General features: G+C 45.3%; 3 protein-coding genes, 1 long non-coding RNA gene and 1 pseudogene across 9 annotated transcripts; 4 read left to right on the forward strand and 1 right to left on the reverse strand.

Annotated features, from left to right (window-relative positions):
* The first annotated feature begins 1,775 nt into the window (after positions 1-1,775).
* Positions 1,776-9,059, forward strand: LOC120647897 (annotated as a pseudogene).
* Positions 9,060-22,239: 13,180 nt separating this feature from the next.
* Positions 22,240-23,781, forward strand: LOC120651028 (BTB/POZ and MATH domain-containing protein 2-like). The gene has a single exon (XM_039928355.1). The coding sequence runs from the start codon at positions 22,331-22,333 to the stop codon at positions 23,432-23,434; it is 1,104 nt and encodes a 367-aa protein (XP_039784289.1). The 5' UTR covers positions 22,240-22,330; the 3' UTR covers positions 23,435-23,781.
* A 5,410-nt stretch (positions 23,782-29,191) lies between these two features.
* Positions 29,192-34,334, forward strand: LOC120651029 (BTB/POZ and MATH domain-containing protein 2-like). 6 transcript variants are annotated; one of them, XM_039928360.1, is made up of 4 exons: positions 29,192-30,055; positions 30,579-30,634; positions 31,742-31,823; positions 33,309-34,334. In XM_039928360.1, exons 3-4 carry the CDS (start codon positions 31,812-31,814, stop codon positions 34,068-34,070), a joined length of 774 nt encoding a protein of 257 aa, XP_039784294.1. In that variant the 5' UTR covers positions 29,192-30,055; positions 30,579-30,634; positions 31,742-31,811; the 3' UTR covers positions 34,071-34,334. The 6 variants fall into 6 exon arrangements, with proteins under 6 accessions (XP_039784294.1, XP_039784291.1, XP_039784293.1 ...); XM_039928357.1 differs by adding an exon at positions 30,182-30,249 and having other exon boundaries at positions 29,193-30,055; positions 30,579-31,823; XM_039928359.1 differs by having other exon boundaries at positions 29,193-30,055; positions 30,579-31,618; positions 31,721-31,823.
* Positions 34,335-47,955: 13,621 nt separating this feature from the next.
* On the forward strand, positions 47,956-51,959 carry LOC120651030. The gene is made up of 3 exons (XR_005665901.1): positions 47,956-49,953; positions 50,054-50,128; positions 50,317-51,959. It is a non-coding gene; the product is annotated as an uncharacterized LOC120651030 (long non-coding RNA).
* A 3,069-nt stretch (positions 51,960-55,028) lies between these two features.
* LOC120648641 (5-pentadecatrienyl resorcinol O-methyltransferase-like) lies at positions 55,029-56,660 on the reverse strand. The gene is made up of 2 exons (XM_039925360.1): positions 55,863-56,660; positions 55,029-55,384 (listed from the first exon to the last, which is right to left on the reverse strand). Exons 1-2 carry the CDS (start codon positions 56,658-56,660, stop codon positions 55,088-55,090), a joined length of 1,095 nt encoding a protein of 364 aa, XP_039781294.1. The 3' UTR covers positions 55,029-55,087.
* Between the last annotated feature and the right edge of the window lie 15,429 nt (positions 56,661-72,089).

The following is a 72,089-nucleotide window of genomic DNA, read 5'->3' on the forward strand; positions in this document are numbered from 1 at the left end:
CTGGGAAACTTTTTTCAAGAAAAACATTCATGAATAGTTATTTTTATAATTTTTCCTTAAATATTTTGTTTTGTCAATTTTTTAAAATGTTGTTTCTGGAAATTTCCTGGATAAATTTGTTGAACTTCTTTTTCTCATACTCCTTTGTGAAAATGTTTAAGTAAAAAAGAGTTTTCTCATTTTGATTTAAATAAATTTTGTGATTTTTTTCTAGGCAACCTTGTTTAGGGAAAGTTTTTAAAAAGGAAAAATCCTATGGATAATGGGGAATAGTGAGGACATTGTATTGTCATTTTGCTCTCTGAAATCTGCGCGCACCCGCAAACCAACAGCAGGCCCTATCCCCGAGTCTAGGGATGCATATCCATGTTTTTTAGCCAATGCTGCCATCCGCACACACTAGAGATGCATATCCATGTTTTTTAATGGTTAATGCGACATATCTATAAAACAGATTACTCCTACGTCTTATTTAAAAATACAGAAGTACAAATTTAAAGCTAATACCAGCAGTCCAGGACAATACAGATATGCGTGAGACCAAGGTTGATAAAAGTAGTACACTCAATAGATTGTGGATGGGTTGGTAGGATTGCATTCTATGGGAAGATATTAATTATAGAATCTAAGACAATCAAATTATACAATTTTTACATACCTTCCTGGTTATCTATGTGTTCCAACTTCTAGGAGTATATTACTTGTTGCTAGACATGGTTTACTGTCCCCTAGCAAATGTGTGTAGCAAATATCATTGTTAAAAATTGTTAGAGGGCAGTAATTAATTAATGCTTGTATATACTACCAAATGTACAGAAAGTTGTGGTGACAAGCAAAAACTGTGAATTTTGTGGTCATTTGAAACGCATTCTGGTTAATAACTTCTAGCTTATTATCTTGTTGAATATAGTGGATACTTTGATTCCCTATGATTTGTGCAATTACTACGACCAAAATAGCGATATAACCATGACACTAGAGATCAATGTGTGCCACGGAATCTAAATATAAATAATAAAATATTTTGTTATCGTTTCAAATCTCAAGATCCTAGGATATATCTAGTAATATACCTACTATTTTGCTTATAGATATTAGATTTAGAAATACCTAAATCTTTGGCAATATGGAAAGATTTCTTATTCTACCAAGTACATGTCTATATCGATCCCATTAGATATGACTCTGATAGATCTTAGTTGTATCAGTGCTGGTGCAATCCTACTATGAATCACAAAGGGAGCATTGGCTTCTAGCTAGCAATCTTAAGATATAACCTTAAGATATAAATGGAAAAAGGTTGAGTCTTCAATTATCTCTTAAAATATACAATACTACCAATATAATGGTAAGTTACAATAAGAAAAAATAGTAATTTTTGATGACCTACTAAAAGACTTCCAATCTAAATCCTTCCTAGGATGGTATACTTGCAGAGTTCACACTTCCCGCCGCTTCTGTTCTTTGACTTGTTCTCCTATCTATCTCCAATTCTTTACCCGCCTCCGCCCCGCTCCCCCGGTCCCATCGCGCCATTGAGCTCCCGCATCATCTATAAAACCCCTCCTAGTTGTCCTCCTAATGATCCATTCAAGCTAGGGAACCTGAGGGACATGTGAAACACAGCCACAATCTCATGGACATGCATTGCTACTAGCTAGTTTTTGCCGGCTGGTTAAGCAATCGCGATCTTCTAGGGAGAAGATTGAGCCCAAACCCTCCCCGCCGCCCCTCCGATCCGATCCATTTCGTCTCACCCCACCGCCGGTCTCACAATGTCGTCGTCGGAGCCGGCGTTCACCACTTCCGCCATCGTCGCCAACACCGAGTCCGCCTCGCACATGGTCAAGATCGACGGCTACTCGCGCACCAAGGGCCTCGCCACCGGCGTCCGCCTCAAGTCCTGCTCCTTCATCGTCGGCGGCCACTCCTGGCACCTCGCCTACCTCCCCAACGGCGACTGCGCCGAGCGCTCCGAGTACATCTCCATGTACCTCGTCCTCAACGGCGTCGCCCCCGGCGCCGGCGGCGGCCCCGTGCTCGCGCAGTTCTCGATCAGCCTGCTCGACCGCGCCGGCAAGCCGGCGCCGACCTACACCAGGACGGGCACGACGACCCCGTACGTCGGCCCCGGCGCGCACTGGGGGTTCCCCGCCTTCATCCGGAGGGAAGCGCTCGAGAAGTCGAGGCACCTCAACGCCAAGGACGACTCCTTCTCCGTCCGCTGCGACCTCACCGTCGTCACCGAGTTCCTCGCGGTGGACGCCGCGTCCATCGCCGCCGAAGCTGCCTCCGCTCCCCCGTCCATCCCGGTGCCGCCGCCGGACATGTGGCGGCACCTGGAGCAGCTCCTGCTCAGCGGGATGGGCGCCGACGTGCGCTTCCGTGTCGACGGGGAGGACTTCGCCGCGCACCGGTGCGTGCTCGCGGCGCGCTCGCCGGTGTTCCAGGCCGAGCTGTTCGGCACGATGAAGGAGGCCTCCTCCGAGGCCGCACAGTGCGTGGTGGAGATCCACGACATGAGGGCGGATGTCTTCAGGAATCTGCTCTACTTCATGTACACCGACGCGCTGCCCCCGCCGGAGCCAGAGGAGGCAAGACCCGACCCGGAAGAAGAAGCGCTGATGGCTCAGCACCTGCTCGTGGCCGCAGACAGGTATGGCATGGAGAGGGTCAAGTTCATCTGCGAGGACGCTCTGTGCAGGCTCATCGACGTGACCACGGTGGCGACCACAATGGCGCTCGCCGAGCAGCACCACTGCCAGGGGCTCAAGGAGGCCTGCTTCCAGTTCCTCAGGTCTCCTGGGGCACTCAACACTGTCATGGCGACTGATGACTTCGACCATCTCGCCACCAGCTGCCCATCCCTCATAAAGGAGTTGATTTCTAAGCTTGCTGCCCGTTGATCTGCCCGGCATGCCCAACCAGGGGATTCCAGCAATGGGGAATGCCCGATCAAGTAACCGATGAGGGCATGAGGCCGCTCCAAGACGATGTCTGGTTTATTTTCTTGAATGTTAATTATGATATCCATAGGTATGTGGATTAGGCTTATGAAAGTGATAGTGGGAGAATTGCTAGGCTAAATACTTTCAAAAACTACAGTTTTTGCTATGTATGGTAGGCATGGAAATCAGTTAGTTGTCAAAGATACAATTTGGAGAGAGTGTGTTCAATGTCAAACAATGCAAATGTTTTAAGGGGCAAGGAGTATTAGACCTGGCTGTTACATTGTACTCCAATCCTCAAAAGAACACACTGTATCACACTTTTTTTTCCTTGCTTCCATGTTGTGTTTCTTAAGTTCCTAACAAACATGCTTGCTGATCAGCCAGCTTTTATTGACATTTGTTTCTCCTTCGGGATGGTGGATGCAAGCATTGCGATTCTGCAACCGTATTAACATTCACTGTACATTTGCCCATATTGTTGATGTGCTTGCAGTTCAGGAGAACAATTTTAATGTTACCGGAGGTTCAGGTGTTGTACGATGTTACCATGCTACAAGGCAGCTGTCAGATCAGATGCAAAATGAGCATACAAGGTAGGCCAAAAGAAATTATCAAAATGTGGGTAGAATATCCCGCGTTCCCCAATTCCTGCCTATCACGGTGTTGTTCTCAATCCGGTTGTCAAGGCCTCTCCTGTGAAAATAAAAAAATAAGATAGTTGCTACAAGCGTCAGCGGCGAATCTAGATCCCAGGTTAGGATGGTCCAACATAGTAATATTTTTAAATATTTTAGTAAATAAGTTAATCTAATCTTATAATGATATAATTCCTTATTTTCCACATTCCCTATTCAATTATCAATATTATATATGAAAAAAAATAATTAGTAGCTATTTTTCTACTAGCAACAAATAAGATTAAATATGAGAAAATCAGGGGATATGAAGCTCTTTGGGGGTGAATCTTAGGGAGGGTTCGGGCCCACCCAGCCCGCTCCCTAGATCCGCCCCTGCTAAGCGTGAACAATCTAACCACAAAGCCAGAAGCTTATATGAATATTTAGATTTCAAACCTCCAACTGAGAAACACAAAAAGCAAGAAAGAAAGAAATAAGAAAGAAAGTAAAAGACTAGGCTTCGATCTTCTTCAACGTGCTTCCTTTAACCTTACTTGTTCCTCATGTAGTAAAATAAATCTCACATCAATTATCTTCTTAGAAACTCTTGATGTAAGCGTCATCAATTGTCCTATACTTTTGTGTCGCCATCAAGGACTCCGAGACGACGCGTCAAGAGAAGAGCAACGTTAACATGCCACCACCATCCGAACCACTTAATTGGTTTTTTGGTTTTCACCTCCCTTCGTATTGAGGTCCTTACGGTAATGCCTTCAGAAAAAAATAATACCCACGACACCATCATCATCAACACAAGCTAGGCTTTCTCCCGAGAACCTACACACAAAAATGAGCCAAACACAGAGCCCCGACGGGAGGCGGCAACCGGAGGCAAGCCTCATGGCGGAGGCAACTAGAGCGAAGAAGACATCTTCAACCTTGAGCTCAGCCAAGTAGAGGTACTCTGTGTGCTCTGAGAGCCGCCAGAGCCACGGGACACCGCCGTCGCAGCAGGTGGTGAAGCACACGCCGGTTGCGTAGGGGCGAACCCCGCTCCCCACCCGGACCATGACGGCCTGCGCCACACCGCCGGGCAACCCCCACGGGCAGCCACGCCGCAGGCCGCTGACCACCAGACCTCCACCGTGGGGACTCGCGCCGTAAGCTGCCGTGACCCCTGCGTCGCCACCGCCACCACCACCTAAGACAACTCATCTACATCTAGAAGAAGGGGGAAACAGGAGGGGATAACAGGGGAGAAGCTGTGGAGGCGAGGCCGGGGAGGGGAAGGTGCGCGGTGCTCGGGAGTGTTATGGTCCTAGACCTCCAAATCAATACTTTTATAGCTGTGTACTTTTGATAAGAGCTGTGTACTTATATGTCATATTTTTTTTAGCTTAGCTTACAGTATGAACTCTGTTCAAATTTAGGAGGGGTGGTAAAAGTGCTTATTCAGCATGCTCTTGGAAAAACCTGTCTGTAAAATAGGTAAAACGAGTTGATTGGCCGGATTCACAGTATACCGATCTTGTGCAAACTCAATTGTTACACAGGAGAGGATCCATAACTTTACCAAGATTATTGTTGGATGACGATAATTTTCTGAGAATCCGCCCCTTGGTTAAGTTGATAAATTAACCGACTGAACAACATGGTGGAACATACTGTGTAGACACTCCATAAGCCTTCTGATGAGACCTAATGAAACTTCTGTATGTAAGCAATGGAGTTCTGGTATAAAGGGTTCGCCAGGTCTGTTGCTAGAGTGGAATAGATTCAGTTGCCGTCTGTTTTATTGGGCATTCATATGTGCCCCCGGTGGCCCAGTTCCTTGAGAGTCGAGACTCCCAGAGCTCTGGCTGCCGTGGCCGCAGCCGCGGGCTTCGAGCATCTTGGAGGAGCTGGTCTTTAGGATCGTTGACAGTTGAACAGGGGGAACCCGTGTTACTAACTGTTGTAATTTTGCTTTCTGGTGTGTACAGACTAGCAGGCTGCTTCCAGATGATATAGCAAAGTGGCACTAAGTAGTGTTGAAAATGTGCGTTTAAAAGAACTAGATTTTAATTTGTTCCAAATTACACAAAACAATGCTACTGCTATATATTTCAGATCGAAAAATAGATAGATCAAAACGAACTGAAACAAACACATGTTTAAACCTATAACACTTACAGATCACCGTCCATGCTCGTGTAGACATGACGCGGTGCAGATCATAGTTGAGTCAATGCAGAACAAAGTTGATCGGACTCGAGTGGTTACGTAGTTGTGCTGCCCAAAAACCATATTGCCGTCCCTTATGCAGGTTTCACGATAGCCCTTTTCCTCGATGCAGAAGAGCCAGCAAGATTCAGCAGCTCAGTATCACAGCACAGTTCACCAGATGGACAAATTGAGAGGACGTGGGTGTTTCGTGTGTCTGTTCCAGGATATCTCCAGGACTTCTTGTAGACGAGAAGGCAGCCCACTGCTGACTCGTTTTCTCTGTAAATTCATCACTAATCAGCAGTAGTAATTGCTATAACTTGGATTAATACTACCCATTTAACTCAGGATTATAACATTGCTTGCATACTAATAACCTCTAATGACTGTTGTCAAAAGATTAATATACAGATGGCAAAACTTTTCTTTTTTTCCTTTGACTCGAACTTCGTGAAGAACTTCATTCTATCTCTGCAACAAAAAAGTGGGGCTGAGTCCCAGTTGTACACTCCCTTCATTTAGGGAACCCTTGTTGGGCTGAGCCCCAGTTGTACACTTCCTTCGTTCAGGAACCCTTGTCGATTCTGAACTTTGTTCGCAAAGTAAGAGTCTTGTTAATGGTCCAATCCTTTTTAATGCGCCACTTGACCTAGTTTTGAAAATGAGCTTTGCTCTTTTGGGTGCTGGGCACTCGTGTGGCTCCTGAGAAGGAACAACGCTACTCCCTATGTCGCAAGTCACAAATCATGCGGTTCCTCACGCGAAAATATGCACGCATGTAAACTGGTGTCATTCTTCTCTTTGTTGTATGTTAAACAACAGAGGAGAGCTCTCCTATTTAAATTGTTTGCACCAACTCAAAGTAGCAGTACGAGACTACCGGATGCAATGCACTTTTACTTAACAATTTTTGAAATGGATCTCTTCATCGATCTATTTTCCATCAAGTACTAGAGTAATATTAAGTTTCAGATACAGTAGCATAAAAGTTTTCCACACCTAGTAGGCAGAGCAGTAGAGCAGAGGCATGGGTGGGCGTCGGACAACATTAAGGCATGTACAACAGTTAGACATCAGCTGTCTTTTTGTTGCCACATAAACAAAATAAGCTGATGTGGCCATCATTTAATGAGAAAATAGAGTGTTGATGTCTATTATCTCATCTACTGCTTTGGTCCGTGCTCCCATGCAAAACAACAATAACCAGAGTACGTATTAATTATCACACAGACAGCTAAATAGACAACTCTATTGTAAATATAAAGCTGCCTATTTAGCTGTCCGTATGTGTCAAATAGACGGTAGCTGTCTAAATTGTTGTACATGCCCATAGAGCAACAACAGAGAACAAAAGCAACATTAGGGTAATAGCAGGGAGCAAGGTGGGATTAAAAGTTTGTTGGCTCCATTTGCAGTGTTCCAATTTGTATGAGAAAAATATGCAGGCAGTATAAAATAATCTTTTCAAGTCAAGATATAGGAAGAATTATTAAAAATAAAGGTAACGGGCAAAATCAGAACATTGGCTGAATCTGTCATTTTAATGGGCTGCGTTCTGCTCTCAGCCCATCGAAGACCACAGAGGTCACCTCTGCTTCTGGGCTCGCCCCATCTGGAAGCCTCGCCCGTGTCCCCACATGTCAGTCAACCGGTTACCCAAACGGCCAAACCCTTGTACTACCTCTTTCTTGAGTTCTTTTCCTTTTGCCCCCAATCCAACCCCAAACGACCACGAGCACCAAACCCTCGCCGCCATGGCGCCGACACCTGGATTCAACGACGGCAACGGCGCCGCCGCTCCCTCGCGTTCGGCCATCATTGGCGGCTCGGCGGCTGGCTACCACCTGCTCGACATCGAGGGGTACTCGCACACCAGGGACCACCTCCCCACCGGCCAGTGCATCAAGTCTCGCCCTTTCACCGTCGGAGCGGGTGGTACTGGTACCTCCTGGCGGATCCTCTTCTACCCGAACGGCGTCCAACCCGATGTCTCCGAGTTCATCTCCGTCTTCCTCGACCTCGACCAGCAGGGCGCCACCGAGTCCGTGGAGGCGCAAGCCACGTTCAGCCTGCTCGATCAGACCAGGGAGCCGGTGCCGTCGCACAGCCAGATGACCAAGATGCACAAGTTCCTGTGCACAGGCGACGGCGGGTTCGGCTACTGCGACTTCATCAACAGGGCATGGCTGGAGGACTCGGGGCATCTCAGGAACGACCGCTTCACCATCAGGTGCGACGTCTTCGTTCCCATGGAGCTCCGCACGGAGGACAGGGCCGTGGACCCCGTGTTCGTCACGATGCCGCCGTACGACCTGCACCTGCATCTGGAGCGCCTCCTCGCAGCCAAAACTGGGGCCGATGTCACATTCGAGGTCGGTGGCGAGACGTTCAGGGCGCATATATAGATGTATTCTTGCAGCCCGGTCGGCAGTGTTTGAGGCGGAGCTTTTCGGCCAGATGAAGGAGAGCGAGGACACCACGGCCGCCATACGCGTGGATGACATGGAGGCAGATGTGTTCAGAGGTTTGCTCGTCTTCATGTACACGGATGGGCTACCGGCCTGTCCAGCTCTGCAACAGGCTGCGATGTCTCAGCATCTGCTTGTCGCGGCCGACAGGTATAACCTGGAGAGGCTAAAGCTCATTTGTGAAGATAACCTCTGCGCGCACATTGATACAGGATCCGTGGCGACCATCTTGGCATTGGCTGATCAGCACCACTGCAGTGGGCTCAAGGAGGCGTGCTTCGATTTCCTCTGCTCACCGTCGAGTCTGAATGCTGTTATGGCAACTGATGGCTTTGAGCATTTAACAAGAAGCTGTCCTGCTGTATTGAAGGAGCTGACGTCCAATATTGCCGCTCGTGTCCCTTGATTACTAACTAGGAAGCAAGATGAGAGGACATCGATCGGGTTTCAGTGCAGATGTTTTGATGAGGATGACATACCATGGGTGTCCAAAATTGCTGCTCGCCTGCTCATTGACTGGAAAGAAGCAAGATGAGGGGTCGTTAGGTTTCAGTGGGGATCTTTCGTCAGGATGATAAGGGCTGCCTGCCTAGTCAAATTTTTCTATGTATAGCCTTATCCTTAAAAGGGAGGCTATTCACATCTATCTTCATTTTGTTTCGTCATTGCATCCTGTATGGGTGCTCAGTAGCTGTGAGACCATGCTGTCTATAATCATTTAGAAGTAATTAAACAGGAGTTTGGACTATTCATTTTTATGTCTGCTCAGTAACTCTTATACTTGGTGCTACAGGAATGGATTGTCACTTTTTTAGTCATAGCTGTTTCTCAGTTTACTAGTTTAACTTACTCTTGATCCATGGAGTCCAAGAAAACCATTTCTTTAGCTGTTTCTCAGTTTACTAGTTTAGCTTACTCTTGATCCATGGAGTCCAAGAAAACCATTTCTTTTGCTTTATTTATGTTATTGACCTGTGGATGATTGAGTATATGCTGTAAATAGTGACAGTCCACTAGCAAGTTAATACGTACTCAACATGAGTTTATTTAACAGGAGCATACCTGGAGGTTACACTTAAACATCAGTCTCTTTTCTGCCATGATTATGAAAATTAGCATTTTCATTGAAGGAAGCTAATTTGATGTAACATTTATTTGGCTCAATTGGTCCTAATCGCTTTCCAATTGTTCTTTAACTCGTGTTTGTTTTGAACTGAAAAATGCCAATCGTTAGTTCACGAAATTGAACTTTATAATGCTGTCATTCACAAGAGATATCAAGTAAATTCAGTTGAAAGATGTGTAATGGGGTGTGCTTGTGCCCTTTTTTTTTATTCTGCAGTATATGCCTTCACTCAGTTCAGCAGGATAGGCAGGTGCAACTTTAACTTGAAAGTAGCCTTGCCTCATGGTGCTAATCTGTCTTATTGTGTATTATTCTGGAAGCTATCACTTAAAATTGGTTAATGAGTTTATCAGCACCAGTAGCAGTGATAACTGATGACCGGACCAGGACTCAAACCGACTGAGTAGCATGATGGCACCTGCTGTGTGAAGAAATTCATGAATCCTTTAGTCACTGGGCATTCGATTTGAAATCCAATTTTCTTAGTTTTCTTACAGTTTAAATTTGCATGCCATCTCCTGGTGACAACACAAACATGGTACTCTGCTGATTAATGGCCTACATGGGATGGGTTGAACCCATCCCAGTTTAAATTGCTGCTGACAGGTATCTAGGAATTGTGCTCTGGGTAAAGTTCTGGTTAGCCACCCGGGAGTAGAACAGGTTGCTCTTTTTCTTGACCGGTGATGAAGATACTTGATGGCATCTCCATCTTCTGATCAAGTTTAATGTCAGCAAGATCATCCGGTCACCTGCTGTGTCTATGCTTGAAACTTTGTTACGGCTACTACTCTGCATCAAGCCAATGATCTCTCTGCTCAATGATTTTGCTCATTCATGGTGTGGGCTTGTGGCTTGTGGCTGATTGGGTCTTTGTGCCTAAGGTTGTGGCTTGGGATTGTGCATCAAGCCTAAGGTTGGGCACGTATGCTACGGCAAATATATGTAAGGTCCGATTATGATAGTGTATCGCATTAGCAGATATGCTCCTTGCCTCCTCATAGTTATCCATGATCACAACAAATGGCATACTGGACACTAGTGACTAACTTTTTATGGAAGATTTATGAAGTTGCCATAACTCATTTCTAGAACTAGAAGTGGTGGATTTCTGCAGGTGAGTTTATCTCAACAATACTAGCACCAGGCATCTGTTCTCATCCTGATTTGGCATCAGTTTTCTCCGGAAACTAAATGCATAGTAGGTTAGTGTTTATAAAGGTCCATGGTTTCCGCAGGAATCCACAATTTTTTAAAGGTCCCATTTTTAAAGATTGAACACTGAGGCCATTGCAAAATTTTTGCCATCCTGTATTCGCCATTGATGTCTCAGTAACACATTAGATCCATCTGTGGGTTGAGGAAAATTGCAATTACAGCAAAGGGATTTATCCTAATGTGAATGCAAATGATTAGAGAGAACAAGATCACTGAATCTAGCAGATGTGCTGACACTTTGAATACCAAGGGAGTTTATTATGGTAGAATACCCGGGTTTTACCATGTCCAACAGTCCAAGTAAAATCAAAATGTTTCTTTGGAGATTCGCCCACAACAGTTTGGCAGTGAGAATAAAGATGAAGAGAAGAATTGAAGTTGAAGAGTTATTAACCTGTGTTTTTTATGCAATCACCCAGATGAGGATGGTTCAAGCAGGCAAAATAAAATATAGTAAAATGCTGGCGTGTCCTGAACTGCTGATTGCTGAACATGGACGACACAAAAAGAATGCTTGCTGAATGCAACTCAGCTCTGGAGGTAATTGCAGAATGTGGAAAATGCCAGAGATGTACCTGAAGGTGATTCTTTTTTTGGTCTCTATGGTAAAACAACAGAAAAAACTGAACGACGGTGCCTGGCGTGCACTTGTGAGAATATCTGTTATAGGCTCCAGTGCAACACTACGGAGTATATCTGAAATCATTCAGACTTGAGAGCACTGACCCTTCCATCAGAGTTTGCAAATGGAGCACCCCATGTAGGCCATCTGACAGAAAAGCCAATGCGGATGGTGCCTTCAGACTTCAGAGATGGAGAGCTTGGTGATGGGGGGGAGTCTATAACCAGCATATGCGGGGGGCGAGCGACGCGTCACACAAGTGCGCTGCCTTCCTCCGCCTCCCCCAGCTCCGGCGGCCTCCGCCACCGCCGCCACTAACCACTCCCGCCGCCGCGCCGCCCTTCCATTGCCAGCGTCAACGCCTTCTCCTCCCCCCCTGCCGGCCACCACCCACCGGATGTCCGGCCCCACCCGGCCGGCGTCGCTCCCGCGCCGCCTCGCCCCCCGCCGGCCAACCCGCCTCCACCGCCGCCCCCGGCCCCCTCCTCTAGGTCCGGTGGACCTTGAAACCCCAGCAACCCAAAACCTAAAGGCCGCCGCCACCGCCACCACCCCGGCCGCTGGCGACCTCACCGGCGGCCGCTCCCCCCACCAACCGCCCCTCCCCAGCGGCCGCTCCTCCCCCTCGTCCTCCTATAGCTCGCCGGCAGCGGGGTCGAGAAGAGGAATAAGAACAGTTTTCTTCTTCCTCCCAGCCCTGTGCGACGCATTGCGTCGGCGCCGCATATGTGGCGAATAGATTTCCCGTGGTGATGATGCATTCAGTTCTCGGTTGAACTTGTCTTCTGATCCTTTTTTTCTAAGTATAAACTGCATATCCCGCAGTTTTACCTAGGTCTATTCTCAAATTGTCAATTTAGATTCCTAAACCATATTAAATGGTCCATCTGAGGTCCAACGCTGACACGTGGTATGTCACGTGGTACCACGCTGGCAAATGTTTGCAAAAATATTATCTTCTCCCATTTGCTCCTATCTCCCTTTCTCCTTCTCCAATCTCTCACCCTCACGACAAGGTCAATTCGAAATGCACCACCGGCGTCTCCTCCTCGCCCTCCGAGCAGTGGATGATGGCAGGCGTGCAGTCATGGTGGACATACATGAGCCCCCCTGGCGGCGGCGCGCACGATCCTGCATCGCCACGACTAGTCCAGCTCCGAGCGCCCGCTGCCCTTGGCCTCCCACCAGAGCGTTGTTGGGGACGCCACTTGTTGATGCTTTTTTGGTCAACACACCAATGTGCTAGAACATGTGGATCGCAACGATCGTCACCAGCAAGACTTCACACAGGACCGGTCAGACCGCCTGGCTCAACCGGTCAGACCAGTTAGAGCAGAAATCACGCGTCAACCTAGAACCTCAAGCTCGGCAGGGACCCCGTTGGAGCTAGAAGAACTAGGGTTGCCTTGAACGCCGTAGACACGAGCAAAGAACAGCAAAAAGGCTGGAAAAGCTAGGTTGGAACAGCAAATTGGTTAGAAAACCCTCAATCGGCCGCAACCTTTATATTTATAGGCCGGAGAGGACGTACCCCTTCCAAATCGGATTATAACAGGACTCTAAACACAAAACCCTAACCCTACTCGGATTACAGGCCCAGACCGGTCTGACCGGTCGGCCTCGGTTATTGCCAATTTTGGCCTCCAACATATGCCCCCTGCCTTTTTAGTGAGCTTTTCAAGCCAAAAAGCAAATACCTAAACATGCTCTAAAATATAAAATTACAAAACATGCACTGGCCTAAAAAATATTGCTAAGGGTGATATTCAAATATCGGTCATCTTCATCTTCAAGCGTCTTGCCAAACACTTGGATAATATTTCTTTAACTATCTTCCATTCAATGCCCTCGGTAGATGTTCTCCTTGCAGCGTCTCCACCATATAAGAATTTCCAAAGATAACCTTGACAATCTTGTACGGTCCTTCCCAACTTGACGACCACTAGCCAAACTTGTTGCTCTTTGTCCCAAGAGGTAGAATTGTCTTCCAAACCAGCTCACCAACTTGAAAAGATTTGGCTCTTACCTTCTTATTGTAAGCTCTAGCCACCCGAAGCTTGTTCTTTTCAATTTCCTTCAAAGCTTGCAACCGCTTGTCGCTCACCTCATCAATATTATCCATCATTAAGTCATGATAGTCAATAGCTAAAAGGTCATTTTGTTTAGTCAATCTATAAGTGTCCATATTTACCTCAACGGGTAAAACGGCCTCTTGACCATAAACAAGCTAAAAAAGAGTAACTTTAGTAGCACCATATCTAGATATGCGATGAGCCCATAATACTTCGGATAAAATCTCATGCCACCTCCTAGGATTTTCCTCTATCTTTTTCTTGATGAGCATTATTAAGATCTTATTACTAAACTCGGTCTGACCATTGGCCTGAGCATAATATGGAGATGAATTGAGTATCTTAATTTTGTAAGATTCGGCAAATTCTCGTACCTCTTTCGATATAAATGACGAACCTTGATCCGTTGTCAAAGTTTGAGGGATGCCGAATCTATGAATAATATGCTCCGTAATGAACTCAATTACCTCTCTATGTGTCATATTCTTCAAAGGAACCACTTCGGTCCACTTAGTGAAATAATCCGTTGCAATTAACAAGAAGCGATGTCCCTTTGAAGATGGGGGGTTAATCTGACCAATAAAATCCAAACCCCATCCTCTGAACGGCCAAGGCTTAATAATAGGATGCAATAACGCAGCAGGCAACAACTGAATATCAACAAACCGCTGACATCCTTCGCACCCTTTATAATACCTAAAGCAAACTGAAATCATACTTGCCCAATAAAAACCAGCTCTCCTAATCAACCACTTCATTTTAGTAGCCGATTGATGTGTACTGCAGATGCTTTCATGCACTTCTCTCATAGCAACACGGGTCTGATCGGTACCCAAACACTTGAGAATAATATCATCGGCGGTCCGACGATAAAGCTCATCATCGACCAAAACATATTTAAATGCCATACGCCGAATATTTCTCTCTGCACCATGACCAAGATCCTTTAAATATTTTATAATAGGCACCCTCCAATCTTGCACTTCGGCTTCAACTCTTTGATCAGAGATTTCAGCCGAACTGCTGCTCACACCGCCCTCAGCGGCCAGACCAGTCAGACCGGTATGGGCGGTCAGACCTGTCTCTAAGACCGGTCGGACTAGTTCGTCCAGAACTAGTGACTCGGCTTTCTAATGTGAAATATTTTTTTGTAACATTATAGCCAGATGCTTGTTGAGCCAGAGCATTAGCTTTTCCATTCTCTTCCCTTGGAATATGTCAAATTACAAATTCATCAAAGTAAGAGATAATATCAAGGCATTTATCAAGATATGCATTTAAAGTTCCATTATAACATTGGGATACCTTGGATACTTGTTGCACCACCAGAAGTGAATCACCAAAGACCTCAACGTGTTTCACGCCCATATATTGCAAAAACTCCAAGCCAAATGGAAGTGCTTCACATTCAACTTGGTTGTTTGTGCAAAATTCTTCTAATCGGTTTGATAACCCAAAAATAGCACCATTTGGAGAAATAAGAACATTATCAATGCCAAATCCTCTCCCATCATCACAAACCGATCCATCAAAATATAATTTTCATGGTGTGCAAGTAACATAATCGACTTCCAAATCATGCTCATCATTAATCCGATGTTCAACAATAAAATCTTCTACAATTTGGCCTTTTACGGATTTTGAAAATTCATAGGCCAAATCATACTCCACAAGTGCATAAGCCCACTTGCCGATTCTCCCACTTAAAATTGGCTTTTGTAACCTATGCTTGATAACATCGGCTTGGCAAGTAACTACGCATGTACTAGATAACAAATAATGCCTCAGCTTGGTACAAGCATAGTATAATGATAAGCATAACTTTTCAATAAATGTATACCTTATTTCCGCATCAACAAGTCATCGGCTTAGATAAGTAATAATATACTTCTTCCCTTCGGTCTCTTGAGTCAAAACAGCACCAATAATTCTATCTTCTGCAGCCACATAACGCCTGAAAGGAACCCCTCTCCTAGGTGCCTTAAGTACCGGTGGTGAAGACAAATAATGCTTAATCTTCTCAAATGACTCTTGCTGTTCTGCCCCCCAAGGAAATTCGGCATCATCTTTTAACTGATGAATAGGAGTAAAAGAATCAATCTTCCCAGACAAGTTAAATATAAATCTTCTCAAATAATTCACCTTGCCTAGAAACTTTTGCAATTCTTTCTTACAAGTAGGAGCCTCAACATGCTTCATAGCTTCGACTCTCTTTGGATCAATCCCTATGCCCTTCTCATGAATAATAAAGTCCAAGAATTTTCCAGCCGATACTCCAAAAGCACACTTAAATGGATTCATCTTCAAGCCATACCGACGCATCCTCTCAAGAGCCAATCTCAAATCAGCCAAATGATTACCCAAACCGGCCAATTTAATCACAATATCATCAATATAAACTTCCAATATAACACCGAGTAAATCATGGAAGATTAAATTCATAGCCCTTTCGTAAGTAGCACCATCATTCTTCAATCCAAATGTCATATCAATCCACTCAAACAAACCAACAAAACTCGGACATCTAAAGGCCGTTTTAGACATGTCTTCTTCGGCCATAAAAATTTGATTGTATCCCGCATTTCCATCAAGAAAACTAATAACACGATGTCACGAAGCTTCATTGATCAACATATCGACAATAGGCATAGGATATTCATCTTTGGGAGTAGCTTTATTAAATTTCTAAAATCAATGCACACTCTAATCTTGCCCGAATCATTTTTCTCAACGGGCACAATATTAAAAATTCACTCTACATAACGACAAGACCGAATAAATCCAGCGTGTAATAAACGATTAATCTCTTCTTTAATTCAGTCATACATAACAGGATTAAAGCGCCTAGCAGGTTGTTTGTAAGGTCTAAAACCGGCTTTAATCGGTAGCCGATGCTCAACCAAATCACGACTCAAACCAGGCATTTCAGAATAGCTCCATGCAAAGCAATCAAAATATTCTTTTAATAACTTTATTAAGTCAGCTTTATATTCAGAATTCAGCCGATAAATTTGCATTTATAAAGGTCGGCCTAGGAACAATACCATCTCCAATATTTACCTTTTCTAAAGGATCAGCCGACGTAAATCTCTGACCTAACTTATCCATGTCTTTAATATCTTCAATGGCCTCGCACATATCGTTCGTTCGCGACCGATAATGCTCAATTCTATCCCACAACCAATCTGCGTTAGACCGGTCTAACCGGTCGGCTCTGCGTGCCGGTCGGACCGGTCTGAACATCCGGTCTGACCGGTCTCTCCTGAGTAGCTTGCTGCACTCATTTTATTTGTAATAATGTAGCCAATTTTCCATCGGCTTTAGAGTAGCAGGTACAAACCTATCTTTGGTGCAACTGATTAACTCGAAATCAGACAGATCCAATCCCGAAAGGCATTTGATATCATCATGCACCCCAAGCGTGTTAGAATTGGCGGTCGCAATGAAGGATGAAGTGTCACCATGTACCACTTCGACCTCATTGCCGATCCATTGAATGAGAACTTGATGCAAGGTAGAAGGCACATATTGATTGGCATGAATCCAATCACGTCCAAGTATCAAATTGAAATTACCTTGCACCTCAGAGACGAAGAAGGCTGTTGCAAGCGTCTTGTTTCCCACGGTCAACTCCATGGAAGCCACCCCTTTAGCACCAATAGGATCACCTCCGCCCACGCCGCTGACCGTCATGTTCATCTTGATCAACTCTTCACCCGTCCCCCCCCCCCCCAAGCTTCTTGTATAATGAATAGGGCATCAAATTCATAATTGCCCCTCCATCAACAAGTATACGAGAAATCGGTCTTCCATTGATATGCCCCCTCATATAAAGGGCCTTCAAGTGATTATCTGATTCATTTGGCTTCTGGAATATAGCCTCACGTGGCCCAAAATCTAGATGAGCCGCTTCCTCTTCCTCCAAAACGACATAGTAATCTTCAAAAAAAATGCAAAACATTTATCTCCATGTTACTGCATTCTGGAGAAGCCTCATAATCCACCAGTTCCTCATCACCTGAAGCTGCACAAACAGCTGGAATCCCATCACGTGAAGCCGAAGTAGCCTCTTCGGCTTTCTGTTCAACAACAGGCTCGACTGGTCTGACCGGTTGCACCTGGCGGTCAGACCGGTCATCAGCACTGGTCGGACCGGTCACCTGGGGCGGTTTGACCGGTCCAGCTGACTGTCCAGTCGGCTTGGCTTGCCATTCTTTTCCTTGAGGAACCATATGTCTGTATCTGTTGAAATGCTCATCCTTGAGCTTCTCGGCCTCCTGTTCATTTTGCTCTTGGTGCCTTAAGCGCTGCAATCTCCTCTTTTGTGAGTGGCTCAAACTCGGCGGGCACCACTTAGGTTGATGGTACTTGTTCTCCGAGGTGCTGCTGCTGGCTTCATGATCATTAGCCAACACAAGCTTCTGGGATTAGTTTTAGCCGATTTTCCAAACACCATCGGCTTCTTTCCAACATCCTTAATGACCACAATTACATCGCCGACTTTTACAACATCATCGGCAGTGGTCTTCCCAGAATCAGATTGCATGGGCTGAACCTCATCCTCCTTCTTCTTGATTCGATATTCTTGTTTCGGAGGATGAGATAGAACCAGTCTCTGCTGAGACCGGTCTGACCGGTGCAGCATGCTGCTGCTGACTAGATTGGCGTGAGCCCAATCGGTTGTGCACCGGTGTCCTGGAGCCTTCCCCATGATAATTTGGCGGATACGGCATGGGAAAGCACTGCATCCACACTCCTTCATGTTCCCACACTGTATTTGTAGCATTTGATGCCGGAGGCATCCATGGCATGGTAGAATAAGCCTTTTGGGGCGGGAACACAGTGACGACATCACCTCTGCGTTTATTAGGTCTTTCCCTTATGGGAGAACCACCTCGACCCTGGGGTGACCAAGACCTCTTTTTTAGCGGCCAATCTTGTTGAACGACCTTTGTGTACTTGTTCAGAAGCTGGCCAAAAGTTGGTTTTTGAGTAGCAAACCTTCCTTGAACTTTTGGCACATTCCGCTTCCAAGTACCCACTTCCGGGCACTTGGGCTTGAAGGTCCTCGGTCGGCCCTGGGGCTGATCGGTCGATGAAACCGGTCTGACCGGTCGGTCCTGGACAACAGGCCGACTGGAAGAAGTAGGCACCCTCTTGCCCCCGGGCACATGAGCTTTGACGGTGATTTTTATTAGCTCCTTGCCATCAGGAGCCTTTTCCAGTACCACTTCCCTGGCCAGAATCTTGTCATTGACATTTTTCGGTCTTGTCTCACCAATCACCACATTCTTGCCCTTAGCTCCTTCGGCTTGTTCAGGCCGAATTAACACCTTGGCGTTGTTCAGATCTATAGTATGTGTGTTGGTGTGAACGGGAAATGGTGTCTTGTCAATTTTTATCTCAGGAAATATCAATCGTCCTTCATTCATGGCTGATTGAACCTGGCGACGGAAGACATTACAATCATTAGTCGCATGAGAATGATTATTATGAAATTTACAATATGCACGCCGCTTTAACTCCTTAAGCGGCGGTATAATATGAGAAATCTTTATATGTCCCAAACGTAATAATTCATCAAAAATATGATCACATTTAGAGACATCAAAGGTAAATTTCATCTCTTCTCTCCGACCCTTTTGAGTCAGTTTAAGTGATACACAAGAACATGGTTTGACCGATGATGGCCAAACAAACTCAGCAGTGTAAACCTCATTATCCTCATCGTTCGAAGAATTAGAATAATATTCGACAACACGAGTATTAGAACAATGAGGCTTATATGCATCTTTGTAATTTCTAATTTTATACTCTTGGTTCATTGCCCGAGGTTGCATAGCATTAAGGTTATAATATTCAAACCCTTCGAGCTTCTCCTTCAAATATGAACGTAAACTATTAAGAACAACATCTACCAAATCCTTATCTGAAATTGACAAATTGAAACATCGGTTATTTACTTCTTTAAATCTTTTGAAATAATCAGAAATAGATTCATCCCTACTTTGTTTAACCGATGTCAAATCTATCAATTTTGCTTCAATATCTCCACTATAAAAATGATCATGAAAATTTTGTTCTAATTCGTTCCAAGAGCGGACCGAATTTGGGGGTAATACAGAAAACCAAGAAAATGTAGTTCCAGTTAATGATAAAGGAAATAAGCGAACTCGCAAAGAATTACTGGAACTAGCCTCACCCAATTGAGCAACATATTGACTTATGTGCTCCCAAGTCGACCGTTTATCGTCCTCACTGAATTTAATAAAATCGGAAACGCGCCACCGCGTAGGATAGGGAACCAAATCAAAAGCATCGGGGTACGGTCTTTGATACAACCAATTTTTACCAGGATTTATGCCTAGTTGACTAAGTTTGGTACCAAGCAAAGTATTCAAATCCGCCCTCATCCTGGCAAGATCGGCTTCATAATTCCCACTAGCCGATGTTTGAGTAGTGTTTGCTAGACGATTTACTACTGGATCAGTAGTGCTCATCGTCTGTGTTGCATAATGGGGATTGTTTTTTATCAAATCGTCCCAAACATCTTATGGCATAGCGGGTAGAAAAGGTGGTTCGCCATATGATCTAGTAGTGTACGGCGGTACAAAACCCTCCAATTCATCTGTTCGGCCAGGGGCAACCGAACTTGGAATCTGCGCAAGTGCAGGAGTGGACGCCGAGGCCAGCACCATAGCACCGGTCTGATTGACCGGTCCAACCGATCTAGTCGCCGAGGCACCGGTCTGACCGGTCCCACCGACCGGTCTGACCAGTTTGGCCCTGGATGGCCGAACTGTGCTTGGCGGTGGTGACTACCCAGTAAAATAATTCGGTGGCACCCCATATTCCACATTAATTGTAGACGCAGATTTGCCAAATTAGGGGTAAGATCCTTGGTAGAGTATGCAGTATTTACGGACTTACCCTTCTCTAACCTATCCATATGCTCAGAAAGATCAATCGAAGTATTTTGCGTGGACAGGTGTGCATCCTCAATCTTTTTCCCAAGATCAGATAATAACATACCGTAAAGATCTTGGGGAGAGGAACTTACATTGATAACCGGAGGAACAGTGTAGAAGATGGGATCGACGGCATGACAAACTTTTCTTTCTCGACCACGCCTTGCCGAGTCTTCCCGTAGCATGCTAGCATCCTTGCCTTAATCTCCTCGTTCTGCCGTTTTAGATCGGCTTCAAACTTCCGGCGCTGCTTCTCGGGTAGATCTTCATAGTTGATGTTGATGATGTTGGACGGATCTACCTTTGAAGGATCTACCTTTTCGCCGGCCATTGGGACCGATGGAGATTGCTTCTTCCCCAGCGGAGTCGCCAAAAAGTATGTTGATGCTTTTCTGGTCAACACACCAATGCACTAGAATGCGCGGATCCCAACGATCGTCACCAGCGAGACTTCACGCAGGACCGGTCAGACCGCCTAGCTCAACCGGTCAGACCGGTTAGAGCAGAAATCACGTGTCAACCTAGAACCTCAAGCTCGGGAGGGATCCCGTCGGAGCTAGAAGAACTAGGGTTGTCTTGAGGTCGGCAGGCCATCCAAGATGCCCTTAAATGCCATAGAGACGAGCAAAAAATAGCAAAAAGGTTGGAAAAGCTAGGATTTGAAAAATTGAGTAAAGCAAATAATTTTGATTCGATTGTAGTTAGAAAACCCTCAATCGGCCGCAACCTTTATATTTCTAGGCCGGGAAGGACGTACCCCTTCCAAATCGGGTTACAATAAGACTCTAAACACAAAATCCTAACCCTACTCGGATTATAGGCCGAGACCGGTCTGATCGGTCAACCTCGATTATTGCCAATTTTGGCCTCCAACACTACCTTCGGTCCCAGCGCCTCCAAGAGCACTCGGCGCAACCACCGAAGAGTTATCCACTGAGCAGCAGCGCCGCCACGATTCCCTCGCCGCACAGGCGGGCCTTGTTCCTGTTAGCCCCACTGGAGGAGGACCGCTCCAGGCGCCCAAGGCCGGCGCAGCTACCCTGATCGGCCATGGCAGGAGCTGCCACCGAGGCCGGCGTGTCCCACAGCGTCCAGACCCTCCCCGTGCTACTGGACGGTGGAGCGGAAGCGATCCGCGAGCTCCTAGGCGCGCGCGCCTCCAGTGGCGTTGGCCTCGGTCATCGCGATGGATCCGGTCGGCGTAGCCTGCCACTCCTGGCCAAATTGCCATCGTGAAGAACCCTGAGGCAGAGATTGGAGACGAGGGAGAGAGAGAGACGAGCAAACCAGACAAGATAAGATTACGCTTGGAGTTTTTTGCAAATATTTGCCACTTTGGCATCATGTCAAAACTGAAAGGTGTAGCGTGTTTGGAACCTCAGATGAATTATTTAACATGATCCATTTTTATTGTAAGAATAAGCTTACTAATTTACATTCTGGGTATCTCGATAGTTATTGGGTAACCCGGTGTTTATTGTTTAGGTTAACCCACTACTCAGATCAATTCTCACTGGGTTGAGTGGGTTGGGCACTGATGGACTCCAAATCAACCAAGTTGCATCTTGAAACATAGGTTAGGGACTTAAACCAACCCACTTGCATCTTGAAATATTGGTTTTTTTAGAAGGAAAATGTACTGATCTTAGCGTATTACACCGGTTCTTTCACAAACAGGATCCTAAAGAAAAGAAAAATTACAAAAAAGTCTAAAGCTCCTGTTCATCTTCCTCGAAGCCTTCAGAGATCCGTTGGTCACCGCCGCACAGAGATATGGATAAAATTACGAGAAAAGTTTAGAGACCCAAGTACAATTTAATTTTTTCCCCTTTCTTCGAACGTAATCTGGGCGCAGTAGTCGAATGCGGGCCGGCCATTTGGACCGAGCGGCCCGGCCCATCCGCAGAATGCCCGCACCCCATGCCGGTGTCCCCACCTGTTAGTTATCGACCCGATAAGACCGTGGCGTACCTTTCCCTTTCCCTTTCCCCTTCGGCCCTTCCGCTTCTCTTGCCCCCGGTTCCCCCAAAATCCCAGAAAACCACAACGGCGGCAAAACCCTCGCCGCCACTCCACCTCTCCCATGCCGCCGCCCGAAAGCGCCGCCGGAGACCCCGGCGGCACCCTGTCGGCGTCGGCCATCGTCGGTGGCACCGTGACCGGGCACCACCTGCTCCAAATCGACTGCTACTCGCGCACCAAGGAGGAGCTCCCCAGCGGTAAGCACATCATGTCTTGCCCTTTCAGAGCGGGGGGTTCCTCTTGGCGCATCAGTTACTACCCCAATGGCGAGAATTCCGAAGCTGCCGAGTTCATATCCGTCTATCTCCACCTCGACCAGAGCGTCGCAGAGCCCGTGAAGGCGCGAGCCAGGTTCAGCCTGCTCGATCAGGTCGGGAAACCGGTGCTGTCGCACAGCCTGACCACAAAGATACACGATTTCTGCAAAGCCACCGGTGGATTTGGGTACGATCGATTCATCAAGAGGCCATGGCTTGAGGAGTCGAAGCATCTCAAGGACGACCGCTTCACAGTCAGGTGTGACGTCATCGTTACCAAGGAGCTCTGTGCGGAGGAGAGGCCGCCTCAGTTTCCGTTGGTTCTGGTGCCGCCGTCGAACCTGCACCAGAATCTCGGTGATCTCTTGGCGTCCAGAGAGGGGGCAGATGTCACCTTCCTGGTTGCCGGTGAGACGTTCAAGGCGCACAAGTGTGTTCTTGCTGCCCGGTCGGCCGTCTTCAAGGCAGAGGTCTTCGGCGCAATGAAAGAGAGCACGGATGGGGCGCTCATATGCGTCGATGACATGGACGCACAGGTGTTCATGGCTTTGCTCAATTTCGTGTACACCGATGCGCTGCCGGATTTCCGAGACATGAAGAAACAAGAAGAGGCTGCAATGGCTCAGCATTTGCTTGTTGCTGCTGACAGGTATAACCTTGAGAGGCTGAAGCTGATTTGTGAAGATAGGTTGTGCGCTCACATTGATACAGCCTCTGCTGCAACCATCTTGGCGTTGGCTGAGCAACACCACTGCGGCGGGCTTAAGGAGGCATGCTTCAGGTTCCTGAGCTCCATATCGACTCTGAATGCTGTAATGGCAACTGATGGCTTTGACCATTTGACTAGAAGCTGCCCCTCTGTTCTGAAAGAGCTTATGTCCAGTATTGCTGCTCGTGTGCCCTGCTGATTTGGATGAAGCATGGTCAGGAAATATCAGGTTTAGTACGATGTTTGGTCTGGATGTCAAACTAAGGACAGATACCAAGTAGTAGTGCAAGTGTTAGTGCTAGCCTTATCATCATCATAAGGAGGCAGTGCACCTCTGATCTGTATCTTCTTTCATTCGGTCATTGCATCCTTTATTACTGCTATACTATTAACCGTGTAGTAGTTTATCTTCTTAGAACGAATTAGTAACAATATATGGCAGTGTGATGAATGTCGGGTTACTTGCAAGCCTCTACATTGACATGGAAATTGTCTTCTTTCATGCAGTTCTTGCAGTTGCAGATACTACTGTAATGCTTGATGTTACACCTTGGTTATGCATGCTTTTTCTGATTTTCAGTCCAAGCAGTTGCACTTCAGATATGGCACACTTGAACCTATATGATTGACAAGTTGCCATGGTCTGATTCATAGTTTCATACATACAAAATATTTGGAAATGATGGTGGCTGTCAAAGTGGTTAAACAGGTGTTTGGACTTCGCTTTTGTAGAATCGCTTAAATATTCTTCTAACTCTTGTCACTGTTGGCTACTTTCCCTGATGGGTTATCATTTTGTTGAACCCCATGAAGTCCATGGAACTTATTTTTTTCAAAATCTTTTGCTCAGTTGATGTTATTGACTGATGGATAGATTGGGTATGTTTTTGTAACGGTGGGCAGGATTGGAGGGTGCAATCAGGTACGAAGCTGTCCTTTGTTTTGAAAGAGCTTATGTCCAATATTGCTGCTCAGCCAACATCAGGTTCCTGAACTTCCCCTGGATCCTGAATGCTGTAATTCTAATGGCTTTGATTTGGAGATTATTAAATAAAAACCATAATCACTGGCCAATTGTCCTTACTAGTATATTGCCAGTGCTACGCTACGGTAATATTCTTCTTGTCTTACCATAATTGTCAGTGTAATATGCATGCATTATTAGTTTATTACAAATCATTGTCTGAAAACATCAGTTATGGATGGCTCTCATTTTTTTCAGTCATTGTAAAAATTCTCACATAATAAATGAGAGTGATCACACTGTACATGGATGTTAATTTGGTCAAATGCTAAACTAACTGCAAACACACAAAAATTATTGCTACGAGCCTGCATGTTTTCAGAAGAACAAACCTACTATAGGATCACATTTTGAACTAAGCTCGCTCATCATTCATCATCTGTCAAATTTTTCTAATGCACCAAATTCTGCATTTTGAGAAGCAAGTGGCTTCATGTCGATCTATGCCCACTCAACTTGGCAATTGGTTTGCTTATATATATCTAGTTTCTGGCACTTTCTGCATACAACTGAGCGCTAGCGTGTAGATCCAGAACATATTGGTTCAGCGAAACAATTTTCTGGAAACATATCTTAGGGAGTAACTAATAGTATCATAGATCAAACCAATGTGCACTTGAATTGAACAATCAAGGACCTCATCCTGATGATTCCCTTGTATCTGAATTAGCAGAAACCCTCGTACATTCGTACTCCATTACAGCTTACAAAGAACTTCATCTCAGACAAAAAAAACAAGTAGAGAACTGAAATTGAGAAGATAATAGAAAAAGAACCGAAAAAGAATATTTGCAGCATATAACAATCTAATCAGCTCTTTTTGTGCGTGCTGGCTTTGGTCTAGTCCTTAAGTGCATCTTATCTGTAACAGCTCTTTTTGTGTTTTCTCTGTTCTAGCCTCACTTTTGTCCAAGGTGGGGTGTGGTTTTACTGTAATTGGACCATTTCTTCTCCTTAATACAAAAATACGCAGCTCTCCTGCGTATTCGAGAAAAAAATCTAATCAGGCACCGCTTCTTTTTCTATCACCTTGAGAAGATTATGCCAACAAGAATATCAAGGCAAGTTGAGCCGCGACCAATATGTGGTTAAGCAGAGAATATGTGTGAGTTCTCTAACTCCTAGAACAGCGTAGTAATTACATGTTGTGAAGATTTATTCCAATGCTAAATTCTCTAGAATTGACTCATTTTTTACAGGTTCAGTTAGCCCATCATATCTTTAAAAAGCTTTCTATAGCTGCTAAAGTCACAATTTGGAGCAAATGAGAACATGGAGCATACTCTCCTTTTCATCAAATGAATATTCTGGACTACGATTGTTGAGTAACTAAAAAATTAGCAGTACTTATCTAAACCATGCTCTGTAAAAGTATGTCCCTGTCATGTCTAAACGCCCTGTAAGGAAGTGGTGGTGGTAGTAGTAGTAAACACTTATCTGAGTTCTCCAATATATTGTGTAGGAAGAAGGAGAACCACCTTGGAAATTAACTGATGAAGAAGGTTTCAGCAGAGATGACAGAAATCTTTTATTTACTGCTTGCCTGCAATGAGCGGAACAAAATGGGTCAGATAAGTAGCCTCAACAAAATTCAAGATTGATAAGGTTTTTCTTTCTGCAATATTCAGCAAGCTAATTTCATGTTATGGCAGCATGCTGGCTGTGTATGGGCTGAGTAGAGCCCAAAAGGTGGTTAGGGTTTAGCTAGGGCGCCTAGTCTATAAAGGTGGCCTGAGTCTTAGGGTTAGAGTTATCGAAGAAGAATAGAACCAGCCTTAGGTGGCCTGTTCTTCGGCAATCTGGCCATGTTTCCTGCCCGGTCAGGCGTTCTAGTCTTCCTGATCTAGTCAATCCATAACAAATTGGTATCAGAGATCCAGTGCAGGGGCATCGTCATCCACCATGACTGGCCCTAGCATCGATCCTGCGACCCTCTCCACCATATCCGCCAAGATCGACTACGCCCTCACGCAACTCTCCATCATCGAGAAGCTGGATTCCCACGAGGAGCGCCTTGCGCGCCTGGAGAAATTCTAGCAAGCGAAGAAAGTGGGGTCGTTGCTCAGGCCGGCGACGCTGGCCGGCGGCTACATCATTGACGGCGCCCCGTCTGCTGCACCGCCGTCCTTAATAACATCGCCAGCAGCCGCAGCGGTGCCAACGCAGTTCCACACTGCTACATTATTTGCTGCACCGGTGGCGTCGGACATCGGCGGCGGCGCGCTGCCTGTAGGCGTGACCGCTAGTACCTTGCTCGTGGCTGCCCCTACGGTCGTCTCTGCACTAGCAGCGAGGGCGGCAACAGCACCATTGGCGGCCAAGGCGGAGATCGCCGCCGCGGCATCCACGTCGGCGGCGTCCTCGTCCTGTTCCTCTGCCGCTGTTCAACGCTATGTGCCGCCGCATCGGAGGGCCAAGGCCAAGGCGGAGGCTTCCGCCACGGCGTCCGCGTTGGCGGTGCCCTCGTCCTCATCCTCTGTCCACCTGTTCTCAGCCGCCGATGGACGACAAGGATTGGGTGCTGTTCTTGCTCTGGACATACACACTCGCCGCGGCGGCGGCGGCGGCAGCGGCTATCTCACGAGCTTACCAGAGGAGAAGGTTAGAGGAGTAGACCTTAGGTGGGCTGCTTTGTGCATGTTGGACATGCCTTATGGGCAGGTGTACTGGTTCCTCCCCACAGCGCCAGCCCATAGGATGCCAGCAGTTGGGCGCTGTTTGCTGTATGGGCTGTTGCGCTGCTGCTGCTTCGTGACAACTTCAGCCTGTGTGCAGTCCATTGCAGAGCTGCTACTTCCGTGGGATCCAGGGAAGCCTTGGATTTCTGTTCTTCGCATGGAGAGAGAGGAAGGATGCGATGATCATGTGGAAGCAGATTAGTATTTTTTTTCCATCACAAATAAAATCAAGCCGAGATGTAAAAGGCTTCTTTCTAGGTATTAGCTTTGTATCGAGTCAAGTTAGCATGCAGCTCGTGGGCGAGCTGCTTCGAAAGGAGGGGAGTAGTGTTATGGCAGCATGCTGGCCTGTATGGGCTGAGTAGAGCCCAAAAGGGAGGCCTGCGGTACTGTTCACACGCCCCGTGGGTGATTAGGGTTTAGCTAGGGCGCCTAGTCTATAAAGGTGGCCTGAGTCCTAGGGTTAGAGTTATCGAAGAAGAATAGAACCAGCCTTAGGCGGCCTGTTCTTCGGCGATCTGGCCGGGTTTCCTGCCCGGCCAGGCGTTCTAGTCCTCTTGATCTAATCAATCCATAACATTTCATGAACTAGAGCTGCGAGTGTTTGCAAAGCCGTCAAGTGAAACGGAAATGGCTACAACAAAAACTTTGCATACAAAAGGGTCTAATAAAATTTTGGAGATGTTTCATAAATCATATAAAATTATGGCTATGGCCAGATGGGCAACCTTACTGGCAACTCGAAGATGCTCAGATTGCTTAAAATTTGCTCTGATGTAGCAAAAACTCTTGACTGCTAACAATACAACATTCAGTAGGTTCTATCCAAAAACAAGAAACAGAACTAGTAAACATGGTCCTGTCCTATCGTTGGCTTCATGAATTATAAACCTATTTGACCTTTGCCATGAAGCTGTCAAGTGTCATCGCGAAAATTAATATCCAGAACTTAAATGCTTGATACAAACAACATCTGTGTGTTTTCTGCAGTAAGAACTGCATCCAGCCACAAATGCACTATTCAAATGAAAACTCAAATTTGCCATGCTACTTAGATCCAATGTTGTACACTATTAAGGGAAATAGAAGAAGCTGAAGCTCTGCATTACATTAACAAATGTACATGAACGTATAAAGATGTGGAATGCTGGAGTAATTGTGCCCTACAACTAGACAAAAAGTACTGCTAAACTTAAACACTCTATCAATTGGCAGAAGATGGCACTGATCATATGTTGGTACTGGTTCCCTATTTTATTTGCTCACTAAAAATGCCAAGCCAGCCTGCGCGATCGCGGCAGCACGAGCCCGTTGGAATGTGTGTGTGTGTGTGGCGCCATGAACAGTCATCATCGGTGGTCCTCTTGGTTGCACGCTGCCCCAACGGTGAGAGATAAGAAATGCGGGAATAGAGGATAAGAGAGGTGCTGCGCGGTCATAGGAAAAATAGTTCAGCTGGTGTATTAGTAGAAGTATACAAATAGATATAGATAGATATATTTGATGTCATTATGATGTAATTTAATCAATTACAGTCTCGTTCAGAGAGACATCGCAATCTAGGCAATCAATCATCAGAGGGTATTGAATTCGGTGAAGATAAAGAAAAGTCCAAGCTCACGTTTTAATGGATCGTGCACCATGAATGAATTGACTATGGGGTCAGTGGTGAAAAAAAATTCTCTAGGTGAAAAATGTTCGGCAATAATTTTGTCACAGTCATTTTCTAAAGCTTCTTTTGATCTCTCTTTATTGGTACCTTTTAATTCTGTCAAGTCGATATACCTACGAGGGGTATGAGGATCTCGCGGTTCATAATCTGGATTGAAGCTATCGAATGTCAAAAGGTCCGAGGCCTCACAGCCCGGCACGAGATCAAGTTTTTGACCCGATCTGAGAATGGCATGGCCCGCTGTCGGATCCATTGTGCCCGAGCCGTGCCAACCCGTTACGATGTGCGGACTGCTAGTGCCGCATGGCAGGTAGCACGGCACGACCTAATATTTATGGCCGGTTTCTATACTTCTTCTATCTCACCTTCCCACCAAATATTATTACCATATAACATTTACCCCTCAAAACTCTAACTATCTGGTGGTTGGCGCCCCTCATTATTTTTTCGTCTGCCATCTTCTTTATATTATTTACGCACCGCTCCGGCCACAGCCACGCTATTCACGTCGGTAAAAAAAATTTACAGCGTTGGATGGTAAATCAACGTTCAGTATTCATCCCACCGTGTGGTGTTGAGAGAGTTCTACGTCTTTCCCGACGCCTCTGTCTCCTCTTACATCCAGCCCCGCCCGCGTCTTGACCTCCTCCGAGCGAATAGTGGAGGCGGCGGCGGCCACTACGGACGAAGATGGCGCCTGCGACGGCGAGGACGCGGCGGCAGAGCTCATCGGCTGGTTGCTAAATCCGGCTTGTGCAGCCTCCTCCATGGTGGCCGATTAGTGCGGCGTCCAAGCTGGCGCAACCCCTTCCAATCAAAGGGCGTCCTCCGTCGGGCCGCCTCTCCACTGCTACTCCTCGCCATTCGAGCCGTGGGTGAGCGCCGCCGTCCCACCGCCTTTCTCGCGCGCGCGCCGGCTCTACCCCCGCTTGGCCCCCTCGCCTCCCCGCCTCGCGCCGCCGCCGGCCTCGACGCGGTCGTCGCCGCGCATCGTCATCCTCGACAGAGCAGTAGCAGTCACCGGGGCTCCGCACTTCGCGTTCGCTCGACCTTGCCCCCAGCACGGACCTCCGCATCAGCGGGAGCGCCGAGGGGGAGGTCGACGAGCTTTGCCGAGGCGCCGCATCCAGATCCACGAGCGCTGGGCTGCCACGGCCGTAGCCATTGTGGCGTCCGTCGCAACTGCCCCGGCCAACCAGCGTCGTCGCGCAAGCGAGGCCGAGCTCTCCGACCTGGCATCCGCCACGCGCGGCGCCCGCGGCCTCCTTCTTGGTTGCGTTGCGGAAGAAGGCGTTGAAGGAGCAGGCCACGGCAAGGTCCCTGGACAGCTTCAGCTTGCTGATGGATCAGACGACGGGCGGGTCCGCCCGCTCCTCGTCGCCTCGCCACGGACGCCGGCGCCGGCCACCGAGTTCATCCCGTCGGCGTCGACGGACCACGCGGGAGGTCAGTTTCTCCTCCGTATTTCTTCCTTCTTTCATTCCTCTTTCTTGCCCCCAACATTCATGCGCATCGCTAGTACTATTTCCTCTGCTACTTGCTCTCCCTCTGCTCCTCTCCTTCTTCCTGCAGTGAAGACCGCAAACCTCTGTATCGAACGGCCCTGCAACCTCAACCTCATTCAACACAAGCTCTTCCAAGTACACATCTGTAGCGCCTATTCTTTTGCCCTCTCCACTTTTAATTTTGTTTAATCATAGAAGATGTGTTTCATCTCAACATAGCAGTGCTCCCAGCAGAGTTGGTATTCCCCTCTACCCTTCGTTTTTGTTATTCTCTTTCTTGAATCTATCTGTAGATACTGTTTTGTAGTAGGTGTTCTGGCCAACTCAAACATCTGAACTCTATCATAGCACACACTGATTGTGATACATAACATGTACTGGTATCAAACAAAAAATACTTCTCTCATGATTGCATGGTTCTCAATCTCACTGAATCTTTTTTTCGTGGATGCTTTTCTCGGCAGGGATTGCCTGAGCCTAAGCTGCAAGTGTTGAAATTTGACAGGAATCTGCTTAAAAGGTAAGAACGTAGCTTCGATATGTGATTTGATAGTACATATGCTGAATAAAAAAATCTGGCATGTAGCAGTCTGGTGGTGCCAAAATTACAGGAACACACATAGTATCCATACAATGTAGTGGCACTACGTGATAAATCCTTGGAACAAAAAATGTGCATTTGATGAAAGAATTCAAAGGGATAGATACAGTTGACAGATTGTGATGACATTGAAACAAAGCTTATGGATAACACAACATAAGCATTGTTCTGATATAATACATGACCATATCTGATAGATACAGTTGACAGATCGTGATGACATTGAAACAAAGCTTATGGATAACACAATATAAGCATTGTTCTGATATAGTACATGACCATATCTTTCTGTCTCACCCAGGCCTATATAAGCATTGTTCTGATGTATTATGGCATATATAGTATTTTCCTGGGAAGGTCAAGTACACCAAATAAGTTTCTTATATTTCTACCTCTCTTTCCAAACAACATTTCACTATTTTGGTTCAAGTTTGTTTTACCCAAATAAATTTCCTACTTTATGGGGCTACACGTCCTTTATCCACATTGTTATCCAGTGTTGTTCGCTACTTTCTTGGGTCCAAGTAATAGGATGTTTTGTGTGCATGCATGTGTGCCTTGAGTTTGAGTATTCTGCACGGGTTAACAGGAATATCTATTAAGACAGCACCTAGCATTTTTCGATTGATTTTCCCTTGTATTCACCTGTCAAATTTTATCGTGCCGTTGACGCATTCCTATAGCCATTTTTACTCTTCATGAGTACGTCATTGTCATAATGTCATTCTCCTGGTCACAATGGCTCGATTTTGCTAGCTACATCATAAGGCGGCATTGATACTTAAAATTATAACCTCTCTCTCTCTATTTTGTATCGATGCTATTCTGGACGAACATGATTCGAATGGTGAGGTATTGCTCTTTCTTTTGTGGGTCCAAGCTGCTGTCCCTAATTAAGTCCAGGCAAGATTTAAGTCCATAGTACCAATTTCATATTGACATTTCATGTTTCTCCATTATTGTGCGTAATGTATATTCTCAACAATCATCATTTAATTTTTACAGTCTATCTTATGGGATAAACAGGTGTACCGTGACACAATCAAGGCCATAATTCCAATTATATTTCACAGAATGGAAGCAACATGTTCTGCTCATGGCCAAACAGGTTAGTTCTCACAGGCACATAGCAAGCTTATCTTATACATTATATTTTTATGCATAACTGAATTTTGTGATAGTTTCTGCTGATCATGTCAATATCATATTGCGACCTTTTTTTGGCATTAGTATACTACTAGAATTTATCAACTGCTTTGTGACAGAATATAGTGCTATCCTTCCTAAAAGGTCAGATAATCATATACCTATTGAAAATGCTAACAGTTGTATTTTTGTTCCATTACCGAATATAATCGACCTCTTCTACGTGCCAATCACAGAGATTAGCAAATTTTAACTGACTTATGATCAGATCTTTTTTTTGGGCCATTTATGATCATAGTTTCAGTCATTCGCCTCTTATCTTTTCATTTGCAAACTCTTAAAATTACAACTGTGGGGATAATGCCTTTCCATATGTGAGGTTTGTAAAACCTATTTCAACAATGCTCTTTCAATGATACCATACTGTAAGATAAGTGGATCTTCACCAAACAACAATGCTAATAAGGTAATTTCTCTTTCCGATTGTTGTCTAGCTCATCCTCTAGCTGCTGCTATTCCAATAAAGTTCGATAGTAATAGTGTAGAACAAGAATAAACTTAATACCAGGTAAAGAAAAACACGTCAATTTTCGTTCAGATTATGAATCCTCATAAACATTCCCTCTTCATCGATTGTAGTATCATGCAAATTTGTAATATTTAGTTGCTTCAATAGATTAATTTATATGGCGTACTAAACCTCAGGTTAAGTGACAAATTTTGTACTAATAACATGCAGAATGTCATACTGAAATTTCTTTGGCAGATACAGCTTAGTCCCTCTTGTTTGTAATACCTGAAGAAGACTCCAACTTATCTCCTATTTCTATGTCTCTACTTATGTATGTTTACAAAACTATGAGCTTGTATATAACTAGATATCTACATCTGAACTCGCCGGCCTATGAAAATATTATTCATATTATTAAATTGTACTACCCTATCATTATCCTATTGTCTACATAAAATACAAACTGTTCTGCACAAATCATACCAATCTGCAATAATACTTACCATAAAAAAGCTTATTATCTCCCATATATCATGAAAAAGGAAAACGCTCAATGATAGCGCGCCAAGGGCGCGCGCAAAGTACTCGTCTTCTTTATCGATTCCTCTCCACAACATCAGCAGGTGTGGTGAGAGCGCGGGCGGCTATTGGCTCGGGCACCACACGGGGTGGCACGATATGAAATAGACCCATCGTGTTGTGCTTGGTCTCAGCTCGGGGGTGGCACGACACGGCCTGACTCACCACCACCGTGTACCGTACCTAGTCCGGTAACATCAAATCGTGCTTTTATCGGGTCTGTACCGGGCGGCCCGTTTAGCCATCTATAATTGAAACTGAAAATCATCTCAGTTTTCAGCCTTTTGTCATCCGTAACTGTTTTTATTCTACTAAAAAAAATCATCTATAAGTGCCAAGTTCAGTCTACTGGACCAGGATGGGAAGATGGTGCCATCCTACAGCTATACCACCCGACTAATCAATTTCTCTGAGAAGAGGAACTGGGGGTACAGCAAGTTCATCAAAAGGCAAGTCCTGGAGAAATCAGAGCATCTCAGGGATGATTCTTTCACCGTCAGGTTTGACGTAACTGTCATGAAGGATATCCATACCCAGGGCACACCGATCATTGTGGTGCCACCGTCAGACATGCACCGCCAGTTTGGTGACCTCCTGTTGAGCAAGGAGGGCGCAGATGTCAAATTCCGAGTCCGCAAGAAGACATTCTCCACGCACCGGTCAGTTCTTGCAGCACGGTCGCCAGTCTTCAAGAAGATGCTGCTTGGCCCGATGAAAGAGGGCACCACCACTAGTGCCATACCCATTGATGACATGGAGGCAGAAGTGTTTGGGGCTCTGCTTACTTTTATGTACACGGACGAATTACCCGATATGCAGGAGCAAGAGGAATCTGAAATGGTTCAGCATTTGCTTGTTGCAGCAGACAGGTATAATCTGGAGAGATTGAAGCTGATTTGTGAAGAGAAACTGTGCAAGCACATTGATACAGGCTCTGCAGCGACCATCTTGGCATTAGCAGAGCAGCACAACTGCCATGGGCTTAAGGAGGCATGCTTCGACTTCCTCGGCGCATCTACAGCTCTGAAAGCAATCATGGAAAATGATGGCTTCGAGTACTTAACAAAGAACTGCCCCAACATTCTGAAGGAGCTAGTATCCAAGGGTATTTCTGGTTGACTTGTGAGAAGCCAATGCATATCATCGGCGTGAATATGGGTTTCATTTATGGCAATCGCAATGGCGTGTAAAGCTTAGGCAAAGATTCTGCTGTTAAATATTAGTACTATTATAATTTATATGTAGTTGTCCTTAAGAGGGGTGTACCGTACTCCTTGGGCATCATGGAGAACTATTAGCTACATTACTTTCTCACATGCATCTTCCAGTTCATTGCAAGAAACTATGTGTTATAGAAGGTTCAGATGGTATTGATTGATTCAATTGGCTAGCATGCTGAACTAGCTGTTGTTGTTCTTTACAATGTGGGGGAGTCTGCTTACTTGGTGAAGTGCACATAGGGTTTACTAATGTGGGAGAGTCTGCTTACTAGCTGTTATTTTTCTTTACAATGTGGGAGAGTCTGCTTACTTGGTGAAGTGCACATAGGGTTTACTAATTGCTCATCATTGAACTGACAAAATGGCCTGTTACGTATAGCTTTTCGTTACCTGAATCTATTTTGTGCAGTAGTCCATGTTATTAGCTCATCTATAAACACCAAAAGTGTAACTCAATTAATCTTTATACCAAGGTCCAGGCATATATCTTCCTATTTCTTCTCCATCTCTGTTGCAGTTAATGTCCTGCCATATTGTTGCTATGTTAGTTAAGAGTTTCTCTTCCTATCAATGAGTTGTAAGATTGTTTATCATGTTATCCTTTTTTAGAATTAGCTACATGTTTGAAGGACAAAGTAACAAAATCATCTAAACCAGCAGTGCTTACATTTAGTCAAAGAATACCATAACATATAATAAGTTTATATCATAATTAATTTATAAATGTGGCACATGCACCTAAATATTTTTAGCTTGAAACTTACATATCTAGTAATGATTAATGTGCTCGTCAGATGATTGGTCCATTTTGGATGGCATTATCAGAAATAATGTAGCTTGTATTTTGAAATAGAGCATTGCACAACATATTGTAACTGAATTTTTTTTTGAACTGAAACTGTGGGGGAGATCCCACTTACAAAGCAGCAAAAGAAAGGGGGGGGGGGACTTATTGTAACTGAAACTTGAAAGCATAAGCAACATCTGCATGTCTAATGACCCAGTAAACAAATCCTCAACATTGTTTGTTTCTATGCTTCTTTACTCAACCACAATTTTATTTGCACTGCTATTGTATATGTAGCAAACTTCTTTGCACATTTACTATGGCATCAAAAATTTGAACATAATGTTTTATATTCACTGGAAGATCAAATGACAGTCTTGTTCTAATTTTAGTCCCACCATGGATCAACAAATTTTGTGGAGGGTCTCATGCTTCTTATTCAGTACAAAGTGACACATTCTCCGGTTGCATACATTTGGCTGGATAGCAGAGTAAGGTCCTGTTTTCAGTTTTGGCGGCATTTCTTTCACATCCCCAGAACACATAAAAAGTCAAATTTGAACTAACCCCATGAATCTCCAAATCAAACTGCGGTGGTACGGTTTTATGCTACAAGTTATCATATCCGAAATTTTCATTCCTCCTTATTCATTAAACTTTTGGTGGTTATTGTCCTGTATCTAGATTTTGCTTTTAGTCAATGAGATTTACACTCCTCGATACATAAACAAGAATCAGATTTAGTTTTGCTTTTTGCGAGGATCACCAAGAATCTGATTCCTGCCACCTTATTTTCTTGCTTACCTTTTTGTTGTGCACTGGTCTTCAATCAATCTGGTGGTTTCCATGGGGTTCATGGGGGAAAGGGTACATAAGGGGATCGAGCACTTCGTTTTTAGTTTCGTTGGGTCGAATAAATTCTTGAGCATGTAGGCAGATGAATATTATGCTTTCATGTTATTTGGATGCTTAAATGGTCAATGTAGAGAATCGGCAAACACCACACACCCTAGGAGGGAGGGGGGGGTGACCTTTTATTATATAGGCCGTATAGGCTTGGGTTACAAGAAGCACAATACAAACTCTATATATCTAACACCCGCCCGCAGTCGCAGGGGTAGCCTGACGGACTCCAAGACTGGACCTAAAATTAGTAAACAACTGTACAGGAAGACCCTTAGTCATGATGTCAGCAAACTGATGTGAAGATGGCACATGAAGAACCCGAATTTGTCCCATAGCCACCTTCTCGCGGACGAAGTGAATGTCAATCTCGATGTGCTTCGTTCGTCGATGATGAACAGGATTGGCTGTCATATAAACAGCACTGACATTGTCACAATAGACGAGTGTAGCCTTCGAGAGGGGTATATGAAGCTCCTGAAGTAACTGTCGCAGCCAGCAACACTTAGCCACAGCATGTGCAACAGCCCTGTACTCAACCTCAGCACTAGAATGAGATATTGTCGTCTGTCTTTTGGATGACCATGAAACCAGAGTGTCACCAAGAAAAACACCGTATCCTGAAGTAGATCGCCTGGAGTCAGGACAGCCAGCCCAATCTGCATCTGTGTAGGCTGTAAGTGAATCGACCGGTCCAGTGCTGATGTGAAGGCCAGATGACAGCGTGCCCTTCACATACCGTAGGATACACTTTCACAAGCGCTAGATGAGGCTCGCGAGGATCATGCATAAATAGACAGACTTGCTGAACATCATATGCAAGATCAGAACGAGTAAGAGTGAGATACTGTAAGGCTCCAGCCAAACTCCTGTACTCAGAGGGATCAGCAACTAGTGCACCATCTGTAGCTGAGAGTTTTGCCTTGGTGTCCACTGGCGTCGTCGTAGAGTGACACTCACTCATACCAGCTCGCTGAAGGAGATCCAAAGCATACTGACACTGAGATAGGAACAGGCCATCTGAAGAATGGGTAACTGATATCTCCAAGAAGTGATGAAGAGCCCCAAGATCTGTCATAGCAAACTCCGTATGAAGACGACCAATAATGTCATGAAGCAGACAGGTGGATGAGGCAGTCAACACAATATCATCCATGTACAGTAAGTAACAGATAGGCAATGTGAGCGCCATCCTTGTAGACGAACAAGGACGTGTCAGAAACCGAGGCAACAAATCCAATCTATTTGATGTATGTGGCAAACCGTTGGTACCAAACACGAGGAGCCTGCTTCAGGCCATAAAGCGACTTCTGCAGAAGGCAAACATGATCAGGAAGGGCTGGATCAACAAAACCTAGAGGCTACTGGCAGTAGACTGTCTCATCAAGATGACCATGAAGAAAAACATTCTTGACATCCAGCTGATGAATAGGCCAATGACGAGAGGCTGCAATACTCAAAACTGTCCGGATTGTTCCTGGTTTAACAACTGGACTGAAAGTCTCATCATAGTCAATACCATACTGCTGAGAAAATCCCCGAACCACCCAACGAGCTTTGTGACGAGCAAGAGAACTATCAGAATGATACTTATGTTTGAAAATCCACTTTCCTGTCACGACATTAGCACTAGGAGGCCGAGGAACAAGACGCCAAGTACCATTGTCAATCAAGGCCTGAAACTCATCTGCCATAGCTGCTCGCCAATTAGGATCAGCAAGCGTACTGCGGTAATTGCTCGGAACAGGGGAGGCAACGACATGATCAGCAGACAAGTTTCGATAATTGATAGGCTGTATGGTACCAGACTGAAGCCGAGTCAACCGCCGTAGAGTAGGCGGTGGTGAAGGGCCGCGCATCGGCTGAGGAGAAGTCGCAGGGGGCTGAAGTCCAGCTACTGTAACACCGTGCCGTCGAACAGGAAGGGGACCGTTGACAGGACGACGGTTGTAGATAGCGCCGAAACGACCAGCCCGAGCCGCAGGCCCTGCAGGCGCTGGCGCTGCAGCAGGAGCTGCAGCCGAAGGTCCCGCAGGCTCGTGTGCAGCCTACATAGGGGCGCCAACAGGAGGAAGCCCGCCCGTAGTCGAAGCAGGTCCGGACGGGGTCACGAGACCACGCCGCCCGGACTAGTAGTAGGGAGCGGGTGCTCAACATCCATGGAGGATGGAGCTGCCGCTGGAGCTGAGGGCGGACGCTCAACACGAGGAGCTAGCTTGTGTGGGGAGGTAGCCTTCAGGTTTGGGTAGCAAAGGCACCCGAAGATGCGTAAATGATCGTAGGAGGGAGAAGTACGAAGGAGGCGCGTGTACGGGACTTCACCACCAACAGATGATGAAGGACAGCGGTTTAGCAAATATGTGGCTACTGCAAGGGCCTCAGCCCAGTAGGAGGGTGCATGGATGCATGAATGAGCAGTGTGCGCATGGAGTTATTAAGAGTACTAAGGACACGCTCGGCCTTGCCATTCTGGGGTGAGGTGTAAGGGCACAAGAGTCGAAACAAGATCCCATGAGCTGCTAGGTGAGTTATGGTGGACTTGTTGACAAACTCAGTTCCATTATCAGCCTGAAAGTACTTAATAGGAAGGCCAAACTGTGTATGAGTGTAGGCAATGAAATCAACTAAATGACCATGCACATCGGACTTTCGATGGAGAGGGAAAGTCCAGCAAAAGTGAGAGAAATCATCCAGCAAAACCAAATAATACGAGTAGCCTGATATGCTAGGAACGGAAGACGTCCAAACATCACAATGAACTATCTCAAAAGGAGAAACAGTGTGTGAAGTAGAAGTAGCAAAAGGAAGACGAGCATGTTTGCCAAGCTGACTGGCATGACAAAGCGTGCTGTCTAATTTATTACAAGCTATGGAATGACTGTTCTAAGGCTAACAATGGCAGTATTAATGCTCACTAACGACCATTTCTGAGCGTCAATATTGCCATAATAAATGGACGGACTTGCATTTATTACACTCATGCCACTAATAAATCACTGAATTCTACATGTCCCTCTAAATTTCTATGAGTGTAGGTTTTAGCTGAAAATGGAGAGCAATCATACTTTTTTGGCCAAGGAGCAAACACCGACTAATCAGACATCGCCACACATGGATCAAAAGCCCACCAAAGAAGAAAACTAGCAAGAACGAAGCCAAGCCACACACCAGTGACAAGTGGGCCCCGAGAGCAGCCCATGGGACAAAGGAGAAGGTCGGTGGGCCCACTAGGAGGCCGGCCGACCCACCAGGTCGGCCGACCTGCCCATGGGCCCCACCGCCTTAAGTTTTTGATGCGGCAGCTCCTCATTGGATGATGAAGTCGGTTCAAGAGGTTCCATGCACAATTTCTGGCTGTGGAGAAGGTGGCTCCCCTCTATATATATATGAGGGGAGGGGCTCCATTTCAAGTATCACACAATCACCCAAGCAATTCCAATCCAAGAAGAGATGTAGTTCATCTCCACTTGTAAAGGTCTTAGGACTAGAGGAGTTCGGGTTCGAGTTGTAGTTCGAGGTCTTAGAGTCTTCATGGAGAGTCCGGTATGTCTTTTACATTCTCTTTATGTAATTCTCTGAGTTTATACTAGATGCTTATTTATTTATTCAGTACTTTGGTCCATATGCTCTTGTGTGTATGTGATCTTTCTTGTGAGTTATGATTGTCTTGAGTGATTCATATGCATAGACTAGTTCGTGTATCATGGCTTTGTTTCATCTACCTTCATTGGGCGCTCTAAAACTAATGCAGCGGATAGACAAGGGTGTCCTTGCACAAGGCTAGAGTGGTGCTCGTTAGCGCAGGCGTGGTGCCTGGGTTGATGACCACGTTTGAATACGACTCTATCCCACGGTTTGTAGAGGTAGCCGGCAGGTGGTGACAGCCCTGTCCGAGCCTGAGTAATCCTCCACGTTCGGGTAGAGGACTAGGAGGTACATAAAGCGTCGAATGATCAGGCTCCTCCTGTTCATCTGGATGCGGTCTCCCTAGTCCATTGATCTGGCTGTTCCTTTGCTTATGAATGACTCAGTTCGGTTTGCTCATGAGAGTACAATAGATTATGGCTCTCGCTATCCTTGACCTTGCTCTTCCCTCTCTGATGTCCTAGGCATATTATCTAGTTGTGCTTGTGTGTTCACTACCCCCTTTACCATGAATTTTATTTCCCTGTTTGGATCATTGACATTAATCCATAATGGTTCCTTCTAACTTAACTAAATTCCATACACCACCGCCTTCCCTGCGGAAATATAAATGACACCCCGGGTTACTCTCGGATAAAATACTACGGCGGTACTCCGTGCGCTTGCGGATTTATTCGTGGCTCATGAATTACCTGCCACCCCATTGATGTCTGCGGACGCCATCGCTGATTCCCAGTGGTGACGTTGGTAGGCGTCAATAAGCATTTTTGGCGCCGTTGCTAGGGAAGGCATAGGCTAAAGAATTTATTTAAGTATGAAAAATCTCTATGGTTAGTGGCCAGTGATCTGGCAGGACAACCATGCTATCTTCTTTTTGTGTGAAGATAGGGGTAGTCTTCGATCAATTTTAATTCGCTAAATCAATTTCATGACGAATCCGAGTCGACTTCAAGACAAGCGTGATTTGGCACTCTTGACTTTGAGAAGTCAACACTTCGGCAATTGAATTGATCATGATTGCATCCAACCTTGGAAAAGGCTCGAATTCTCCGTTTGAAGAAGTGCTCTATTGCCGTTGGCTGATCACCAACAACAATAAACACTGCATCAACCGAGAAAGCGACCACATCATGATGCAATCCAGGTAAGTAATTTCTAACACTTCAGGGCAGTACCACGGGATGATATGTATCATGAGAAGTTCAACCCGATCAAAAGAGGACCAAATGATAATCCCGAGTACCCCAGACACCACATCAAGGTACGAATTTTTTCCGATACTTTCTATGAAGCGGTGTCACACTTTGGAATTATTTCATCAAGCTAATCAAGGTTGACGGAATAAAATGTCTCCTTCAAAAGACTCTAAATTTTGAGCCCTTGCCGACAGGTAAATCGGTAGTTATCTCATGTTTGATTTCAATCATTGCATGTTTGAATTTCCCCTCATTTCCATTTGATTCTTGCATGAGCATTGCATCTTTTGCATGAAAATCCTTGCATATTTTGTTTTCCCATTGCTTGCATTATAAACCCCCATAAATCTTGGAATTAGACAAGTGCCCAAGGAGCAATTTTGGAAGAAAATGGCAGCCACAAAAGTTTGGAGTGTAGTGCATGCATGAACTTGGATGATTTACATGTCCAAGTGCATTTGGGGCCACTCCTAGGCCTGCACCGGCCTACCCCTGCACCAATTCACTCATTTTTGGACCATGTGGTAGTCATTATGCATCACTAAAAAAGGAGGAAGAAATTGGGGCCAGCCACAGGTCAGCCGACCCCCTTGGTCGGCCGAGCCAGGGGTGGCGCCCCTCTATTTAACCCAGTGCACAGAGAGCCAATGGTGCTCCCTCTGCCCGAGTTCCACCAGTTCCACTTCATGTTCTTCCTTCCTCTGCTCTCTTTGCTCTGGTTTCTCTCCAAGTTCATATGAAAAAGAAGAAAAAGATTTCCCTCTTTTGCATTCTCATTTGCATCTCATTTGCATTTCGTGTTTACCTTCTTCTCTTTGCAAGAACGTGTTTGTGGTGGTACTACTACCCCGCAAGAACGGTTTTGTGGTGCGTTATCGCCCACAAGAACAATTTTGTGGAGTGTTATCACCCACAAGAATGATTTTTGTGAGAGGCAACCATGCCCCACAAGGACTACTAACTCTCGGACAGCTGACTTGATTTTCACTAACTCTCACATAATCCTTCCGAGTGTTTGGTTTGTTTGTTTGCTGCAATGTCTTTCAGGAACATCGAAAGGAAGGTGTCGGGAGCAATCAAGAAGGTGACCGGGTCGAGCTCAAGCCGATCAAGCTCACATCACTCAGCCACTCCTATGCCGAGCTATACTCATCAAGATGTGCAGGCCGAGTCTCAAGCGCCAGAAGAGCAGCCAGCACAAACAATAAGAAGAGGAGGCGCCTGATGACTCTCACCTCGACATTCGAGGGGAGCGAGAACTCCAAGCTTACAACATCCTGAAGGCTCGGACCTTCGGTCATACATGGGAGTTCGATGAGGACCTGCTGGAAAAGACAGGTATGAATGCTGAATTTGTGAGTGTTTGGAAAGCCGTGGGTTGGTCTTCATTTGCTGAAATTTTCGAGTTGGGCTCGAGAGATTTGACCATTCAGTTTCTCTGCACTCTTGTGGAAACAAACAACGGGATTTCATTCCGATTCTTCGGGGAGGAATTTTCTTTATCTTGGAAAGAGTTGAGTACTGTTTTGGGTTTTCACCATAAGTGTAGTCTTGATCTTGAGCAAGCAACTAAGGGCTATCACCGAGAAAGTTTTTGGCACACCATCTCTGGGTTAAACGCGTACACGCATCCCCGTTACAATGATATTCAGCATCCGACTTTACGTTTGATGCATAAATGGGTTGCTCTCACGTGTTTTCCCAGAGATGATGTTCGGACCGTTCGTATGGACGAACTTCGTATTCTTTATGCCATGGTGAACAAAATAAAAATTGCCCCTGTGCAAGAAATGGTTCGCCAATGGCTTGGAAATTTTCGAATGACCGGACCAGTTGAGTGCACTTCTTTGGTCACTAGAATTGCCACAAGTTTGGGTGTGTTGAATTGGGCTCGATTTTCTTTTATCACTACACCACGCTCATCGATTGATTTGGCTTATTTAGTTCGAGGACACACTCTGAAAAGTGCTCCAGACGGCTCTATTATTTTCTTCTTTCCCGGCTATGTAAATGAGATCCCACTTTCTAACCCGGGACTTCATTTATACAAAAGCCATGGTTATACTTTTGAGTTGCAGCCCGTCGAAGCACCTCGCAGGAGTAGTGTGTCGGGAAGGATGACCAGAAGTAGGTCCCGGAATGCTGTGATGGATATGCCGCCACCACAACCACAAGCTTTTTGTGGTTATGCAGGATATGCACCCACTGCTGGGGCAGCTGGGCCCTCATCCGGACAGCAGTCCAGTTGGGACCGATATATCCTGCAACCCGAAGCTGGAGGTTCATCATGTCAAAGCGCAGGTAGCTCTGAGTGGGATCAACCCGCACGAACGAACTGGGCATACGCCAGTGGTTCTAGTTCGAGCGGAGCACCCCCACTCTTTGCTGCCCGACGCTCATTTTCAGCCCGAGGATCGCGACCTCTCTCAGGGGATACACGACATCAACATCCGAGTCGGCGACTTCGATGATAGGACGCAGCAGACCCACGGAGTTCTCACACAACATGTTCAAGACACCTCAAGTTATCACGCGCAGCAACAAACGAACCATGAAGCCACCATGGAGATGCTGCGAAAGCAACATGAAGAAGCTCTAGCTTTCTACCGGTATCATGGCTACTACCCTCCACCCGGTCAGTAAGTCCGCTTGGGGGGAAGGAGTTCCCAAAGGTAACATGTATCTTGCATTTGCATATTTCCCTTTTCATCATCTTGCATTGCATGCTAAAAAAAAAGTCGAGTCGTTTATCTTTATTTTTCTTTAAGTATCATTTGCTTTGTTTCCTCATGAGCGGTAAGAATGCCTAAGTTCTCCAGTTGAAATGATGAACAATTGCTCTGTTTTAATTTCCTTGTCATGCATAGTTTACAACTCATATTCTCCGAGAACTAAGTTCGTTGGTCTCAAAAAGTTCATCCTAAACCTGAAATTTTGTGGGTTACGAGTGCATGATCTGAATCTAAGCTGTTGAGAAATATGATATGATGGATTAGAGCTGCTACAAACTTGTTCTGAGCAAAATTTTATGTCCGGATCTTTTTTTTGAAAGGTACAAAAATAAAAAGTTCCTCGATGATGAGAAATACCTACTAGAGCCACATGCATGAAGCCTACAAAGACACAATCTTTTTTACATGCTGCTTATATCTTTTTGAGCTTTGTCAAATTTTGTGACCCTTGTGAGTTTCTTTTCATACTCTCATGATCGAGAATCACGTACACACCACCTCCACATGCTAAAACTTCCACACTGGAAGGATAGCATTTTCATACCATCCATTCATTCATATCCTCTTTTATGTCCCATACTCCATAAAGTCTCTCCCAAAATTCTCTCCAATAAGGGCATGAGTTATGTATTGAAAAAAAGGGGGGCACATGAAGGCCCATGAAAAAAAATGGATACATGAAGGTCCATGCAAAAATAAGAAAATTAGCTATGCCAAAACATTAGAAGGGAGAGACCAAATCATGGAGCACCTTATTCTCTTGCTTTCCACTCCATCCACCACATACCCACACACATGCACTTCTAGATCATGGTTGTATGACTTGCTTACTCTTTGGGTCCGATCTTTGATTTTGCAAAATATTTGAAACAAATATGCCTTAGTTTTTCTCCATACCTTGAGCTCCACAAAAGCCTTTAGAAGTAGGAGAAAGAAGGCACACAAAAGGCCTTGGTGAGGATACAAACACCTTTGAGCGAATGAGAGTGTCATTCAAGGAACTTGTTTTTATTTTCGAAAACTTTTGAAAACCTCCGGACGTAATCTTGAGCAAGGAATGTGTAAGTGGTGATTTTATGAATCATTCTATCTCTCAACCGCCCAAGACAAGGAGAAGGCCAAAAGCCCCATGAAAATTAAGGTAAAACGGGTAAGCAAAGTTTGACCAACTTATTCAATTCGAGATAGAATGTTATGTTGTAACTTGTGCATGATGAAGAAATGAAGCATTGCAGCAACTCCTAATCAACAACCTAAAGTTTAGCTTTGCTCAGGGACGAGCAAAGTTCAGTTTGGGGGGTCTTGTTGACGCTCACTAACGACCATTTCTGAGCATCAATATTGCCACAATAAATGGATGGACTTGCATTTCTTACACTCATGTCACTAATAAATCACCGAATTCCATATGTCCCTCTAGATTTCTATGAGTGCAGGTTTTCACTGAAAATGGAGAGCAATCATACCCTTTTGGCCAAGGAGCAAACACCGACTAATCAGACATCGCCACACATGGATCAAAAGCCCACCGGAGAAGAAAAACAGCAAGAACGAAGCCAAGCCACACACCAGTGACAAGTGGGCCCCGAGAGCAGTCCATGGGACAAAGGAGAAGGTCGGTGGGGCCACTGGGAGGCCGGCCGACCTGCCCATGGGCCCCACTGCCTTAAGTCTTCGACATGGCAGCTCCTCATTGGATGATGAAGTCAGTTCAAGAGGTTCCATGCACAATTCCCGGCCGTGGAGAGGGTGCCTCCCCTCTATATATATGAGGGGAGGGGCTCCATTTCAAGTATCACACAATCATCCAAGCAATTCCAATCCAAGAAGAGATGTAGTTCATCTCCACTTGTAGAGGTCTTAGGACTAGAGGAGTTCGGGTTTGAGTCGTAGTTCGAGGTCTTAGAGTCTTCATGGAGAGTCTGTTATGTCTTTTACCTTCTCTTTATGTAATTCTCTGAATTTGTATTAGATGCTTATTTATTTATTTAGTACTTTGGTCCATATGCTCTTGTGTGTATGTGATCTTTCTTGTGAGTTATGTTTGTCTTGAGTGATTCATATGCATAGACTAGTTCGTGTATCATGACTTCGTTTCATCTTTCTTTATTGGGCGCTCTAGAACTAAGGCCCCGGATAGACAAGGGTGTCCTTGCGCAAGGCTAGAGTGGTGCTCGTTAGCGCAGGCGTGGTGCCTGGGTTGATGATCACGTTTGAATGCGACTCTATCCCACGGTTTGTAGAGGTAGCCGGTAGGTGGTGACAGCCCTGTTCGAGCCTGAGTAATCATCCACGTTCGGGTAGAGGAGTAGGAGGTACATAAAGCCGTCGGATGATCATGCTCCTCCTGTTCATCTGGATGCGGACTCCCTAGTCTATTGATTAGGCTTTTCCTTTGCTTATGAACGACTCAATTCGGTTTGCTCATGAGAGTACAATAGATTATGGCTCTAGCTATCCTTGACCTTGCTCTTCCCTGTTCGATGTCCTAGGCATATTATCTAGTTGTGCTTGTGTGTTCACTACCCCCTTTACCATGAATTTTATTCCCCTATTCGGATCATTGACATTAATCCATAGTGATTCCTCCTAACTTAACTAAATTCCATACATCGCCGCCTTTCCTGCGGAAATATAAATGACACCCCAGGTTACTCTCGGGTAAAATGTTACGGCGGTACTCCATGCGCTTGCGGATTTATTCGTGGCTCATGAATTACCTGCCACCCCAATGACGTCTGCGGACACCATCGCTGATTCCCAGTGGTGACGTTGGTAGGCATCAACAGGCAGCAGACCTCGGGTGACCAAGATGCTGATGCCATTGCGACGATGATGCAGCAAGAAGGCCTTGGGCGGTGCTAGGTGTAGCAGCGGATATGGTGTATAGGTCGCCATCGCTATTGCAGCGAAGAGTCACGCACCGCGTCCTGAGGTCCTTCACAGAAAAACCAAAGGAATCAAATTCTATCGAGCAGTTGTTGTCATGGGTGAATTGACGAACAGACAAGAGATTGCGAATGATAGAAGGAACAATGAGAACATTATTAAGAACAAAATTTGATGCAACGGTGTGTAGGACAGAATGACCTCTAGACGTTACGGGAATATGTGAACCATTGCCTACCGAAATAGAAACATGCGAAGTAGGTGAGCAAGAGAGAAGTATACCATCCGAGGAGTGCATGTGGGTGGAGGCGCCGGAGTCCATCACCCATGGAGAAGATCCCTGCAGCTGCAGCTGCTGCAAAGCCGCAATCAGACCCACCTGGTCCCATGATTGTGCGGGCTGCTGCTGGTATGACTATTGGAATGGCTGCTGGTACATCATGGAGTGATGTAGGGGGGCGAACGCAGTGTAGGCTTGCTGCGGGGCTGATCCCAGCAAGCCCTGACCACGTCAGCCCATGCCGCCTGTAGTAGAGCCACCCTGGTGGCCGCTGGGAGCACCCCATGGCGAGAAGCAGAACCACGGGCCATTAGGAGTGTGGCCGCGGGTCTGCTACTGCCGCTGTTGGGCACCGCCAGAGTTGGAGCCGCCCTTCCCGCCCTTTTTCTTGGGCCAGCGCTGCTGCTGCTGCGGCTGCTGCTGCTACTGGCCAGCGGTGGAAGAGGAGCGATAGGAGGATCCGCAGCCCGTGCTGGAAGCGACCATGGCAGAGGAAGACATAACCTTGGCCTCATTGGCCAAGCGCAGCTCCTTGAGGGCAAACTGATTTAGGGCTTCATCTAAGGTGATGTTCTTGGTGCCGGCGATGATGTCCTTGGTGTTACTGAATTTGGGGTGGATGCCACGTAGCAAGTTCAGCACCAACGTGGGTTCAGCCACAGGATGACCAACCTCACGTAGGGCGTCGGCGGCCAGCTTCATCTTCTTGCCAAACTCCATGACAGACAGATCGCCCTGAGTCATGGAGTGGAAGTCATCGCTCAAGAAGATGGCGCGGGGAGCCTGGTTGGCTTGAAACTTGTTGGAGATGGCAACCCAAAGCTCCCGCGCCGTCTGATCTTCGGCCATGGCGAAGTCAAAGACATCTTGAGATACGGAGCCGTAGAGCCACGTGCGGACGCATCAATCAATCTGCTCCCAAGCAGCATCAGTGCGGAGAGGAGGGACAAAGCCGTTGATGTGGTGAAGGAGCCCGAACTTGCCGCACATCGCCTTGAAGAAGGCCGACCACTTCCTGTAGTTGGAGCTGTGCAGTTCCAGCTTGATGGGGACATGGGATGTGACAGAGATCATGGCATAGGGGTGGAGGAAGATGGCACCGGCCATTGCATCTGTAGAGGAGGGCATGGTTGGGGTGCCATAGGAGGGAGAAGAGGCTGCTGATGTCGTAGAGGTGGTTGACATGATTGCAGATGCAATCTGAAGCACGCAGCAAGGGCGGCGGCTGGTGTGGTGGGCGCCCAAGACAGGGCGCAGGAGGAGGATGGAGGCGCCCTAGGGTTAGGGCGCGGGGGAGGGGTGGCGCCGATGGGGAGGAGGCCCCTAGACGGTGGCTAGGGCAGCGGAAGGGAAGGGGGCGCACGGCAGGGCAGGGAGAGGGCCCGGACTCATGATACCATGTAGAGAATTGGCAAACACCACACACCCTAGGAAGGGGGGTGACCTTTTATTATATAGGCCGTATATGTTTGGGTTACAAGAAACACAATACAAGCACAATACAAACTCTATATATCTAACAGTCAAGACAAAGAAATGCAAGTGTAGACAAGATGGATGTTGCAGCCCCTCATAAATACGTGAAGCTGTCTAACAGCATATGAATAGGACTGTAATTGTTTCTAGCATAAGATGGTCACACTTGTGTCCCAGGCAGATGGTGCCATGCTTGCAATGCTGGCAAGAGACCTTAAACTATAAGGCTAGCCTCAGTACACAGTTTCATGATACAGTTACCTAGACTGGGGAACTAGGTAATGTGTCAGATGAGTCTCACATTGATGACATGTGGGACTTATGTGGGTCTGGAAAACATGGATCCCACACGTCAGTGACTCAATGTCACGGGGAATGTTACCGTGGCAATGTCACTAAATCTCAATCCCCAACGGCCAGCGCATTGACTCCCGCCTGTTCCGTGTGGGAGGGAGGCAGCACCTGACATCTGCGCATACAGCTTTATCACGGAAGTCTGGAGATGGGAAGCCAGTGCCGTCTTACAGCTTTATCACGGTAGTCTGGAGAAATCAGGGCACAGGCACCTGGGGATGTTAATGTATCACCCCTTAATAAATGCGTGTGCACCAGGATTCGAACTCGTGACCTGTGGCCTCGCGTGTAGTCTCCTCTACCATCCCACCCACACAACACATGTGAGTGGATAAAAGATGCTATCCTTTTGAAGTAATTTGGGCAGACCATTTAATACAGGACCATACCACCACCTAATACTCAATGCCACAATTTAGTACCGGGTGCTATCAAAAACCGATACTAGTTATCCCCCAGCAGCCATTTAGTACTGGACCATAACATCAATCGGTACTAAATGGTGACATTTAGTACCTCTGTACAGCAGTCATGGAAAAAGATGGCTTTGAGTACTTAACAAGTACCTGCCCCAGGGTTCTGAAGGAGCTAGTGTCTAAGGTGTGAGTTGCAGATCACGGCTGTGGGCGTGAGGTTTCGCTCATAGCATTTTCTACCTGTGAAGAACAGATATATATTCTGCTATATTATACACTGGCCTTAATTGTATTTAGTTTTCCCCAAGAGAACGCAAGGTACCTCAGTCATTATTGGTTTCGTTGTCGTGCCGTTTGCGTAGAACTATTATGGTGACAAGCTATGCCCAAATCAAGAAGCATCTACACTAAATTGATACAGTTCCTCTGAGCGTTGCATGTATCAATATTGGTGAAACAGCAACATCTATCATTTTAAATTTTTCCGAATTTTGTAATAAAATCAAAGAATGCCATAGAATAGCCAATGAAGTGAGAAAAACCGATAACAAGTTTCTATTTGACATTATTTCAACCAAGCAGAATTTAAAGATATGCAGAACCATTTATGAATATCCTGAAATGATATGCTGGGATTCTGCTTAGATATTTGTTTGGATGAAGTAAATCATATATATCATAATGAGCTTTTGGGACAATTGTCCCATTTGGAAGTTTGGAATGGTATTGCCAGAAAAAAATATAGCTTGTGGCTGATTGGGATGATACCAATACCATGCAAAACAAGTGCATTTAGTTCTTGGAGGGATAAGAAACATGACTGACGACTGTAGTTGGTGGATAAATATGGATTCTCTTTCGGTATGTAAGTTTCTATTGTCAATTTTTCACTAAGAATTTCTTAGCACATTTTCTGCAACATGTTATCCGTTTCCTGAAAATCTTGTTTTGTTGTAAAGGACGATTGAATTGATGTCTTTTGTTCAGTAATCAGAATAAAATGTGGCATGCCTTCCAGGTGCAGATATTTGAGTGGACGGTGAGAATAGCTTTGTAGTGAGTTTCTTTCACATGCTGATGCAAAGACACTTCAGGAAAAATCTTGTGAGATTCATTGACCAGACGGAATTTCTCCTTACAAATATTTTTTCTCCTGCTTATTCATTGAAATAAATGGTTATTGTCCTGTTTTGTTTTCTTTTAGTCAACGGGATTCATCAACAAGTATAAGTTAGCTAGAACACTGTGGAGAGTATACATGACTGGAGTGTGCTAGCAGGTAATCAGTTTATTTGCATCTCTTTTCTCAAAAAAAAAAGTTTATTTTGCATCTCTGCTGCAGCTAGGAAATATTCAAATGCCTATGTGTTGTTTTGTCGCTATACCCCCCCCCCCTGCCCCTCATCTATTCTTCTGAAACATCATTGTGCTATGATATGTGTCTAATTTTCTTCTCTCTCGTGATAGAGAGGATGGTCTTTTGGCTGCAGTCAAGTTCTTTGTCTTATCGACTACAGTGGTGCCATGATGGAGGCCACGGAGACATCATTACTCTAGAGAACTCCCAAAGACAATAATCTACTGCCAGCTGTCTTACAGGCTCCTCTCCATTCCAATCTTGCACTCTTTTCTCTTTGCCAACATTTATTACATTTTAAGTTGAACATACACTTAGGCTGTAGCCTCTTGGAGATCAAGGCCGGGACGCTTTTTCCCATCATCTAAAGAAAAGTTGAACATACACTGGTTCTCAAATTTGTACTTTATCTTGCAGACTGGCAATGTAAGCCTCAGTTTTGTCCCTTGGCAAAAATGGTGGATCATCACATTCTTCCTTCTCCATCAACATCACCAAAACCCCAGGGTACCACCTGCTCAAGATCGATGGTAACTCGCTGACTAAGGTGATCCTCAAGGCTGAGCAGCACAAGTTGCAGGGCCACGGTCGCGAAAAAAAGGTATGCTTCGAGTTCCTCAAGTTCCCAACCAATCTGAGCGCGGCCATGGGGACAATGGCTTCGACAATCTGGCTAGCAGCTGCCTCAGCCTCCGCTCTGAAGGAGATCATGTCTAAGCTTGCTCTCCATTGAAATGGCAGGACATAGATGCATGTTTCGAGATTGTCCAGTTAAAGACTTTTCAGTCACATAACCTATCTAGTCCTGTGCACATCATCAGGAGTTTGTGAAGTTTACCACTCTGTCTATTTTGTTTTGTTAATTGATTTGCATTGTTCTGTCTTTGGACTGGAGATCCATCTGCCATCTGTCTGATGCCAAGCTATTGTGTCGGTTGATGCAAGTTCGTTAACTTGTCTGTGTAGTGATGTGCTCTCATAGTCTCATTAGCCTGAATGCTGGTTTTTGCGTGTGTTATTCTGCCAGTTTTGAGTGCTTCAGCTGCAGTGCTTCCGCAATTGCAGGCACCACAACTGCAGGGTGCTTTGTTCAGTTCAGCAGTTTCTGTATTTGCTTTGCTGACTGGCGAAGAACCAGAAAGTATGGAGCTTTTGGTGTACATAGATGTTCACACTCCTACAGTTAGGGCACCTCTAGTGTTGAGTTTTTGAGGGTGTCAGGATGAGAGATAAAGAGCTAGTCGAGGTGTAATAATCCTACACTTCAGTGTAATACGTTGGAGCAATTTCTTGAGTAGATGCTAGCAGAGTACCGGGAGCCAAGATTGCCAAAGAATAAACAACATGCATGCCATGTTGTGGGAGAGAGGAGCACAAAACCAACCAATGAAGAGCACAGGTGGGCAGAAGGATGATGTGGGTCCCATGCTGGATGCTAAACAATACCACACATTGGAGCAAATTATTCCAAGCAAACACCTTCTTGATGGGTTCTACCTTAGCAAAAGAACCTGCATCAAACGTTATAATATGTCCAACAATGAGATTACGAAAGCTCAAGAATTGGATTTTCTGGCACATACATCAGACGAAAGTACCAATTTATACATGTTCTTATAGTTTATCTCAGTTTTGTTGCAATAGAGTGGTTTTATTTGTGACACCAATAGCCTCGTGCGTACATTATGATTCATTTTACTGCCTTCTTTCTTGTAAGGCACAGTTTAATCTATTGTGGTCTCCAAGAATATAATTTGACCATTGTTTTCTCTTAAGGCATATTGCTCATGACCAGAAAATCAGCATAATAGCAAAAGTGCTTTCAAACATGAAGAGTATTTGCTTTGTTGGTTTGCCTAAATAGGCTTGTGTTAGCTACAAGATAATAGTGCCCTACTCCTAAGTATGTGTTTGTTCCCATGCTATCTAGGCTCTAGCCATTTGATTATAGATCTTAATGCCAAGCCATGCTAAGTATGTGAATAGTGATTTGTCTAAGCTGTAAGCACATTGTTTGATGCCTAGCAACAAAACAAATCAACAGGACCATTGTCTTAGCTTTTCACTGTTTATATGCATCCTGCATTGAAACCCCATGATTTTTGCAACTTGGAATTGAGAAATAGTAACATATTTCCCATGTTGCAATTCAGAAACTCTGAACCCTTTGCATCTCTGTTTCTTCCCCTGTTGAAATTCATCTTTGCTGATTTTAATATACTGGTATAATGCATACACAGATCATCGCTTGATCTGTACCACATAATTTAGCGAGTCCTGTGATTTGTTTTCATCAAGTTGCAATGTTCTCCTGTGTATGCTAGATTGGTTAGTTTTTCAGTCCTTGTATTGGCTCTATATACACTGTTCAGATGGTTGTATGATGCAGCTGCAGTCGCTCTTTGTTGAGTGGGTAATTTCCTTTTCTTTAAAAAAATCGATTCTAGATTACTGGTCTTAGTGGAAGAGGAGCTCCTAGCGATCCCGTGCTTTTTTACTTCTTTCTCTCTTTCCTTGGAAAGAACCGTTGTTTATGAAGGCCTAGCTTTTTCTTTTATAGAAAAGAATTTGAAAGTGAAAAATTGTAGGAAACTAAATCATGTGTTACTATCATGTAATTGCGTTGCTTTTTTCACCAGCTCTTCTTCTTTGTCAACGCTACTAAGTCCTGCTTGCAGGGCATCATAGTTGCAGAACACACTATTCAGTTGCAGAACACATGAAAACAGGTATTTTGGGTCAACTCATTTGGGTGTACATAATGGGATTGATATCCAAATGCTGAACTAGAATAGCCAATAGTTTTTGGGCTAGTGGATCAATTCCATTCGAGTTTAACAGAGATAAATATTCCCTACTTAATTTACAAAGGAGTTATTGAAATTTTCTTTACAAGAGGAATTTGATTCAAGGTATCTTCTCTGAATGTTGCCTGGTTTTATTTTATCTAATAGGGAGCAGTGAGGCAAAAGCTTGTCTGAATGTTTCCTGATTTTATTCAACAATGAGCAGATAGGCAAGGGCTTCTCAGAATGTTGCGGGGTTCCTTTTTTTAAGAGTCAGTTTTCCTAGACTTACAAACTTGTTTGTCTTGGCTTGTGTGTCACTGCTATGGTTCTATTATGTATGAAAACTTGACTTCTTTCAATAAAGGTGGCAAAGTAGGCTCTGTGACACCAGTAGTCGGTGAAGACTTGCTGTCAGCAAGCTCTGCCTCTATGCTAAGGATGATCAGCAATGACTTCGTTAGTAGGTAACTATATATGTTGATTGAATATTCTCTAATCATCTCTAGTTGCTGCCTTTTCTTTCATAGAATGTTTTTGATGGAGCTGATTATCACACTGCATCTTTATTATAATGATGTTCAGCATTCTAGTAATGGTTGATGGGTAATGATGTCTTTCCTAACTGTATGATACGGTTAGGAAAGACATCCATTTCAGTAGGACTCGCCGAAGTGGTGAGAAAACTGAAGCATTCCTTCTTCACCCTTGGCAGTGGTATTGCACTGCCAGCGTCATCATGGTGGTCAATGTAAAATGCAGAAACGAGTAAATCATTAATTCCAGAAAAGTGCCATACACATTTTACATTTTTTAAAATAAGGATACACCTTTTACATGGTGCTGTATTGTAATGAAATCAGATAAAGTTTTCATAATTGTGGTGTCTTATAAGGAAGTGCAGGCTCCTACTTATTGGACCTGCACTAATGACGTACCTGGTACTTGATGGGTCGCTGATCCCGTTACTCTGATCAAGATGGTTTGCATACATATGGAAATTGTGTACATAGGTTGCTCTCACATGGCTTGGGCATGGTGGTGTCCGTGTTGTCCGTAAAACGAAAATCGGCGAGGGCAAATGTTGTGGAAACAAGTGCTGGTCCGAGAGCTAAAATAAGTGGCTTTGTTGTGGTAATTGTTTGCACTGCCAATGTCCAAAGACAGTACCATGCAAACCAATTAACAAAACAATTAATAAATTAACTCTGGTAATCACAGTTTACCAATGGGTAACTCTGCACTTATGTCTATCATTTTGAGTCCTCGTTGCAGCTGGCCTAGCACCAGGTGAGCACACCATTAAGTAGCAAATGCCTTGAGCGAAAGGGTCTATAGCGAAAGGGTCTATAGTCTAATGGTTACAACAGCCTCGGTAACACCTCAGGTCCTGAGTTCGACTCCCCGTGTTAGCGAATTTTCTAGTATTTAACGGCGTTGTGAATTTAGTGGTAGTCGACGTTTCTATCGACAGCGAAGCGCTTGTGGTGACTTCGTCAATTTGGAAGATTAGCCGACTTAGTTTTCGAAGATGCTTATAGGGGTAGGGTTTGCACTCATGTGTTCATAGGGGTGAGTGTGTGTGCGTTATGAATGTCTGAATTGTACTGTATAATCTAAAAAAGTAGCAAATGCCTTCCTTGAGGAATGAAGATGAATTGATAAAAGCAAGAGAAAAGGTTAAAACCCCTAGCAAAAAGTATATCCGAACAAGTATAACTGTGTTTAAAATATAAATTTGGAAAAATTGCGATCAACTACATAGCATAGATATTGAAGATATTTTAATCAGAATGCATTGGGCTATTGTCTTCTTATTTACTGTGCCACTACTATACTCTTTTGTAGTACCGTTGATGTAAATGTAAGAGATCCCAGAATAACTTAAAATCTTTATTACCCAATATATAGTGACACCAAAGATCAGTCATGCTCCTTAGCAAGGCATGATAGGCTTCACAATTTTTTGAACAGATTATTCAAACTTACTGAATTCGAAATCTGAAACAGAATATATAATAGTCCAACGGCAGAAAGCAACTAGTACGCTGACATGCCATATTCTTTTATTTATCTAGCATACAAGGAGCATCTTTCATGGATAGAGCTCGATAACCGACCGGAGACCAAGCGGGATAATATTGTAGTTCTTGAATCCAGCTGCAAGGAATATCTTCTTCCACTCCTGCTCGTCTCGTTCAACCCCACCAATTTGCATGATATAGAGATCCCACAAAACTTGCGTCTCTAGAAGCTTATTATCTGACGGGCTAGATCCAACCACGATATCTATGATTATTACCTTTCCGCCTGCATCTCTTGAAGGGATAGCTTGCTTGCAATTCTTCAGTAGCTTGATGCACTTGTCATCACCCCAGTCATGCAGGACGTACTGATATAAATAAGCATTAAGTTAGTCTAACATTCTTTAAAAAAAAACTGGCCGTTAATTATCTCTTGCCACCTTAACTATCAAAAGTAACTTACGTTCAATACTTGGGCAATATCTCTTGACAGCTGACATATCAACAAACTTTTACTCTCCTGAAGTGTTGTTTTTCAGTGAATAATATACGTACATATAGCAGGTTTCTTTCAAAAATAAATAAATAAATCAACAATCCTGTCGACTTCCATTTTCATTGCAAGATTCAATTCACCTTATGTCCAGCAACTTAGCGTCTATATTATGATAGGTTAAGACAAATCTCAAAATTAAGTGAAAATAAAGTTAGTTGAACGATGATTTGAAATCCCCTATATATGTCACCAGCAACATAGCCAGCGCCTGCTACATTAAAGTATCAAATGCAACAATAATTACCAACGATAATCCATAGAAAGTTCTAAAGGGGCTAGAGCTATGATACCTTTAGGAAGATGGCATTAGCGGGTGGAATGCTCTCAAACATGTCGCCCGCCACAAACTGCACGTTGCTGACAGACGGAGCTTTGGCGACAACGTGGGGGAGATCCAGCACCATGCACTTCAAAGATGGAAGCGCTGCAGCGATGGCGGCGGCAGCTCCGCCGACCCCGCCGGCGACGTCGACCAGCGAGTCGATCCTATGGAAGATTCCGCCGCACTCCTCCATGACGATCCGCATCAGGAAGCGGCTGTCCGCAGCCATGGCATTGTTGAGGGACGCGTTCAGTGCGTCGTTGCTCCTGCACATCTCCCACAGGGTCGCGCCGTTCATCAGGGCATACGGGCACTTGCCGGGCTCCTCGTGACGGAACCACGCGGCAAGGTCCATGCTGAGCACCGAGTTATGGAGAGGGTAGAGTAAGTGGCTCAACATAGGGGACAAGCAGCTTGCCGTGTTCTCGCCAACGTCGTCACTCGTGAGGAGGCAGGAGACTGTCGTCAGCTTGTAGATAGGCTCATCATGCCCGCCTGATGAGATTTCTGGTGGCTGGATGGCGAATATTCCCGTGACGGTGAGAACGCGCATGAGGTGACAGAGGCTAGTAAGCTTACACGGGTTGATGCCAATCCCAGAGAGTATCTGGGGAAGAGTGGCGGCGCCACCGTGGTGGCGGATGGCGTCGGCGATGCGGAGGTCCAAGGCAACCGCAAGCGCTACCGACTTCATGAAGCTCAAGGTCCGGTTCCAGAGCTCGGCCTGGGCTTGGAGCAAGTCCTTGTTCTCCTCTCTGAGCGCCATTGTATTGTGTTGTGGGTGGATGACTTAAGCTAGCAGTGAGAAAAACTGTATTAGTTACCTGGCATCATCACGACCAACAATATATAGCAGTCCTTAGTGATGGAATAAAAAAAAATCAGGGACCATGCCGGCCAATCTGCAGGGTGCAAATTGCAATAAAAATGCTTTCCACCTTAGCAACCAGTCCTATAAACACTTGGTGAGTAAAAGATTGCAACAACGACTAGAGAAGGGTGAATAGGAGCCTTAAAATAAAATTCTCTCGCTGAGAATTGTGTCCTACGTCCTGTCGACCCACAAAACCTTCTCCTCTTGCAAAATCAAGAATATGCAGCTACGGGAGAGATACTAAGCTTGGAGTCAGACAATGAGGCACTCTCAAGAAGATTGAAAGCGAACACCAAAAGGATCAAGAGAAAACACCGAAGGATCAACGAAATCCCGGATCAGCTAGACTTATACCGGCTTAGCCAGTATGTGAACTAAAGGTCAATACCCTCAGCCGGATCTATACCAGCTTAGCCGGTATGCCTAGAGATAGACCAACCATGAAGTAAGATCCAAGCTTCAAAATTGAATCAAATGGACTCCAAAACTCACAAAATTGGAGCTATAGTTTCACAACACCTTTAGGAGTGTTTACCCAAAAGATCTCTTTGAAAGATCAAGACTTCATCTTGGATTTTGTGAGTATTGAAAGGGGCAAAAAAAAGATGAAGAACACAAGAACACCCTTAAAGTCCAAAATGTGAGATCCGATCAAACGTGATCCAAATCCAAATATGTTTGAGTTGTAGCTTCTCTACTCTATGGTGAATCCTTACCCAAAAGATCTATGTAAAAAGATTGATCTATCACCTTGAATTTCGCAAATTTAGTCAATAACACAGGAAAAGTGTTTTGGAGAAATCTCAAAATCTGAGGTGCTCATGCAAGTATCTGGTAGGGGATCACCCTAGATGTTCTTGCACATCTCCTAGCACCAATGTACGCTAAGAAAAACATTCTAAATCATTGCTGATTGTGAGATCCAAAAAAATTGCCCAAAAATGGCTCCAAAAATAGGGAAAATATCATATTCGAGATCTAGAAGGAGGAGAACAATCTTGCATGAAATTGATACTTGTATTACCTTAAGATATAAGGCTAGAAGCTCCTCGTAGCATCACTGAAAACTTGGATGGAAAAAAGCTCAAACAAAGAGCCTCTCGTCTCTCCCTCTCTTTAACCCTAACGAAGTCCCTCTCACAAACAAATGAGAGGACCTCCACTAAAGAGATGGCTGCCCCAATAGCCCATCCACAATATATATAGGTGTTTGGAAATGTCCAAAATGTCCTTACATGAAGCACACAACCCAAATACCTATAGATAGATAGATAGATAGATAGATAGATAGATAGATAGACAGACAGACAGACAGACAGACAGACAGACAGACAGACAGACAGATAGATAGATAGATAGATATACTCCATAAGGATTGATGGCTAATTAAACTATTATTATGGAGATGCATGACCTTTTCTCTGCATGCCGTATGTTCGGCCTCCATGAAGGTTCATTGTAGTTAATGAGAGCAAGATTCCAGGAGCAATTAAGGTTTGGTTGCGCCTGGTAGGTGGACGAGATTTTGGGATAGTAAAAGTATGATGAATTTGTATTCACAATCGCAAAATTATTTTTGAGGCTGTCAAGATGGCAATTTTAATGGTTCAGTTTATCTTTCGTCACACTTACCAATTTCACCACCAAAATGAATGGCAGACCTAAACAGCCTCTTGGGATAACTAGTTAAGGAGTGATCTTACATATGTAATTTTGGATAGAAATATGCTAATGTCAAGGGTAATCTTATCTATACTATACATATAGAGGATGAAAGAATTGAAAACCATTCTCTCCAAGATGAAGCTCATTGTACCCCTCACAGAGAACCCACTTGTTAGGGCTAAAGGCTACCAAAGTTTAGAGAAAGTCTCAAAACCACACTTTAAAAAAATAAATCTACTCCAAAAGTCAAACTTTTTAACTTGTAAACTCACCCATCAGTCCCACCCCCCCAACACCTACCCCAAGCCTCCCCTCTCCGCCCCTTAATCTTAGGGGTAATTGATCCTAATTGCCTACCATTTTAGAAATAATTTAAATAAGATAAGGAGATTCCCTATCATTTTGGAAAGAAATAAAGAGGTGAGAGACTTACCTATCATTTTGGAAGGAAATTAAATAACATAACAAAATGATTCCCTGTCATTTTGGAAAGAAATTAATGTAGGTGAGAGAATTGCCTATCATTTTCGAAAGAAATTAATAGGATAAGGCGATTCCCTATCATTTTGGAAAGAATTCAAAGGAGGTGAGAGAATTTTCTATCATTTTGGAAAGAAATGAAATAAGATAAGGCGATTTCCATCATTTTGGAAGGAAATTAAAGGTGCTGAGATACTTGCCTATCATTTTGGAAATAAATTAAATAACATAAGACAATTTCCTATCATTTTGGAAAGAAAATAAAGGAGGTGAGAGACTGGCTTATCATTTTAGAAATAAATTAAATAAGATAAGGCGATTTCCTATCATTTTGGAAAGAAATTGAAGGAGGAGAGAGACTTGCTTATCATTTTGAAAATAAAATTAAATAAGATAAGACGGTTTCCTATCATTTTGGAAAGAAAATAAAAGAGGTGAGAGACTTGCCTATCATTTTGGAAGGAAATTAAATAAGAGTATAAGACGATTCCTATCATTTTGGAAAGAAAATAAAGTAGGTGAAAGATTTGCCTAGATGTATTTTACTTTTTTGAATTAAATGAATTTGTGGCAGAAATTGGAAAACAATCCGAAGTAAAAGTAAGTGGTACTGATTTTTCATTTCACTTTCCAGATTGCTGGTACTATATATCCGAGTATCCGTGATAGGGCATCTGACATGGTGGATGCACTTTACAACATGAATAAAGTAAAAGTAAGAATAGGGCCTTTTATGTTGTATAACCACTCGTATTTTCACTTGATAACCTAAATTTCCCTAGATCAGTGCAATGGATTGCAAAGGTAGCAATGCTTAATTTGACGTGTATTCATGTTTGTATGCTAATTTCACAACTATTTTCATATACACACTTCCTTGCACTAGATTAACATGTGCGTCATATCCAGGCCTATTTGTCTCTACCAGGAGGGAGCGTCAACTGCAGCAGGGTTAATTGCGATGATTATTGACCACTACAATATTCTGGTGAGGCTAAGTGGTCAAACACTATATGGATTACTATACCTACAACTTCTGTAATTCTTTTCTCCACCAGAAAATCTTGTGAATGTTTATAAAAGTTGATGCCTGAACAAGACGTTCTTTTGGCATCTTTGTAACCACGGACTAGAAAGTACTTGCTCCAGTGATCCAGTCACAAATATAAGTACAGTAGGACATCGACATGAAAATTTCTATAGAAGTATTTTATCTTAAATGAAAGAGTTCTATGTTATATGTTATGTTGCATACATATTTAGTTTAACCTTATGGTCTAATGATAATTTGTGATGGTTTCCTTAAAAAACTGTTTTCCTGCTTTCTTAGCCGGCTTTTGTCTGCCCTTCGTCTCCGACAAAAAGAGTCTGATGCATGGGATTTGGAGTCTGCATTGACCTCCCACTCCAAACTTTGTAGCATGGTGACTAGCTTTTTGTTTCAGTTCGTATTATATTCAAAGCTACCAGCTAGGTTGTTTGGTACCTATGCATACTTGGTGCATGTAGATTTAAGGTGCTTGGATGTGCTGCAATATTGATGCTACAAATGTCGGACAGACACTTGATGATAGGTTAAATTGGTGTTTGGATGTAACCATATTGATCGGATGTACTGTGATGTTGATGATTGAGATGTCGGGCAGTCACCTAATGGATATGATAGCCTGGTGCTCAATATTCACTATTCAGATGCTGGACAGACACCTGATGGCTAGGATAGCATGATACTCAGATGTGCTTTTATATTTATGATTCAAATATCAGATAGATATCTATGTTAACATTTTGATGATGTGATTGCTACCAGATGTTGTGGTTTTGATTGAATTCATCTTATACCATGCATATAGTTTTAATTGTCACTTTTATTATGCTATGGTTACATTTTATTGTTCAAACGGTAGGGTGCACATTGCGCGCCGAATGTTCTAGTACACATTCATTTTACCATCTTCTTCTTCCCCTCTAATTCTAACATGGTAACAGAGCTCTGGATCTCGATTCGGCCCCCACCCTTGTCAATCTCCGCTGCGTTGTCCCGGGAGGATCAATCTTCCCTCCCGAGGGTGGCATCCTCCAGCCCCAAACCTATTTTTTCTTATTTGTTGAGTCACAGGCTCATTTTTTTATCACAGCAGCACCAGAGAGCAGCTTACCCATTTTTTTTCCTGTCTGGTGCCAACTGGAGCCCACTGTCGTCGATCCGCTCATGGGAGGGGAGCAGCAGCTTGGCCCGTCATGGATCCGTCGCTGCCGTCCTCTATAGGCGGCAGATCCATCCACGCCGCCGTCGCAGATCCACCCGTTGCAGAGCCGCCGGCCGCCTGTTCGCTGCTCGTCACGGCCTTTCTCTATCACCTCCTGTTGCGGCTTCTTGCGCTGCCCTCGCGGCCTCCTTCTGTGCCGCCGTGGCTGCATCTCAGGCCTCCGTCACAGCCTCAACTTCACCAGCGGCCGCTGCTCCACTCTGCTCTCCGGTTACGGCAGATGGATGGGCCCTCTCCTCCAAGCGGATGGATCCACCCTGCTGCTCCACTCTGCTCTGCTGTGCTCTACTCTAATCTAGTGCTGGTGTGCCTCCCTGCTCAGCAATGCACCTGAGCGAGTTGTCTGCTTTGTTTGCTGCTAGTGTTGAGTCTTTATTTCCTTGAGGTGTCCATCTGAATCTGTTAATCTTGCTCCTTCAACATGTGTTTACCATTCGAGTCCACAAAATCTTTTTGCCACACAGCCGACTACTATGTTTTCCTTTGTGGTTGTCCTCCTCTTTTGGATTATCACTTTCTAGTCATCCTTAATGCGAGTCTCCCTTTTGGTCTTGTAGCCTCTGACTGCAACCGCAGTTTTGGTTGTCGTGGATTTGTGCGGCCATGTCCATCTGGATGTGTGTGGATCTGTCCTCGTCCAGATCTGTGCGGTGATGGCTCTTCCATTTCCATTTTGCTGCTCCTTTTTACTTCCTCCGAGTCCGCGACTCTTTTGACTAAGGCATGTTCATCGACACGACTCTCTACTGTAACACCCTAAAATTCAACATTAGGAACCTAATTAAATTTAATTAGAATTTGTATAGGTTCGATAAGAGTTTGTTTAATTTATTTTGAATTTAGAGCATTTATCGCAAACTAAATAAATTGATTAGCTATAAAATAAATATAAGGAAAATAGGTGTGTGCATTTCATGCTGGTTTGCATCTTTATTTGCTTGTTGTTCAACTTAAATTCAAATCTTTGATTTTGAATTTAAATTGAAAGTGTTTGAATCGTTTTAGAAAAAGGAAAATCTTTCTCCTTTTCTCCCTCCCTTTCAGCCCAGCCTGTCTCCCCCTCTTTTTCTTTTTTTTTCTTCCCTCGGCCCGGAAACCCCCGCCGCCGGCCCACCATTTCCCCACGGCCCAAAGCTTTTCCCGCGGTCCAAAATCAATGCCGCCGGCCCGATTCCCGTCTCCCAGCCCAGTCCGGCCCAGCGCCCCTTCTCTCACCGGCGTGCGGGGCCCGCCCGTCAGGGCCTTCTCCTACCCCGGGTGGGGCACGGACTCCACAGAGTCCGGCCGCACCCCGCGCCGCCGCGGCCTTCTTGGCCCGCACGCCAAGGGGCGTCGCCGACCCCTATATAAGCAACACCGCGCCCCCAGGGAACCCTACCGAGACACAGCCGCCGCAGCCGCCCTCGCAAACCCTAGCGCTGCCGCCATTGACGAGCTCGAGCTCGGAGTCACCGTCGCGACGCCATTTCTGCCACTCCCCGTCGACTTCAAGCCTCCCAGGAGCTTCGCGCCGATGTAGTGGAGCCCGCAGGCTCGTTCTCCCCCTCCTTCTCACTCTGCTCCGCCTGGAACCACTCGCCGTCGCCGTCGCTTCGCCATGCGCCGCCGCGAGCTCCACCCCGCCTGTTCTAGCCCGCGCCGCTGCCCAAATCGAGTTCGCCGTGGCAACTCGTGCTCCCCGTCCTGGTCTCGAGCCAAATCGAGCCCGAGGCGCCTAGAACACCTACTCTGGCGATCCCGCCGCCGCGCACCGCCGCCAGCCACGCCGCCGGCCGCTCAGCGCCGCCGCCGCTCGCCCCAACCCACTCTGGCCGTCGGATCTGAGATCAACGGCTCAGATTAGATTCCATCCAATGCAAACCAGTCAAGTGCCGGTCAACCGAGCCTCTTTTCCACATAAGCCCCTCTGTTTTTCAAAATCAACCCGCCATCCTATGCAGTTGAAAAGTATTTACAAAACAGCCCCTGCTTTTATGTTTTGACCCCTGAGTATAAGGTTTAATTACATTTTAGCCCTTGAAACTTGTTTTAGCCATAACTTTCTCATTTTAAATCCGTTTTTGATGATCTTTGCGCTCACGCGATCATTGCAACATGTACAATAGTTTAGCAACCTTGTTTTGTTCTTTTTACATTGCTTGATGTACCATTTCTTATCTTTTGCACTTGTTTGCTTGTATGTGCGTGTTTGGTGCGATAGACGATTCGCATTTCAAGGAGCAGCAAGACCAAGATTTTTTGGATTTCTAGGCGTATGTCTCCCAGTCATCTGCCTGTGTTGAAGAAGATTCTGCTGCTACTCTATAGACATTTATTTATTCGCTTAAGACATTCGGTTTTGTAATAAAGTTATTTAATACTCTCTTTATGCTTGCACTTGTTGTGATATTCGCTTTATAGTCAATTATATGTGTGTAAACTGATCCTGGCGCACATATGAGATGCATTCAGTTTGCCTTCATAAACCGGATGTGACAGAAGTGCTATCAGAGCAGTGTTGACTGTAGAACATTAGCCTAGATAGAAATGGTCAAAAATTAAGATCTATCTTGCTTAGAAACCATGCTCTTTCATGCTTATTTGCTTAATCCTTATTGATAGCTTTTATCTCATCCTTGATCGCATACTTGTTTTTCTTTTAAGTATGTATGTTCTAAACAAAATCTTTCTATCCTATTCTTCAGATGGCCAGAACCAAGCAGACTGCCCGCAAGAGCACCGGAGGTCGTGTCTTTGCCCGTCGTACCGTTCTTGCACCTGCTGAGCCAGCACCCGCCCCAGAGCCTGCACCAGTTCCAGCTCAACCAGAGGAAGAAGTTGAGGAAGTACCCGGGAGGGATTACTTCTTCGCAGAGGACCAAGACGGCCACATCCGGGAGGTCGATACGGACGGGAATATGCAGACATCTCTAGCGTCGCCGACCCCAGCGCACAAAGAGCTAGGCCCGCCACTGGCCTATTTTGAAGCTCAGGTTCCAGCGCCTGCCGTCGCTGGAGAAGGACAAGATGATGACAACGATGACCTCCAGTACGACGGCTACTACGGAGGAGGCATGTGGGAAGCCTCTGATGCAAAAGAGGAGCCTCTGGAGATGTCAGATGATGAAGACCCAGCACCACCACATGCACCTCCTGCTCCAGCAGCTCCAGCACCTGCACCAGCTGGAGGGGACCCGGAAGACCCAGAGGACCCAGAGGACCCCGAGGACCCGGAAGGCGAGGATGATGATGAAGATGATCAGGATGACGACCTGCCAGAACAAAGGGCACCACATTGCGTCTACACCTTGTTCCATGAGGAGGGTCACTTCCCTCTGCTGCTCTGGGACGTGCTGGACGAGCTCCACAACCCGGTGGCTCCCATTGACGAGACATGGCACTATGAAGACCCTGCGCTCGGCAACTTCTACGTCACTCGGGTCCACATCAAGGTGAATAATGGGCCCCGAGGCATGAGGACCGTCTCCGCGCATGACTCATCCACCCCCATGACGACCTACCATGCCGCAGTCAGTCGTGCCGCCAGGAGGGCTCTCTGGTCCCTCTGCCACACCAACCGCCGAGACTTGGAGGACACCGACTATCAGCACCTTCCTCGCCATGCTCGTGGGACAGAGGATACCGAGTTGACGCTTGGAGGAGACGAGGAGACCCGCATTAGCATCACTGTGCGAGCTCTCGTCGGGACCGACTCAGATCTAGAGAACACCGTCAACCAGCTGGACGAGACCCAAGATCGGCTTAGGGAAGCCCATCAAAGGATCCGCCAGCTAGAAGCCCAGCTTGCAGGAGAGGCGCCCCCACCTGTTCCAGAGGATGAGCCTCTGGTTCCCGCCTTGTCACCCCCATGCAAGAGGCTTCGTTTCGGCGATTGTGGCTACCAGAACCGTTTCTATTAGAGGATAGGCATAAGAGTTTAGGTTGAGTCTTGTAAAGAGTCTTTTTGTAATTGTTAGCTCGTGAATGTTTGTTTAAGTGTGTTAGTTAATCAGTGTGCTTCTATGCTTGGTTTTGTGAACATTTGTGAGTTGGCTTTTTGTAATGATTGTGATGAAATTATGGAGTGATGGCCATAATTGCATCAGTTTCAATAAAGTTAGCTAGTTGGTAAAGCTTGGGGTTATCTATTTTTTTTATTTTATACTGTCTCTATCTCATCCTTGCACCTATATTTTACCATGATTTATTTCATGAGTCTCACTTGTCTAACTGGTCAGATGGTGAACACTAGGTCAGGATCAAGAGTCGATCAGCCACCAGTGAGACGTCAAGGCAGAGGCAACAACCAGCAACCCAACAACATGAGTGGAGACAACAACCAGAACAACGGGCCACCGCCACCACCACCAGCAGGGATGGAGCAGTTCTTTGCAGCATAGACTCAGCTCTTGACTCAGATGGCCCACGCCATGGCCAATATACAAGCTCAAGTAAACCAAGCTCCAGTACCACAGCCACCACCGAGGGATCGTCACCATGACTTCATGAGTCACAAGCCTCCTACTTTCTCCCATTCACCAAATCCTCTTCAAGCTGATGACTGGCTAAAGATCATTGAGAAGATGCTAAACATAGTTCAGTGCACAGACAGGGAGAGAGTGCTATATGCCTCGGGTAGATTGGAGGGAACTGCTGCTGACTGGTGGGATGCTTACACCGCCGCCCATGCTGATCAAAACACCATCACCTAGCAAGAGTTCAGGACTCAATTCAGGGAGCATCACATACTCGAGGGTTTGACGAAGCTGAAGAGGCAGGAATTCCTAGCTCTGAAATAAGGGGGAATGTCCGTGAGTGAGTATCGGGATAAGTTCATTCAACTATCTCGTTATGCCCCCACAGACGTGGCTACAGATGGACAGAAGCAGGACTACTTCAGGCTAGGGTTGGTTGCACCTATCAGGTATCAGTTGTTGGTGCACAGGTTTGATAGCTTCCAGAAACTGGTGGACAGTGCCATCTCAGTGGAGAATGCTCGCAAGGAGATGGGCGAGTAGAAGCGAAAGTTCGAGTCGCAAGGCCAGTCTAGCAACTCGCGCCCGCGCTTTGGACACCCGCAAGGAAATCAGTTCCGCCCAGGAGGACAGAATATAAACTTTGGGCAGAATCAGTATCAGTACTAGCGCAAAGCTCAATAGAACTAGTAGAATCAACAGTCGGTGCAACGCTCCAACCCCTAGCAGAACCGTCAGAACACTCCTGCTGGTACTCCTGTGAGGAACAACAACACAACCCCTACTGGGACCATCGTGTGTTTCAAGTGTGGTGGACATGGTCACTATGCGAACCATTGCACCAATACCCCTCAGAACACTCCTGCTCAGAACAACGCCAGCGGACAGAGGCAGACTCCGCAGCAGCAGCCCAGGAACAACAATCAGACCCCGCAGAGCAACAGAGGGCAGCAGAACTTCATCCGCGGGAAGGTGAATCATGTAGCTACAGAGACCACACAAGAGGCACAAGACGTCGTGTTCCGTATGTTCTTAGTTAACTCTGCCCCTGCATCAGTTTTATTTGATTCTGGAGCAATGCATTCTTTTATATCTACTCAATACATAGCCAAGTATTCCATACCCCCTTTGCACCATGCTTAGAGCTATGATAGTAAACTCACCTGGGGAACCATGAGGGCTGCATATCAGTGTCTTGGTATTAAAATATAGATTATGGGTAGAGAATTTGATGCAAGACCTATAGCTCTGGATTCTGAGAGTATTGATGTCATTCTTGGGATGGATTGGTAAGCCAAGTATGATGCTATCATTCAATGTGCCAAGAGGTCAGTGATTCTCACAAGCTTATTAGGAGAACGGTTTGAGTTCATGGCAACACTTCCAGCCACAGCAGAGTGTACATTGAATCAGTTACAAGGGAGTTCTATTGAAGATATAAGAGTTGTGTGTGAGTATCCAGATGTCTTCCCTGATGATTTGCCAGGTATGCCACCTGAACGCGACATTGAATTCATCATAGATTTTTTACCTGGTACTGCACCCATTGCTAAGAGGCCAAATAGAATGTCTGTTGGTGAGTTAGAAGAACTTAAGGCACAGTTAAAAGAGCTACTGGATAAGAAGTTCATCCGTCCTAGCTCTTCACCTTGGGGAGCTCCAGTGATCTTTGTTGAGAAGAAGGATGGTACACAAAGGATGTGTGTAGACTACAGGTCACTGAATGAAGTCACTATCAAGAACAAGTATCATTTGCCTCGTATAGAAGATTTGTTTGATCAGTTGAGAGGAGCTAAGGTATTCTCCAAGATTGACTTGAGGTCAGGATATCATCAGTTGAGGATACGACCATCAGATATTCCCAAGACTGCCTTCACTACAAGATATGGACTCTATGAGTATACGGTGATGTCATTCGGGTTGACCAATGCTCCAGCTTACTTCATGTACATGATGAACAAGGTGTTTATGGAGTATCTTGACAAGTTCGTGGTGGTATTCATCGATGATATATTGGTATACTCCAAGAATGAGGAAGAACATGAGGAATATTTGAGGCTTGTTTTGCAGAAGCTCAGGGAAAATCAGTTGTATGCCAAGTTTAGCAAGTGTGAGTTCTGGTTAGATGAGGTGTCATTTCTTGGACACGTCATCACCAATGGAGGGATTGTTGTTGATCCAGGGAAGGTTAGAGATGTGTTGAAGTGGGAACTACCTCAGACAGTGTTAGAGATTCGAAGTTTCTTGGGACTCGCAGGCTACTATAGAAGATTTATTGAAGGCTTCTCCAAGATAGTGAAACCCCTCACTTCACTACTGGAGAAAAGAAAAGAGTTTGTATGGTCAGATGAGTGCCAAGCCAGTTTTGAGGAGTTAAGGAGACGGTTGACTACAGCACTAGTGTTGGCTATGCCGGGCATTCACAAGAGTTTTGATATATACTGTGATGCGTCTCGACAAGGACTGGGTTGTGTGTTGATGCAAGAGGGACATGTGATTGCTTATGCGTCTCGTCAGTTAAGGAAGCATGAGCAGAATTACCCCACTCACGACCTAGAATTGGCAGCCGTGGTACATGCCTTGAAGATATGGAGGCATTACTTGTTGGGACACCGATGTCAGATATATACTGATCACAAGAGTTTGAAGTACATCTTTACTCAGAATGACCTTAACCTGAGACAGAGAAGATGGTTAGAGCTTATAAAGGATTATGATCTGGAGATATATTATCACCCCGAAAAAGCTAATGTGGTTGTTGATGCATTGAGTCGCAAAAGTTACGCGAATGCCACAAGGGTCAGCCAGATGACTCAAGAATTGTGTTGGGAGTTTGAGAAACTCAACCTTGGTTTCGTTGGTCACACTGAAGGGATCACTATAGAAGTCGAGCCGACTCTTGAGCAAGAGATATGGAAGGGTCAGCTTGAGGATGATAGGATCAATGAGATCAAGGAGTTGATAGAGAAAGGCAAGACAACTGATTTCACTGAGGATGAATAGGGGACTGTGTGGTTCAGAAAGAGGATATGTGTACCAGAGGTGGATCATCTACGAGAGAAGATCTTGAAAGAAGCCCATAATTCAGCTTACTCGATTCATTCAGGCAGTACCAAGATATACCAAGATTTTAAAGAGAGATAATGGTGGTATGGCATGAAGCGTGATGTTGCAGCTCATGTGGCCATATGTGACGTATGCCAGAGAGTCAAGGCTGAACACTAGAGGCCAGCCGGTTTGCTACAGCCATTGAAGATACCGAAATGGAAATGGGAAGAAATTGGCATGGATTTCATTGTGGGGTTACCACGCACAAAGGATGGCTATGATTCCATATGGGTTATTGTGGATAGGTTGACAAAGGTAGCTCACTTCATTCTAGTGAAGACTACTTACACGGGAGCCAAATTGGCAGAGTTGTATATATCCAGGATTGTCTGTCTACATGGGGTACCAAAGAAGATTGTGTCTGACAGAGGTACTCAGTTCACGTCTCGGTTTTGGTAGAAATTGCATGAGTCAATAGATACAAAGTTGAATTTCAGCTCAGCTTATCACCCGCAGACAAATGGATAGACAGAAAGGACCAATTAGGTGTTAGAGGATATGCTCAGAGCATGCGCTCTAAAGCATGGAGGCAGTTGGGATAAGAGTTTGCCGTATGCAGAGTTTTTGTACAACAACAGTTATCAAGCCAATTTGAAGATGGCACCGTTTGAGGCATTGTATGGTAGAAAGTGCAGGACTCCATTATATTGGAGTGAGATAGGAGAAAGCCAGTTGTTCGGCCCTGAGATCATTAAAGAGGCCGAGCAACAGGTGCAAGTTGTCAGACAGAATTTGAAAGTGGCACAATCTTGACAGAAGAGTTATGCAGATACTCGTCGTAGGGAGTTGACCTTTGAAGAAGGAGATTATGTGTATCTCAAAGTGTCACCTATCAGATGTTTGCGCAGATTCAAGGTTAAAGGGAAGTTGTCACCTCGTTACATCGGACCATTCAAGATCTTGGCCCGGAAGGGTGAGGTAGCATATGAGCTAGAGCTACCGGCCCGATTGTCCGATGTGCACAACGTGTTCCATATATCGCAGTTGAAAAAGTGTTTGAGGTTGCCAGAGAAGGAATTGCCACTGGAAGAGTTGGATGTGCGGGATGATCTGACTTACACTGAATACCCGGTCAAAATTCTGGATACTTTGGAAAGGATTACCAAGAGTAAAAGAATACAGATGTGTAAGGTTCAGTGGAGTCACCGTGCAGAGGATGAGGCTACTTGGGAAAGAGAGGATGAGTTGCCGGCAGAATTTCCCCAGCTCTTTGCTAACCCAGCCGAATCTCGAGGACGAGATTCCTTTTAAGGGGAGTAGGTTTGTAACACCCTAAAATTCAACATTAGGAACCTAATTAAATTTAATTAGAATTTGTATAGGTTCGATAAGAGTTTGTTTAATTTATTTTGAATTTAGAGCATTTATCGCAAACTAAATAAATTAATTAGCTATAAAAAAATATAAGAAAAATAGGTGTGTGCATTTCATGCTGGTTTGCATCTTATTTGCTTGTTGTTCAACTTAAATTCAAATCTTCGAGTTTGAATTTAAATTAAAAGTGTTTGCATCATTTTAGAAAATGGAAAATCCTTTCTCTTTTTCTCCCTCCCTTCCAGCCCAGCCCGTCTCTCCCCCTTTTTCTTTTTTTCTTCCCTCGGCCTGGAAACCCCCGCCACCGGCCCACCATTTCTCCGCGGCCCAAACCTTTTCCCGCGGCCCAAAATCAATGACGCCGGCCCGATTTTCGTATCCCAGCCCAGTCCGGCCCAGCGCCCCTTCTCTCACCGGCGCACGGGGCCCGCCTGTCAGGGCCTTCTCCTACCCCGGGTCGGGCACGGACTCCGCAGAGTCCGGCCGCACCCCGCGCCGCCGCGGCCTTCTTGGCCCGCACGCCAAGGGGCGTCGCCCACCCCTATATAAGCAACGCCGCGCCCCTAGGGAACCCTACCAAGACACAGCCGCCGCAGCCACCCTCGCAAACCCTAGTGCCACCGCCATTGTCGAGCTCGAGCTCGGAGTCGTTGCCGCGCTGCTGTTTTTGCCGCTCCCCGTCGACTTCAAGCCTCCCAGGAGCTTCGTGCCGAGGTAGTGGAGCCCGCAGGCTCGTTCTCCCCCTCCTTGCTCTGCTCTGCCTGGAACCGCTGGCCGTCGCCGTCGCTTCGCCATGCGCCGCCGCGAGCTCCACCCCGCTCATTCTAGCCTGCGCCGCTGCCCAAATCGAGTTCGCCGTGCCGTACTCGTGCTCCCTGTCCTGGTCCCGAGCCAAATCGAGCCCGAGGCACCTAGAATGCATACTCCGGCAATCCCGCCGCCGCGCGCCACCGCCAGCCACGCCGCCGGCCGCTCAGCGCCACCACCGCTCGCCCAAACCCGCTCTGGCCGTCGGAACTGAGATCAACGGCTCAGATTAGATTCCATCCAAGTCAAACCAGTCAAGTGCCGGTCAACCGAGCCTCTTTTGCACATAAGCCCCTCTATTTTTCCAAAATCAACCCACAGTCCTATGTAGTAGAAAAGTATTTACAAAACAGCCCCGGCTTTTATGTTTTGACCCCTGAGTATAAGGTTTAATTACATTTTAGCCCTTGAAACTTGTTTTAGCCATAACTTTCTCGTTTTAAATCCGTTTTCGATGATCTTTGCGCTCACGCGATCATTGCAATGTGTACAATAGTTTAGCAACCTTGTTTTGTTCTGTTTACATTGCTTGATGTACTGTTTCTTATTTTTTGCACTTATTTGCTTGTATGTGCGTGTTTGGTGCGATAGACGATCCGCAGTTCGAGGAGCAGCAAGACCAAGACTTTGGAGGACCGGACCAGCAGCAGTTTGAGGAAGGCAAGTGGACCCTTGATCATGCTTTTGTCCTATGAAACACCAAATAAATCACAATTACTTTTATGTACATGCATGAGTCTATAATATGATGGGACCCGATTTAAGGATATGCCTAGTTTTGTTTACCTTTATCCTTGATCAACTTGGGTTTAATTTCATGTTGGGTAGCTATGCTAGTTGCTATACTTTGGTTATGGTTGGTTAATAATGTTACAAATGGCTATACTTGTTTTACTTCATGTTCGTGATGGCTTAATGTTGTTAATCAAGAGTATATGATTTAATTGGAACATGGAGAACTACCCAAGAAAATAGTGCAACCACAATACCATATGGCTCTGGTCTTGGCTAAGTAACTAGATGATCTATATGTTGTACCTGGGGCGTTTGATTGGTGGATGTCTTGGTTATCGTGCTTTGAGGAGCGGGTGAAGGAAGCTTCGTCTTCCGAGGTACCGCAGAAAGCAAGAGACCAGTGCGTACATATAGTGATTCTTTGGAAAAGCCTCGTAGTGAATCCCTAGCCACTGACCAAAGTGTTTAAAGGCTTTGCAAATCCGGGC

The sequence above is a fragment of the Panicum virgatum genome, chromosome 9K, assembly GCF_016808335.1.
Source record: "Panicum virgatum strain AP13 chromosome 9K, P.virgatum_v5, whole genome shotgun sequence".
Taxonomy (NCBI): Eukaryota; Viridiplantae; Streptophyta; class Magnoliopsida; order Poales; family Poaceae; genus Panicum; species Panicum virgatum.

What these genes read in the sequence shown, in the direction of transcription:
- LOC120648641 (XM_039925360.1), bottom strand. Translation starts at nt 56,660, where the DNA reads ATGGCGCTCAGAGAGGAGAACAAGGACTTGCTCCAAGCCCAGGCCGAG. An exon ending in CTAATGCCATCTTCCTAAAG is followed by an intron (nt 55,385 to 55,862) that starts GTATCATAGCTC and finishes TATTTATATCAG; the next exon opens with TACGTCCTGCATGACTGGGG.
- LOC120651028 (XM_039928355.1), top strand. Translation starts at nt 22,331, where the DNA reads ATGCCGCCGCCCGAAAGCGCCGCCGGAGACCCCGGCGGCACCCTGTCG.